This window comes from Lygodium microphyllum, chromosome 3 (genome assembly GCF_053477565.2).
Source record: "Lygodium microphyllum isolate KBCC chromosome 3, Lygodium_microphyllum_v1.1.10, whole genome shotgun sequence".
NCBI lineage: Eukaryota > Viridiplantae > Streptophyta > Polypodiopsida > Schizaeales > Lygodiaceae > Lygodium > Lygodium microphyllum.
This window is the reverse complement of record NC_141137.1, coordinates 93,291,052-93,363,140: the sequence shown is the minus strand read 5'-3', so window position 1 is coordinate 93,363,140 and position 72,089 is coordinate 93,291,052. Positions and strand designations below refer to the sequence as shown.

The 72,089-nt window shown below is 40.3% G+C and overlaps 1 long non-coding RNA gene across 1 annotated transcript; it reads right to left on the bottom strand.

Moving 5' to 3' along the window:
* Window positions 1–41,896: 41,896 nt before the first annotated feature.
* Window positions 41,897–42,419, bottom strand: LOC148038621 (uncharacterized). Its single transcript, XR_015690440.1, has 3 exons — window positions 42,230–42,419; window positions 42,032–42,133; window positions 41,897–41,939 (listed from the first exon to the last, which is right to left on the bottom strand). It is a non-coding gene; the product is annotated as an uncharacterized LOC148038621 (long non-coding RNA).
* Window positions 42,420–72,089: the final 29,670 nt, after the last annotated feature.

The window sequence follows — 72,089 nt, the reverse complement described above, 5'->3', positions numbered from 1 at the left end:
CGCCACTTTGTTAGTGTAGAAACTGCATCCATAGCATTCTGCCAATCCCTCTTCAATCCCATAGGTTGCCTATAATCCTCTAGTAGCTCTCCCAACTCATCCTAAAGTGCAGGATTAGCCACTTGTAAAAATAACTACAATTTTTTTGAGTTTAGAGCTCTTTGCTCTAGTGCATCCAACTGGTTATATTACTCTTTAAATTCCTGCAACAACTCAGAAGCAAGAAGTCCTTCGTTGGGCTGATAAACCCACTCTCTGAATGTCTTTCATGTAGCAATACCATAATCATCCAGGAAATATTCGTCTTTGAGCGCTTTCTTGAAAGAATCTCAATTACAGTCCTATACAAACAAATTTGTCACTCTAACCCACAAAGCAGATGTTACAAGCCGTCAAAACACCAAAGAAGTGCATCTAACTTTCAAAGGCTTTAATGTAGGCTGATACATTTTGATCATCAAATAATCTTCTGTCACACTAATCATAGCCTCGATTGCTTTGGTCGCACCATGTGTATGCTCTTGTTCTCGACGCAACAGTTGTTGTTGATCCAATTGCTGTTGATGTAACTACTATTGTTGCTATTGCATAGATAACTACATCTGTTGATTCTGCATCATAATGAATGAAGAAAGAGTTTGTAAGAAAGTCTTCATCTCATCAATTGAAAAGGAGGAAGCATTCGATAAAGTGGGTGGATTATTTGAAGAGTCTCCCATCTCAATGATCAGAAGCGATGCTTTCACATTGAGTTCAAAAGATGTTACACGAAAAATGCACGGGAGTCCATGCAAGTTGTGTTACAACTATATATATCATCTCTCACTTGACTTGGGTCTCACCTATATATACTAACTCTACATCAATATGAATCATTCTTTGGGAGTATGTCTTCTGTATCTCTCTCGTACTCTCTCTCTCTCTCAACATGGTATCAGAGCTATGGATGCGTAGCAACAACAAGAAAGATAAGTTGTTTCATTGTTTATACTTGATTGAATTCTTTGCACAAGTGATGATTTGATACATGAACTTGTTCAAATTAGAAGTATTAGTTAATTTTGTCTAGGTGCGTAGCTCTTGTCGTGCTCTCGAATCCTGTCAAAACCGCTTGTCAATCGGAGTTCTGGATCAAAAGTTATGACAGTTCAGGATTCAAGGCAACAATTCTGCTCAAATCTGCGATTCTTTATTAAAACTGTATTTCTAATTACAGTTTGTTAATCTCCAATTATAGTTTATTAATCGCTCGTCTTCGTTAATGATGTTGATTACGACAAGCAAACATCTTGCTATTTTTAGCGATGTTTTATTATCGTTCACGTTCTTTGCTCGACCAAAATAGCACTTTTCTTATATGCGTCATCTCGTTTTGCACGTTAGGCCTCTCTATTTCGGGCTTTCTTTTTAGTCACTCAATACTTTTCGTCGTTCTTACGTGCATATCCCTATTTTGATTGTCATGCGTCTCAACTACGCTCGTCTTGATCATGGTTTGCAGATTCTGCGATCTCATCTTATTTGTTTTCTCTCGACATACAGGCATGGCCAATTGCGTAATTGTTAACGGATATCCGTCTGGCCAACGTTCGGTTCCCTTCTTCCAAGGACAAGGCTTTCCTGGGTGGAAAGCAAAGATGATGCTAATTCTTGAAGGTGACGAATTATTTGATATTGTTTTGGGCGACCTGTCTTGCCCAGTTCAACCTATTGATGTGATGAATAACAATTCTGTGATTACTGATGGTCCATTATTTGAACAATGGAAAATTGATCATACTGATTGGATTCGTCGTGACAAAGCGGCTCGTCGTTATTATATCCTCCCTTAAGAGATGCACTACAAGATATAGGCCTCATACTTACATTCAAAGCAACAAAAATGTTCACAAAGATAATTTTTGCTCATCATCGCTAAAAACGTCAGTATTAGCGTCTGCATAGAATCATTGCTATTGGCATCTCTATTTGCGTCGTAGCAATGCCAATAGTGATGGTTTGTGATGCCTATAACAACGTGTGCACTAAAATTGAGACGCTAATAGTGACGGTTATAGAGGAAAAAAAATTGTGGCAGCACTATTTACACTATTTACGTTCTACAAATGGATTACATGTAAAGTGTACAATGGTTGCCAAAATGAAGGCAAAATGTACTTGGACCCACAAGACTCATATAAAGAATAAATACAAGATCGCTTAATGAAAACGCTCATGGAATCATGGCAAGATACAAAGGGTGATAATAGCATGGTGCATAGAAAATGTCTACATGAATCACATGACCGAAAAAAAAGAGGATGTGTACTCCATGAATCCAAGCGTGAGCTATAGATCCTCATCATCTGGAAGCTCATCTCGACGCAAAAGAGCATCAAATGGACTTCACAAGAAAAAAAACAACTACACATCAGTCCACCATACAATAATGCATTCTAATTAAAAATAGTAACTACGGATAAGAAAGATGAGTGACTTATTAGGCTGCCATGTGTATATAGTCTGTCGATCAATGCATTGAGACTGTGTCTCTTTGCATATCGAGTCTCTAGGCTAGTGGGATTGTGATTTGTAATAGAGTGCTGCAAAAAAATCAAAATACAACAATTAGAAACACGATTATCATCACAAATAATATTGCAAAAAAATAAGTGAGAAGAATAGAAGAAAAACATACAAAGTCCTCCAGATAAGTCCTGTCACCACCTCTCCCAAGATGATGGACCACTCCTACTACCTCCTGTCATGCCCTCCATGCCTTGCATTGTTGTCTCCAATGTCTTAGAGAGTCTGTAGCCTCCTCCCTACGTCGATGCGAGTCATCTGCGCCTAGTCACTCTTAAGTGCCTTGCATGCATCTAATTGTCAGTGTGACATGTATGCATGCATGCACTCCATCATCCGGCCTATGGAAAACCTATCTGCAGTGGTGGGTACTAGAAAATCCTCATGCAAGGATGCTATTATATAGTCCTTGTTCCCCTCAAGTATATTCTTCCAATGATTCAAGATGTTGTGCCGAAAAACTTGTTGGCACAACTCTCTCATATGAGCCAACACCCTCCTCCCCTCATCATTTATGATGACGGCGCATGTTCTATCATCTGCAAGGTATCCATACCCCTCTACAATATGTCTAAGATGTGTCATCTCCCACCTATGATGGCACTCCTGGGCATATCCAAGAGACCCATGTATATCTAGTGTACCTTAGAATTGAGTAGGTGGATGCTACAAGCATGACGTAGCCTATGGTCCCATATCAATCTCTTGACACAACTCTGCATACAGTGGAAGGTCGATAGAAAGATCACTAAAAAAGGATGAGTCCACCTCGGTCTCAAATAATTCTTGGCCTCTTGTCTTTCCATCATCGTTACCCAATTTTGTCTCCTCTACATGTTGCAATCTTTGGGTGACCTCCACCCCTTGCATCTGGGAACATTGCTTTCATCAAATACTCTCACACTTCGGGGAGCTGAAGGCACAACATACCACTATCAAGGTTCTCGGGGGTTTGGATAGAAAATTACATGTTCAAAATCACATACAATAGAGATTTAACATTTGTGACATATACCATGTGGTAATATAATATTGAAAAATAATTCGTGCATTTATTCACAATGGGTTGATAAGAGAAACGTGTTGCACAAATCCATCCATCTTTTTTCTGAATCTATTTCAAGAAATCCAAATAAACCTAGTCGAACCGTTGCTCCAGCTCCTTCCAGTACCACTTTGAACCACTGCATATAGAATATGATCATGGAGAAGCTACATTAATCCATCGTGATAATACTTTGCAAGCACCCAAAATACTCCATCCCATCTATAATGGTATTTGGATCCCTGCCTCGCCGTCGGCTCTCTTGCTCAAACTTTTCCATGACACCACAATCTGTTGTGGAGTGCATTTTGTCGATATGCTCCACGCGAAAATGTCGTCCCCGTGACCATGCCACATTGTATATTTTTTACTATGCATTGAAATGGTTAATTAGTTGTCACATATAAAATCTAGATACAACTTATAAAACATGTGGTCACCTTTGGACTACATCCCTATGAGAATTCCCAGTCCTCTCTATAGAGACCTTTCCTTCGCGAGAGGCTGTGATCAAAGCCTCTTCCTGATCTTTCCTGGCTTGCTCGTACCTAAGGAGCCACATCTCCATGGAGGCATGGTGCAACATACAAAAACAACTCACTTTCTCCTCCATTGTAGTATCCATCCTTTTTTAAACCCCATTTCGAACCACCACATCTCCAGCCAGTCTATCATCATGCTTCAACGACCATAGCGTACTATTGTCTGAATCCAAGGGTGTTGGTAGCCACTGTGAGATATGCACTAATGCCACAGACACCGACCAACCTTTAGCCATGCTACCTGTTGGCCAAGATTGTTATCGAACAAAGCCTTTCAGGATTTTTATGAAGCACTCCAAGAAGAACATCCATTGCATATGGACACGTTTACCAATCTCCACTTCATACAAGATGCACCAGGAGGTGGGTTTGTATCGTGAGCATGCTGGTGGTTAGGTATTTCTCAAAGAGGCAGACCGTCTCCACTGCTCCTTGCCTTGCGGATTGAATAGAGAATATCTTAATCTACTTCTGTGAGATCCATAGCACTAAATTTAAAAACCTCTAAATCACCCCGTGTATTTCTAGAGCAAGGCATCCTACAATCGTGATCCATAGTACAAACTACCACAAATGAAGAAGCATTACAAATGACGACTACACTCTGAATAGAAAAATACGTAGGTCACTTACAATCCATTCGTAGTACAAACTTGACATATCTTATGCCAATCATTGGATCTTAGCCTTGATAGTTTGTCATCTTTAGAAAATCCGTATCTGAGAGGACGCATTGATCCAAGAAAATCACAAAAAAATATTTTTCTAACACTTTGTTGATTTTTTGTACATTTTGAGGTTTGAAATAAACAAGAGGGTGGAAACAACCTCTTTGGAAATTCATGGATGGAAATATTTCATGGACCGGTTTACCAAGGGAGGGTGAAGAGTAAAGATCAATGGAGGAAGGTGAAGGGAAAATATGTAATGTGAAAAGAAAAGACATGAAATGGATTTGGAGCCATCCAAAGGGCATGTGAGGCTCATAATGTCATGGCTTTGGAGCCTTATGATAATTAAAACAAATGGGACCCTTCTTAGAGACATTAGTGGAAGAAAAATCAGGCACATGATTTTGTAAAACTTTTTTAAAAATACTTTCACTCTGATCCAAAAAACTTTTCAACATAAAAGTTGTAGCACGTGAGCTGAAGTTTCAACTGGTATTTTTTTATAACTTTTCGGAGCTAGAGTTAGGAGATATGGCCAAAATGGCGGACACCAACTTTTTCCAACTGTGCTGGAGACCACCTCCCAATTTTATACACACCCACACTTAACACTTCCATAAAAAATCATTCATTAGACTCCCAACCCTTTCCCCTCTCTTCTTCTCTCTCTCAAGCTAATAAACCATTAGAATTCCCCTCCTAAATCACCCTCAAATCATCCTTAATTATAGTAGTAATGTATGAATTTTCACTACTCTCTCTCCATTATTACTAGATATGATCTTATTTTATGAAGATTGTCTATGTTTTTTATAGGAGAGCTCTTGGACTCAAGCTATGGGGGGGGATAATGGATTCCACATTGGTGGAACTGCCTTAATGCAGGTTTGGTGGTGTTAATTCCTATTCTATCTTAACCTCCTCTCTAAACACCCTCAAGGCCTATATAAAGAGGCCTTCTCCTTTGTAATTTTCAAGAGAGAGATCCAAGAGGCCTTCTTCAGCCCTATTGAGCCTTCCCCTTTCTCTCTCATGAGCTTATGCAGTTCATTCCCTTACTATAGCTTATGCATGCTCTACAATGTAATAAGCCCATGCTATTGGTATCCATATTGTGTATATTGGTTATGTCTTGAGGGTTCTCCATCTCTTGTGCCCTCTTAAGTTTTATTGATTCATATTTTTTTTATAGTTCTCTCTCTCTCTCTCTCTCTCTCTCTCTCTCTCTCTCTCTCTCTCTCTTAGTTCTCCTCTCTTCTCCCTTACAAGCTCCTCTCCCTCTTGCATAGCGTCCTAGTCCGCTCTTCCATGACTAGGTGGTGCCCTTACCTCATTCACTTTGTGGCAGAAGGGAGTTTGGCATAGTATAGAGGATGCCATACTTAATTTCCTTCGTCATAAATTGGTGCCCCCACTGAGGACAATTCTCTACCTCCTTATGCGGGACAATACAACACATAGTGGTGCATTCTCTACAACAAGTGCTCCAAGTGGCTCTTCTCCAACGCCTTCACCAACTCTTTTTGAAGCTTCCCACAATGGTCTCCCAAGGAAGTTCAAGAAAGGAAGTATGACTATCGGATGACGGCATGGATGCGGGTAAAAGGTGTTCACCTTAGAAATTTCATTCTCTCACAACAGAAAAAATCTTGTTGCCATCAATTGCTAGGTTCTCATAATTCTGGTGAGTGTTTTGCAAACAAAGTGAAAGCCTTCTGGGAGGTCTTCGTCACCAAATCATCAAATCCCTCTCTCTCTTTGGCCCAATTCACATCAAAGGAGGACAACTATGCATGAACGGTGTGGAGTTTTGTAGAGGTGCAAAGTATGGAGACTACCTTCAACTATTGCTAGCTTGAAGGTTGGGTGTGGTTGAAAAGGTGGCCATTACACCTTATGAAATATATGTCGCCGAGGATGGATACACTAGGCAAGAACAATCACTTGTGAGTAAATTCTCTATATAGCAAAGTTGGTGGTTTCCAAAAAGAAACACTCTCAAGAAAATCCTTTATAATTCAAGAAAGTCCATTCCCTCTACTCCCTTAAGTAGTCTCCACTTATGAATAATAATAATGGCCCAAATTTCTACACCTTCCACTCTGTACAAAACATCCGAGTTAATGTATGCATTAGTAGGAAGATTTTCTTCCAGCAGTGTCTTATCATGTACTTTGGGGCTGAAAGATTAAGGGAGATTCTTGTATCACTAGAACCTATAATCTCCCAATGGTAGACTACAATGCATCCTTCAATGTACATGTCTTTATTTTATTATAATAGTTTCTCATGAATCACCGTGAGTTGTATGGACCAATCCAACCTCTTGCTATGCAAACTGTGCATATTGTAGCCAGCACAAAGCTTAGATTCCAAGGCATTATTAGAAGGATACTGGGACCTAGACGTCTTGCTGAAATCAATGCATCTGTGAACCCATTCATCCTTCCCCTCATAAAATACAACTTAAGTCTCAACGTGTTAATCTTTGTACTCTACTAAGGAAACATGGCATTTCCAAGCTTCTTTGGGCGTAATGGAAAAAATACAGTGGATTTATTGGACAACCTTGAGATGGCCTTCCTTGTCTCTGGGAGGGATGATGAAGCATTAAAGTTTAGGGCTTTTCCTTTGGTGTTCAAGGAAGAAGCTAGAATGTGGTTCCAAACTCTAAATCCGGCCCAAAGAGTTGGATAGGAGGGATTGAAGGCAGCTTTCTTGCAGAGATTTCAACAAACTAACTCAATTGAAGAGGTATGGCAATGGCTTTTGGCCCTCCATCAAAGTGATCGTTATGGTTATGCAACTTATGAGGAAGTGTTTTTGAAGCTTTGGGGGCAGTGGTTAGACTCACTGAATCCTAGTGAGAGAGCTACAAACTGCCTTCAAAAGGATCGATTTATTTCAGGTTTGTACCCCTTGCTCAAGGAGAAGGTAAAGGTAAAATTTCCAAACACTTTTGAAGATGCTTTGAGAATCACTAGGGAAAATAATCCAAAGATTCTCTACCAAGCCCGAGCTAGCCAAGCAATTTTGGGAAAAAATATCACAACTATGGAGGCCTCTCAAGTTCCCCCAAATGTATCTAATGCACCAGGCCTTGTTAGAGGTGAAGAAGACATGATCCAATAAATAAATAATCTTACTAATCAACTAGAGGGTTTGAGAGTGAATCTTGTGCAAGGTGCAAAAAGACCTATTGAGGGGAATGGTGGGAATCGACCACAAATGCGGCAACAAGCAAGGGAGATGTTGTGTTACAAGTGGAGAAAATGGACATGGCATGTACAATTGTCCTCACCCTAGAAGATATGATCACCCTGCCAGAGGTCCTTGACAACAAGTAAGCCCTCCTCGTGCTAGGAATCAAGAACAAGAGCAGTCACAACCTGCAATTTTACAACCACCTTATGTTCAAGCTGAAACCTCTATTGTTCAACCAAATGTTAATGTCATAAAAATAGAGGAGGTGGTTAGGGATAAAAGGCTCCAAGAAGAAATAGTGAGAGGTAAGATGAAGGTAGATGTAGTAGAGACCATGTCTATCAAGCGGGTACGTGTCCAAACTGAGGCAAGCAAGGAAACAATCAATGAGGCAAGTACATCACACGCACCTAGAGATGAAGGGAAGAAGAGAAAGACTCGAACTAGGTCTAAAATTGATATCTCCGACTTCCCTTTGGGTTCTCGGACATAACCTTATAATCTGATAGCAGATGTGAGCTTTGAAGGGCCAAAATTTACTTGGCTACAACTACTTCATGCCTGTCCAAAGCTACAACGACAATGGTCAAAAATGGTAAGCACAAGGGCAAGACAAGGTAAAATGGTTAGTGCAATCAAGGCATATGGCCTCAAAGATATAGTGCCTTTAGTGGAGGCTCAAATCAAAGGTCAACGAATTTGAAAAACATACATCAATAGTGGAGTAGAGATTTTTTCCATGTGACAGAAAAGCTTATGCATCAATTAGGCTTAGAAGTAATCGAATCCTCAACCTTTAGGGCAAAGATGGCCAACAATGATGCGGTCACATGTGTGGGTGTAGTAAAAGCTTTGAGAGTTTCTGTTTTTGAAATCACTACAGTAGTGGATGTTTATGTGATGCCAGTAAAGGGAGAAGGATATTCCCTCATCCTAGGGAGACCTTGGCTTATGGGCATTGGAGCTAGGCACTAGGGGATCTGGAGTTGAGGGCACGTAAGGTGGGTGGCCACGACCAAAAGATGGTTTACAACTTGAAGAGTGGGCATCAAGAGAACCTTGAACTAGAAATGTCTGCCGATGAGTGGAGCTCAAGTGGATGTTCCTCATCAATAGAAGATAAAGAGAGTTCAAGTGAAGAGAGTGATAGCACTCTCAAAGTTATAGGAGTCACCTTAAAGGAACCTACCTCATCAGAAGGCAACCCAAGAATCCAAGGAGAAGATGTGTGGGATGCTAGCCTAGAAAAGATGATATCCAAGGATATAAAGGATGAATAAAGTGAGGGTTATGTGAATGTTCTCAAGGATAATGCATCATTGTTGATTTCTGATTATACTCACATTATAGGTGCCACTGCAGTGAAGCATCACATCCAACTCAAAGAAGGAAGAAAACCTGTAGTATAAAGATTGAGACGACTAGGAGTTGTGAAACAGGATGCACTATTGATGGAGGTGAAGAGACTCTTGAATGCAGGATTCATATACCCAGTGGAAGATTCAGAATGGTTCTCCCCAATAGTAGTGAGGCCAAAGAAAAATGGTAAGTGGCGAGTATGCATAGATTAGAAGCCACTAAATACTGCAACAAAGAGAGACCACTTCCCTCTCCCATTTCAGGATGAAATCTTGAATGAAGTAGCAGGACATGAGAGGTACAGTGTGTGATGGCTACTTTGGCTACTTCCAGATTCGCATTGCAGAGGAGGATCAAAAGAAGACTACTTTCATCACACCATGCGGTTGTTTTGCCTTTCAGGTCATGCCCTTTGGTCTCACAAATGCCCCAGCAACCTTTCAACGATTCATGAATATGGTCTTCCAACCTTACTTTGGTAAGTCCATAAGGGTTTTCATAGATGAATTTTGTATTTACAGCTGAAGGAACATACATCTACGCAAGGTTGATAAAGTATTTACTTGCTTAGCTAGGTTGGGTGGACAACTAAATAAGGATAAATGTCACATTGGGGAAAGCAAGGTTACACTACTAGGGCATGTAGTGTCAATTGAAGGAATTGAGGTAGATCTAAAAAAGGTAGAAACATTGCTAGGTCTACCTTCCCCAACCTCCATAAAAAAATTAGTCTCCTTCATACAAAAGATAAGATATTTGGGTAGATTTATACACTTACTCTCTTAGGCCATATATCCCCTGCAGCAATTGACACGCCAAGAAACACTTGTATGGAGTGAACAAAGTGAAGGACATTTTAAGGAGATTAAAAACATGTTGGGATTACTTCCTATAATCATCCATCCTTGTTGGGAATAAACATTCTTTGTAAACCCTAGCATGGGAGAAGAGGCCATTGGTGCTGCTCTCCTACAAAAATATCCAAAAACATCCTTCATGAGGCCTGTGTATTTTTCCAGCTGCCTCATGAAAGCCTTAGAGAAGGCTTACACCTCCATGGAACAACTAGTGTTGGCCCTCATGTTTGCAGTAACCAAATTTCGGTCATATTTGCTTCCAAAAAGGTTTGTGATCATCATTGTGGAGGATATTTTTCCTATGCACTAAAACATATGGAAATCTGTGAAAAAATAGCAAAGTGGGTGGTCCAACTTCAAGAGTTTGATTATACAGTGCAGGTTGAAAAAAAAACTCGAGCATGCCTGGCTGATATTTTGACAAACAGGTGCTATGAGAAAAATCTCAGGGTGAAAAGAAAGGACCTTCCACCACTCCCATCCATAAAGACTCTTGTAGATGCTTATAGCCTTTACTTTGATGGTGCATATAAGAGAACTAAGGATAAGGCAGCTATAGGCATTGTTTTTTTCTTTTCTTTAGGAGAGAAAATCTATGGTGAAGGAATCATCTTAGAAGGTGTCCACTCTAACAATGAGACAGAATATCAAGCTTCAATTCATAGTCTTTGTTGGTGTCTTAGTAATTCAATCGAGAGGTTGAATGCTTTTGGAGACTCCATGCTGTTGGTAAGGCAGATGCAAGGTACATGGGCATGCAAAAATACAAATCTCTCTAGTAAAATGAGAGAGGCCAAATCTCTTATGAGAAGATTTAGGGAGACACAAGTACATCATGTGCCAAGAGACCAGAACAAGGATGCCGACCATCTAGCATCATCAAAGCTGAATGAGTCAATGGTGGGAGCAGTGGCTATCAAACCCCCACTTCAGCAAGGCAAGGAAGACTTAGCATATATTCTACACCTCCTAGAGCAAGGAGAAGCTCCCAAACACCTAACTAAGGGAGAAAGACAATGGCTAGCTCGGAAGGTTACAAGATATCACATGGTAAATGATAGTTTGTATTGTCTTGGTAAGGATGGTGTGCTTAGGAAAGTGCCTTCAAAGTGGAAAATTGAAGAAATTTTAAAAGCTTGCCATGATGATATGTGTGGAGGCCACTTTAAACATGATATCACAATTAGAAAGGTTTTACAAGCCGGCTTTACTTGGCCCAGTCTACACCGAGATGTCAAATATTGGTGTCAAACATGTGAAGAATGTTAAAAATTAGGACCACAATGGCTCATAGCAGAACCCCAAACCCCAATCAAGGTCTATAGACCCTTTGAGAAGTGAAAAATTGATGCCCTAGGTCCTCTACCACGCACTCCATCACGAAAAGAGTATATTATCATGGGGGTAGATTACATGACTAGATGGGCCGAGGCTATGCCAACTAGAAGAATCACTACTAAGGAAGTGAGTAAATTCAACTTTGACCACATTTATTGTAGGTGTGATACCCCTCTTGAAATACTATCAGATAGAGGACCAGGGTTTAGAGCTAATGTGGTGGGTGAACTCATGCAAAGGCTAAATATTCAACGACGACACTCTACCCCTTACTACTCTCAATGCAATGGATTGGTGGATAAGGTAAATGGAATGACTTGTAAAATCATCATCAAACAGGTACATTCAAGGCCCCAGGATTGGGACAAGCACCTAGGGTTCGCATCTTTTCATCTAATTTATGGATAAGAGGCTCTTTTGCCTATTGAGGTGAATTCAGCTAGCCTTCGGGTATTAGGTGGCACAATAGGCTCTCAAAAGGAGAAGTTACATCAAAGATTACTAGACCTAGAGAGCCTATAATTGGATCGTGAAAAAGCCATCAACCACTACTCCCAAGAAGCTGAGAAGCGTAGAGAAAAGTTCAACAAGAAGCTAACAGATAAAAACATCAAGAAGGGATCTTTAGTGCTTTGATATGACAATCGCTTTGATAAAAGAAAGGATGGCAAGTCTCTCTACAGGTGGGAGGGACCGTTTTGGGTCACAAAAAAATTCAACAATGGCTCCTGCAAACTTCAAGACATTGAGGGAAAAATGCACAAGACCAAGGTAAATGGATGGCGCTTAAAACCCTATCACATCAGGCTGGGGTCAACTAAAGATACCAAAGAGTGTCTAGAGGCATAAATACCTCTAGCCAAGTTGGGGGGGAGGGCTATATGATCCGAGAAAATCACAAAAAAATATTTGTCTAACACTTTGTATTATTTTTTGTACATTTGGAAGTTTGAAATAAAGAAGAGGGTAGGAACAACCTCTTGGGAAGTCCAAGAAATCACTGGATGGAAATATTTCATGGACCGGTTTACCAAGGGGAGGTGAAGAGTAAAGATCAATCGAGGAAGGTGAATGGAAAATGTGTAATGTGAAAAGAAAAGACATGAAATGGATTTAGAGCCATCCAAAGGGCATGTGAGGCTCATAATGTCATGGCTTTGGAGCCTTATGATAATTCAAACAAATGGGACCCTTCTTGGAAGCATTAGTGAAAGAAAAATCAGGCACATGATTTTGTAAGATTTTTTAAAAAATACTTTCACTCTGATCCAAAAAACTTTTCAACATAAAAGTTGTAGCGTGTGAGCTGAAGTTTCAACTGGTATTTTTTTATAACTTTTTGGAGCTACGAGTTGGAAGATATGGCCAAAATGGTGGACACCAACTTTTTCCAACTACGGTGGAGACCACCTCCCAATTTTATACATACCAACACTTTCTTCCCCACACTTAACACTTCCATAAAACATCATTCATTAGACTCCCAACCCTTTCCCTTCTCTTCTCCTCTCTCTCAAGCTAATAAACCATTAGAATTCCCCTCCTAAATCACCCTCAAATCATCCTTAATTGTAGTAGTAATATATGAATTCTCACTATTCTCTCTCCATTATTACTAGATATGATCTTATTTTATGAAGATTCTCTATGTTTTTTTATAGGAGAGCTCTTGGATTCAAGCTTGTGGAAGAGAATGGAGACAACTCACCTATGATGGAACTTGATTAAGTACAAAATTGGTCAACAAAACATCTAGATGGAGCTTCCACATTGGTGGAACTGTATTAATGTAGCTTTGGTGGTGATAATTCCTATTCTATCTTAACCTCCTCCCTAAGCACCCTCAAGGCCTATATAAAGAGGCCTTCTCCTTTGTAATTTGCAAGAGAGAGAGACAAGAGGCTTTCTTCAGCCCTATTGAACCTTCCCTATTCTCTCTCATAAGCTTATGCACTTCATTCCCTTACTATAGCTTATGCATGCTCTACAATGTAATAAGCCCATGCTATTGGTGTCCATATTGTGTATATTGGTTATGTCTTGAGGGTTCTCCATCTCTTGTGCCCTCTTAAGTTTTATTGATTCATCTATTTTTTGTAGTTCTCTCTCTCTCTCTCTCTCTCTCTCTCTCTCTCTCTCTCTCTCTCTCTCTCTCTTAGTTTTCCTCTCTTCTCCCTCACAAGCTCCTCTCCTTCTTGCATAGCATCCTAGTACACTCTTCCATGACTAGGTGGTGCCCTTACCTCATTCACTTTGTGGTAGAAGGGAGTTTGGTATAGTATAGAGGCTTCCATACCGAATTTCCTTTATCAGCATCATACCCTTCGGAGTGCAGATAGACCTAATAATTTCCTTCACAATGCACTCTTCTTTAGTGGAAAAAAACCAAGGAGCCTGAGATAGTTGCAAGAGACCATCAACACTCGAGTATGGCCAAAGCGCCTCCATCTTGCCTACCTCCTTCCAATCCATTTTTGCCCCTGCAATGTGTCTCTTTCCTGTGATGTGGTCTCATAGTAAGATGCTCACCTTCTTGAAAATATGCATGGGATCCAACAAGTGGTTCATCTATAAGTGGGTCGTGTTAGCTATATATAGTCTGTCTATATATAGCACCCTAGGTCCCCTCTATATATTCCTATCATATGTGCTCAGTTGACACACTTCTGGGGTTCCACTTCCGGTGTCTCATATCTCTCTTCTCTCCTCTCTTCCTTTGTCTCTCGTCTTCCTCGTAGTTTCCAACATGCTATCAGAGCGAGGTTCTACAACATCACAAAGCTTTCCAGCATTGGTGTTTAGGTGGCCTCGAGTTGCATTGGAGAGGCCTGTGTCAATGATGATGCCTGTGTCGAGGTCGATGTTGACATTGGTGTTGCTGCTGATGCTGATATTGTAGCCGTCCAGCAGCACCGCCGTTGTTCCAGCCATGGCGTTGGGAAGGCCTGTGCAAAGTGTGGGCGGAGGCGAGGTGAGAGCAATGCTGTCGTGTGAGGGGGGCAGCGGAAAAATCAAGTCGAGGTTCTCATACAGAGGAACAAGGCAGCGGGGCCAAGAACTCTTCCTCCAACAGCAACGGTAGCAGGCCAGGGCTTCAGCTCAAGTGGAGCATGCTGCTCAGCATCGAAGCCCTAGAGGATGCGCAGATATCGTGAGCAAGCAGTGTCACAGATGCTCATGTCTTGCGACGCAAAGGCCACCTAAAAGAGCAAGTTGCTTCTTCCCTACGTTATTGCTACAAAAGCATGATAGATATAATTAACGCTCCATATAAAGCTAAGCTTTAGAAATAAAGCAACTAATAAAATCACTATCGTGCTCTGCAAGAAGCTTCCTCTCTCTCTCTCTCTCTCTCTCTCTCTCTCTCCATTTCAACATCAACATTACTTTTGGATGTTGATATTTCCATGCTTCATGATGATCATCCGCGTTCGTTATTCCATTGATGAGCGTCTATATTCTAGCTGATGATACATTGTTTCATTTATATTCTTTCGAGCTGATGAGGGTCTATATTCCAGCCGACGACACATTATTTTGTTTATATTCTTTTCAGCTGATGAGCATCTATATTCCAGCTGATGATTAAAAAAAAAATTATAATTCTATTCATGGGGCCCCACATGTGTTATGTTGTCTATAGAGCGGCGTCGGGAACCGTCTCTGTAGACCTTGTGTTGTTCTAATGTCACTGTAACGTTTTTCTTTAAGTTTTGATGTGATAGATATACTGCTTACATCCCAAGTTCAGTTGAAGGAATTTCTTGGAGATTTTATCTTTTGCAGTGATGTCGCTTATCCTTATTTTACATGTTGTATATTTAGGAGTGATAAAGCTATTTTGATGCCTCTGAATAGGCTATTGTAATTCAAGAGTGATGTAGCTCCTGAGTGCCTATGAATAGGCTCTTGTAAGTTCAACTTTGTAATTTTATATTTTAAATATTAATATAATGGTAGGCCTATATAGAGCTGTGGGTTTTTCCCTTGAGCCCCCAAGGGTTTTTTCATCCATAGTAAGGACCTTTATTTGAGTGGGGGTGTTAGCTATATATAGTATATCTATATATAGCGCCCCAGGTCCCCTCTATATATTCCTATCATATGTGCTCAGTTGACACACTTCTGGGATTCCACTTCTGGTGTCTCATATATCTCTTCTCTCCTCTCTTCCTTTTGTCTCTCGTCTTTCTCGCAGTTTCCAACAGGTCCAATATGGCAACTTGTAGAAAACTAAGAACTGTTGTATTCCATTTGGATGTGAATTCATGTGGACCATTTTCAACTCGTCTAGCTTTGGGCGTTCATTTGTGCTCGAGGTCCTCCAAGAAATCCTTCTCTCAGTTCATGAACCTTAGGCAAGAAAGCGGTGTGTCCTTGATATACCTTCTTTTTCATGGTTTGTGACCTTCGAGAGTCTAACTGTGGCCCACACAATGGATATGCATGATAACTTGAGGTAACCAGACATGTCCCAACACCTTCATCTTGTGAATACAAACTTAAACAAGCTATGATAGATATGACCAATAAGAACAGAAGCCTACTTACCTAAGCACTCCCTGAATCTCAAAAATTCATGCATGGTCCACATGAGAATGGCTCGTATATTGGCAGACCATCGACCATTGCACTTGCTCATATATTCCACAGCGACCCCCTCCTCCCACAAAATCTTTAGCTCATTAACTAATGGACAGAGATAGACATCCATATTCTTCACTTTGTAGCAGCTAGGAAAGACCAAGCTAAGGATGAGGTGTCCTTTCTTTGTAGAAATCCATGGTGGGATGTTGTAGTTAACAAGGACTACAAGTCACACATTGTAAGAAGTTGAGCAAAGACCAAATGAGTTTACGCCATCCATAGTGCAAAGCCTAGAAAGGTAGAGTCAATGTGGCTCCATGTGCGTGAATCTATTGATATTCATTGGACTCCATCTATGGATCTATTGTGCGCATGCCATGTTGTCAAGCTCTCCAAGCATGACATAGCAAACATGTAATATATATGGGGAATAAGTGGAAGGTGTCTAAGAACTTTTTGAGGGATGGTTTTTCCTTGCAAGTCCTATCGATACCTATGAGAAACAAACTTTAGACATGTCTTCATAGTCTCATACTCTCCTTGAAACAGCAAGCAATCGTTGGCACATGCATGGATGTTGTTGCAGTCCATGTCAAGCTTTCATCAAACATGTCATGCATTATCACGAGACTCAGGCATGGTATTTTCAAGTGGTAATATATAATACTTTAGCAACCTGAAAAGAAATCATAAAATGCCTTGAAAAAGCATGATTTTTTTAAATAATGATGCCAAAAAGAAATCAACAAAGCATATATAGAAGGTACCTCAACAACTCGACCACACTCACATTGCTCCACCCGTATTTTGCTTGCACACTTAGGAGTGCAAGTAGCGTCTTCAGGTGAGATACTCGACACCCATCATATAATGGTATGTATTCTTCCTTTCTAAGAGGATTATATGTCTTAGCATCCATGGGCATCAATGCATCAATCATTGCGTCCATCTCAGGCTCTAAGATTGTAGGAAAGTCTGAAATATTGCCTATCTTCTTTGGTATTGACAATATAAACTAGGTAGTGCCTTCTTCCAAGTGGTGGATTGGCTCATGCACTCCATCCATCACATCCCCATAAACTCTTCTAATTGGCCACAATAGGTGCACTCCTCCTTGGGATGAGACGTCACCTCCCTGTATAAATTTTACAGTCACATCCAATGTTTTTATATATGATATTCAATTAGTTTGCGAATATAATGCACGATTGATACACACTTTTCTTACCGTTTGCTCAAAGTCTAAGATCTTTTGGTCATGATCTCTGATTGAAGCACGCCAAAATATCGTACATGTCCTATAGAGAAGTAACGCTTTCTTCTGATTGCCAGCTTGCATTGAGAGCAAAGACATGGGACACACTAATTAAGATACATCTTGCGATCTTGAACATCACAACCTTTATCAAATTTCATTTTGTCTACGTTACGACAAAAATTTTGTATTAGTTCTCATTCTCTTTTTCTTTCTTAATTTGTGTGAGAAGAGATTTCTTCTCTTATAACTCAACAAAATTAACGTCAACTAAAGTCTTGGTTTTCTCCCCCTTTCTTTGCACCTTTCTTTGCACTCTTCATTTTATGTTCTCTCCCCTTTCTATTTCTTTCTCTCTCTCTCTTTCTTTGTTGCCCCTCTCTTTGTTTCTCTCCACCCCCTTATGTTTTCTCACTCATTCTCCTCTCTTATTCCCTCTCTCTCTCTCTCTCTTTTCCCATTTCTTTGTTATCTTCCATGTTCATTCTCTTTCTCTCTCTCTCATTCTCTCTTCCTTTTCCTTTCTTCTTCTCTCTCTCTCATTTCCTATCAATGTACCTCATTCTCAAGAAAAACTCTCTCTTTATTTCTCTCCACCCCCTCATGTTTCCTCACTCATTCTCCTCTCTCTGTTTCTCTCTTTCTTTGATATCTTTCATGGTTATTCTCTCTCTTTCATTCTCTCTTGCTAAGTATTATTTTTAAAAAACAAAAACAAGAACAAACCCTCTCTTTGCTTCTCTCTATCCCCTTGTGTTTTCCCATTCATTCTCCTCTTTCCCTCACTCTCACTCTCTCTTTCTCTCTTTCTTTATTATGTTTCATGTTCATTCCCCCTCTCTCTCGTTCTTTCTTCCTTTTCCTTTCTTCTTCACCCTCTCTCATTTCCTCTCTTTCTCCCTCAATGCACCTCATTCTCAACAAAAACAAACAAAAGAAAAAAAGAAAGAACAAGAACAAACCAAGAGGGAGAAATGTACTCACCGCAAAGGCCCAAGGATGGATTCTTTGTCTCCTCTTCGCAACAGTCCCTCTTCACTCTTCGTGCTCTTCCTTCTCTTGTTTATAAACATCAACAATGGTGGTGGTAGCGGTGAGAAGCTCTCCTTCTCTCTCTTTCTCTCCCTCTCCCTCTCAAGCACACAATCTCTTTCACTCTCTCTTTTGCTCTTCGCAGCAAAATGCCACAAATAGTAACGTCGCTAATATGCATCGCAACTACCCATCACTATTCCCCTATATCCTTGCATAAGATTTCATAGTCTCTTGTGCCTTTCTAATATTTCCTTTGCATTACTTTATTAAGGCTTCCATATTTTCTATCTATTCTTGAGCAAGAGCATTTACTTCATTGTCAAACAATGTTGAAGGTACTTGGAGCTTGTAAATATACAATGCCTAAAATGGTGATATCCCTATAATCATGTGATAAGTATTATTGTAACAAAACTTAGCAAGTTGAATCCAATGATCCCATATATTCTATGTATCATGGAAAAAGTGTCTCAAATAGACCTCTAGCTATTTATTTACCCTTTCAATTTGTCTATCTCTTGGTGTTGAAATACACCACTAGGCAATAAGTAGGAGTCTTTATTCTACTAGCATGGTAAGCATTGTATGACATAATGCTTGACATCTTTAGAAAGTCCTTTCTTATAAAAATATTTATGGATCTCATCAAAGATCTTAGGCAATTCAGTATGCCTTGCCAAAGGAGAAGAATGCATCTCTTGTAACATGTGTTGGTTAAATGATGTCTAATAGTCAAGTACACTCTTTCTCTGTACCAAAGAAGTCAAAATTTCCACTTGAAATTGATAATTTCAAACTCCTTACCTTGCTATAATTTCTTCATTATATTGGTAGTTTTCTCATCCAATAAATATTCTCCTTGAATATCCTAAATCCAATTTTTATATAGGATAGAAATAGTAGAAATGGAAGGTGTCCACATCCTAGATAATGTATCTCTCACTATATTATCTTTGCTTGTTGTATAGGAAATCCTAAAATCATAGCCCTATCGTATAGCTCACCGCATTCTTTATTTGGGAGAAAGAGAAAGTTGTGAAAGAAAAATACTTCAACACATGGTGGTCACACTTAACTTTGAAATGGTTGCCATAAATGTAGTGATACGGCATGAAGAATGGCTAACATTTCTTGTTGTAGATGTGGAGCTCCCTTTCTTTATCATCTAGCTTTCTACTTTCATAAGCAATAATACCATAATCATGGCATAAAAGAATCCCAGTACGACGAACACTAGCATAAGGGAATATGGTGAACTCCTTGGAAAAGTTTGGGAAAACTCAAATAGGTGCTAAAATAAGAAGGCTTTTTAGCTCTATAAATTCTCTGTTGTTGTAGCATCCCAAAAGAAAGCTTCTTTCTTTAATCTATCAGTGAAAGAAGCTACTACATGGGCATAATTCTTGATGAATCTTTGATAAAAAGAGGATAGTCCTAGAAATCCTCACAGTGAAGTAAACTTTTGTGGTATGGGCCAATCCTTGATACATTGTACCTTCTTTGGATCTACCATGATCCCTTTCTCACTAACTATGTGAATTGGATGTTCTACCTCAGTGGCCATAAAAGTGCACTTAATTTCCTTTGCATTTGCAAAAAGCTTATGTTTTCTCAATGTGAGGAAGACTTTTGTAAAATGCTATAAATGGTCATCTCTATTCTTGCTATATATGAGGATATCATCAAAGAATAATAGTTCTAATCTATACAACAATAGCTATAAGATCTTGTTGATGAGAGCCTACAAAGCTACAAGTGTATTGAAAAGACCAAATGGCATAACCAAGAAGTGATAGAAACTTCTATCCATCCTAAAAGCTATTTTGTACTCATTACCTTCCTTCATCCTTGTTTGATGATATCCAAATCTCAAATCAATATTGTGAAACACTTTTGCATACTTGAGTTCATCTAAAAAATCATCAATGTACGGGATTGGATACATTTTCTTTATGGTGCTCTTGTTAAGATCTCTATAATCAAGGCACATCCTAAAGGAGCTATATTTCTTCTTAAAAGTTATATGGGAAAAGAAAAAGGAGACTTACTAGGCTAAATAAGCCCCATTTTTAACAAGTCTTTAACTTGTTTCTCCACTTCTTCTCTCTCATACTTTGACAACCTGTAAGATGATTTGTTGATAGGTTTAGTGTCAGGTACTCATTCATTGGGATGGTCCACTTCTTGCTTAGGAGATAATGATGTAGGAGACTAAAATATATCCTTAAATTCTTCCAAAATTTTACATTTGCATAGATTATACTCCTTGGGTGAATAAGATTACTAATTTTTATCCACCTTTGAAAGGAAAAGTTTAAAATTGCAATACATAGTATTGATTTCCTTCTTCATCTTCTTTTTGCTGATAATTTACATTTGTTTCATCTCTATGCCATTGAGTGTTACTTGTTGCCTATTCCAAGTAAACTTCATAAACATACTATTGAGATCCAAATAAAAAATTTCAAGCTTTTTGAGTCAATCATAGCCCTAATAATGATGTCAATGGGACCTATATCTAGAACAATCAAGTCCTATCATAGTGGTATAAGAATGAGATAACTTAATGGGAGTCTATATTTATATCTTTTTAATTAACTCTTGATTTTCATTTGCAACTTGTATCTTCAATAGAGAGTCCATTTTTTTAGGTAATAACTTTAGCTCATGTAATGATTTGGCATTGACAAGGCTATGGGTGCTGCCCATATGATGAGAATATGAGCAACCTTAGAATTAATAGTGCCTTTCATTCGAAGTGTATTCTCTCCTTTTGCATCCCATCCATGCATCTTGTGATATGAAACATAACATGGGTGGTAATGCAATAGTCAAAGAATCATCCATCTTTAATCCATTAGGGTCAAGTGAACCACCTAAATTAAATAGAAACCTATTAACCTGCTCTAAATCCTCTTAAGTGTCTTGATCATCATGGCCATGTGTCTCATCACAAGTAGAAACTACCTCTACCAAAACAATAGACTTTTCTCTCATGTGTCTTATCTTCATCTCAGTCTTACATGATTACCATGTTAAACATGGCATTGTTGGTTTTGCATTTTTGTTTATGGTTAGGTGACCATTTTTCACCACACTTGAAACATAGTCCTTTCAACTTATCATTGGAAAAAACCTTGTTGTTGATATTATTAGGTAACTATTTAGTTCCTCCATCATCTCTCTTAAAATCCCCATTTGGTTTAGCATTGTACCTAAAGTTGTTTCCTTACTTACAGCTATATGTTTTAGGATAAGTGAGAATCTTGCTAAAAGTATTTGAAACATTGTTTTCTTATCTATAACCCTCTCTCTATTAGCTAAAGTGTTGTGCCATTCTCATTGGCTAATTTGAACGGTAAGTCACTCCTATTTTGGGCTAAAAAGAGTACAATTCTCTTCCATACTTTTGACTATAAGGTTCAATATATTGTATAGCTACATTGACATTTGTAGGCTTGCTACGCCAACCTCTATTAAAAGGTCTAGATCAAGACCAAAAATATGCTTGTTCAAAATTTTTGAGTCGGATATACCCTCAATATACATGGAAGATTGAATAATTAGCTAAACTATTCTCTAATTGTAGAATCTACTTTCCTAAGATCATACCATTTTCTTTCTAGTCTCTCTTTTTCCATTTGAGACAAAAGTTCTTGAGTCATGTGGCTAATTTAAAATCTTACCAAGTCTAAAAATGTTGCCCAATTTTTTTCATATATCTCCACCATGTGTGTACATAACCTTGTAGGTGCAAGGTTGCATAACATAGCTTTGCTTCATTATTATGTGGATAGAGAGTAAAGTATATTTCTAGCTTATTGATCCATGCTTCTAAGTTTATTGCTAAGGGGTTATCTCCTTTAAATTGATGTATGCTAATCTTCTCCTTGTATGCTTTGTCATAGTGATAATGATGTTCATTATTGTTGGGTAAGCCAAATGACTATTATCTATGAGAGTAATCGCCAAATGCTTGCTATCCATGATTTTTTTCAAAAGAATGTTGTCAATTTTTCTTGTTACAAATGAATAATGACCTAGTAAAAAATTCCCATGTGGCTGATGATTTTCATAATTTAGACTATCTATGTGAAATCATGTCATCAAGATCTTTATCATGATGAAATCTATCATCTCTCCTTGGCTCATCATCATGAATGTGTTGATCTTGATCATTTCTTGCATTAGGTACTTGAGTATTTTGGAAATGAAATTATTTGTAGAAGGAATCACATCCATGTCTCTCATCATCTCTATGAGCATGCTGAAATTTGTCTTCTTGTCCATTATTCTATGAGAAATTATAATTGGTTCTTCATGTATTCCATGATTTTGAAGATAGTTGACTGTTTCTTTGACTCTTAAGGGACCTCCATGCTTGTAAGTCGAATGTACAAATTGATTGGCTACTTTGAACATTGCATTATCATTTGGGAGTGGTATATCATTATCATTAAAAGGTTGATTACTTTAGGATTTGCTACCCAAGTTGCTGAGTAATGTAATCATTTGATCTAACTTTACATTCAACATATGATTGTGTTGTTCAAATTTTCAAAATAGATAATCATTTTTCTAAACTTGTAATCTATCATATGATTTAGGTAGATGATTCCTTCATTCATGATGTTAATCCTTTGTGAGAGTTGTTGATACTCATTTGAATCATGGGATACATTAGCTTGAGCCATATGTTCCAAAACTTGAGGGTCTCTTGCTAATGTGTCTCTTTAGTTATATTACTATTACCCATCATGTTTTCCCCTTGGTTTATTTCCCCCATGGTTGAATTAACCTATGTATGGTAGCCAACCAATTCCTCATTCATGTCCTCAAGCACTTGCCTCTTCTTCTTGTTTCTTGGTATGATTGGAATAGGTGTAATAGTAAATGACTACCTGAGTAAATCATTGATAACTTAAGTTGCACTTCTCAATTTTTTTGACTTTTTACTCCAAACAAATCTTATAATGTGGGGGTAAGGTACATTTTCTAAAATACCAAGTTAAAAAGAGGTCGGGGGTAGATCCAAATTAAAATGGTAAACCTTATCTTGCTATCTAGAAGTCGTCTACTGTGGCCACATGTTAGTAAAGAGACCATAAATTTTGACCCACGTCCATTTGCCAAACTTTTTATCTTGGATCAAAATTAACTTTTCCCCCTTCAAATGGAGGACAAGAAACCTCTATTAGAGTTAATACATCTATTTTTGCAATTACTTCTTTATCATTTTCCAAGAGGAAACAACAACATATATATACCTATAAAAGTACTATTTCAATCATGTTTTGCTAAAAATGACCATATATCATTATGACATATCTATGTTACTAAAAATTTAACCTCTATACCTTGCAAGTACAATCCAACCACCTATTTATGACTTGTAAACCTTATGTCCTTGTAATTCTTTATGCTCACTACCTTGTTTTGCCTTGTTTTAGTATTAATGCTCCTTAAATCTTTTCCACTCTTTCCCAAGTGGTATTTCACGGTACACCACCTATGGTGAGGAAAACCATGGTGGATGGGGTACCTAAATGGACTTTGAGACCTCTAAAAGGTGTACAAAGTTCCTTTCGAGACAAATTATGCATTTCTACAAAGTCCTAAATAGCGAGGATTATATCTCTTTTGTCTTACTATTTTGTTTGTCTTCAGTCTTTTTACTCAATCCATATGTATACATGGAAATGCTAGTGTTCTAAAATCGAGAATGATATGCATGGTTGAATCACAATATTTGGGTATTCAATGATATGTAAGAATTTGAAAGTTCAATGAAGATCAACAATGACCAAAATAAGATTTAATTTTAGTAATAAGTGATCAATGAATTATGAAACTCACCTTTTATTATTTCTTGGGTTTACCAATGGATGGGAGCAAACAAACAGATAGGCTAAAGCATCAATCTCATAATGATTGAAAATCAATCTTCAATGATCGGGAGTCAAAATTTAATTAATCAATATTGAAAACTATAATTACGGTATTATGGTATACTCAGCTTAACCTCTCCTTCAATAATTGGCTATGCTTTAGCAAATTGAAATTGCGATATTAGAAAAGAGTGGATGAAATTCCTTTTTCAATACTTAATGAAGAAGAGTGCTAAGCCATTCCATCATCAAAATTTGATAGAAAGTCCTCATAAAGACTCTAAATATTCAAGAGAAGAGAATACTCCAAAATTCCAACAATTTCCTCCAACATCGGCTAAATGATACTAGATTAACCTTGTCTTCACCTTCTATGAGTGGAATGTATAAGGATCCCCATGACTAGAAACATGATAATCCCAAAATATGATACCTTGCTATAGCAATAGTCAAGAGAGATGAGATCCCTTCAATTCTTGAATAAATTGAGAAATTCTTTGAGGTGTATTAAAGAGGTGAATCCTAGAATGAGTAGAAATCAAAAGCCCTTCTAATTTAAGCAAGAATGGATCAAAATCTTAGCAAAGATCCATGCTGCCCTATTTTTTCATCAAGAAAATGGAAGTAATCTTCGAATGATTGAATTATATTGCTTCAATCTTGCATCATTGATGCATGGTGAATGTTAAGAAGAGTATTTAGGAAGAGATTGAATAGAAATCCCTCGAAAATCTATAAGATTCAGGCAAGAGATTGCTTGTTGTCCAGTACATATTCTATATCTTGGGTTTGGAGCTTCAGGAATATCCAAGAAGAGGGTAAAATTATGTCCAATGCTTCAAGGGAGAGAGTTGAGAGATATAATAGAAGCTTATTCATGCTTAGTGCAAGATTTTATGGAAAAATGGCATGTTGTCCAACCATATTCACCTTGAATGATGAGAATCAAGCTTCCTTTGTTGAAGGTACTCACCCTTGCTTGCAATAGGAGTCAACCAAGCTTCATAATGGAGAGATTGAAGAGAGCATTACCCTTAACCATCATCCTTGAAAAACAATCATGATCCCTATAGCCCTAAAAATCAGGCACAAAATGCACTAAATGGTAGCCTGCCTGTGTGGCTTAAATTCCCACTAATATGGTGGTTGATCACTTTGTTAATGAGTCAAAGAATCTTGTCAGGTAAGCCTTTTTGGGAACATGATCCATGGAAGGAAGATATGAACATGAATCAACCATGAAAGCTTGAAACCAATCTTGGGAGAAGAAAGAGACACACTTTTTTAAGCCAAAATTAACCCTACTTAAGCTTTTCCTAATCCCTATTAACTCAAATAGTCCATGAACCTCCTAATGACCATGACCAGCTAAAATGTTTAAGAGATTTCCATTCTTCTTTAGATCTTCCTAAAGAACCTCAAAGTTAGTCATGACTTGCTACAAAGAACCTTGACTACTCACGGTTTGAATTGTAATAAGATTAATGATCAAGATTTAACTCTATGTAGCCTGTAATTGTGCTAATCACTAGATCAAAGCTTGAAAATGACCTTATCATTGGATTAAAGAAAGGCTATAATACCATTGAATGATATGATACCATTGAATTGAACAATGTCTAGCTTTAATTTAAATAACCTAGAAATTCAAAAAACCACATGTGAAACAACTAGTTGTACCCATGCCATAGCTAAGATGTGCATGAAACTATAGCACAAAGTAGCCATAGCTGAATTGACAATGGTGGGCATTGAGTATCCACCCTTTGTGTTGGTGGGGAGGTATGAAACCCTCAAGCTCCAAGAATAGAGAAGTTTACACATTATTGTGCAAATATGTATTACATTGGCACCCTCTTACCTTTTATACCCTACCCTAAAACAAGCCAATTAACCAAAGTAAAATGATATAAAATGTATTTTATTACACTTAGCAAGGCCACAAAGTTATCTACAATCATATATTATTCACATGGTTATGATTGAGCATCCAGCTCCCTACAAATCTCTTATTATTGGTAAATGTATCACATTGAATAAAATATTTGATCAATTTTAATAATTTATATGATTTGATTATCAAATAATGAAACTTAAATTTGAATCAAAATATCAAAGTGTCCCCTACTCTAAGGAAATGTGGCAAGACTTCATTGAGGAAGCATTTTAAATTTTATTACTTATCCATATCTCATATATTCTTCTTCATTAAAGGTGTCAAAGTGTACCCTATTCTAAATGATTTAGGTCAAAGTACACTAATTTCTAAGTGTGTAACTTGGTAGAAATCTAAATATGGTGTTAAAGTAATTTTCATGGTAATGTTGAAGTGGAAACATTGAGGTGCACCTTATAGCCATATTGAAGAAATATAATTAAGCTATAAACGACTTTGTATTGCCTCAAGTTTTTTATAATGTGAAAGTTGATATATACTAAATGTATCATATTGAAAAAACTATTTTATCAATTATAAATCATTATATGATTTGAATATCCATTATAAATCCTAAATTTGAGTCCATATGGCACTTAACAAGTTTTCATGTTGGAAAAGCATTATAAATGCTATTACTTATTCATATCATATTTTCATTTCAATTAAACATGTCAAAATTTACCTTTTCTAAGGGGATTGACATGAATTAGGTCAAAGTAAAATTATTTCTAAGTGTTTACTTCACAAACATCTAATTATGGTGCTAAGGTAATTACATGCCAATGTCAAAGTGAGAACATTGAGTGCACCTTCTAGCAATGTCAAGGAAAGATAGTTAAACTATAAGTGAATTTGTATTATCTCATTCTTTTTGTAACTTGAAAGTTGATATTTGTATTCTATATGAAAATGCTTACATTGTTGTACTGCTGCGCATTCAAGGTGTGGAATCCACCAAAAAATTGTGTGTGTGACATTTGTTACTTGGTACATACTTAGTCGTTGTGTTTGCATTTTGTTTTGCATGGGCTGGAGATCAAACCTTACTGTTTAGTAGATGATTTGATGTTCATCCAAAAGCACACCTACAGACCCATGGAGGTGGGCAGTATAATGATGAACAGGAGACCAGCAGAACCAGAGTATGGAAAGCTTATTAAAAGCTTCATGAAGAAAATGGAGAGCTTAGTCAAGGTAAGACACAGACTGCTGTTATGTGCCAGTCATTGGCACCTCCTCTCATAAGTTTGAAAGGTGAAGATGAACCTGTACACACAGCTGGAAAGGAGTCCCTTGCTGCTGCAGAAGATTCTGACATGGTAGCAGAGCTGGTAAGTGGTTCTGCTAAAAGGCCCAGTGAGCTGAGTACAGTACTGTGTTCTTTGAGCAAGGATGCTATGGACAGGCCTGCCAAGGCTGATGAGCCCCACACCTGCAACCGGGATGATCAATTGCATTGGGACTTAAATACAGATATGGAAGTATGGGATACACTTATAGAGCTACGTGCAGGTGTGGGACATGAGTGCACATTTGCGTTACCTATCAACTATAGATCCATCTGTGAGCACAGGAATCAACAATGTTAATAGGCAAGCTCCTATGTACATCTTCACAGGCCACAAGGATGAGGGTTTTGCTCTAGATTGGAGTTTAGTGACTTTGGGGAGACTTGTTACAGGTGACTGCAGAAGCGCTATCCATCTGTGACAGCCTAAAAGTGACGGTAAATGGATGGTTAATAAAGCTGCATATCAAGGGCACACAACGAGTATTGAAGACCTGCAAATGGAGCCCAACTGAAGCAGACGTTTTTGCTTCATGCTCTGTAGATGAGACCATCCGCATTTGGGATGCTCGATGCCGGGATAACGCAGTCATCTCAATCAATGCACATGATTCATAATCCAAGAAGCACAGGGCCAAAGCTAAAGGTTGGGATCAGGGGCCTGATGAACCTGAAGCTGAAGAGCATCTTGATTATGGTGATTTTGATTGCAGAGATGTGGATGACATAGGGTTGGATGTTGATGAGAGAACTTCAGCATTTTCCAGAAGGTCCAACTGTTGTCGGGGTTGTCCGCAGGGTTATTGAGGCAGGCCACATGGCACATACACCACTGCACGTATTGGGTCATTCAGGGCTAGTTTGCATTTATCTTATTTTTGGTAGAGCGTGCTTTTGTGTTACGGAATGCAGAGGGAAGGAGAAAATTAGCCGGCTATTTTTGAAAAAGCAGGAAAAACGGCACAGAAAGAAAAAGCTTCTGCAATTACAGGCGGTGGAGCTTTACCGTCAGGGGAGAACAGCTCTGACAGACATTAATGCTGGAGGGGAGAAGGGCATGGATACTAGTGTATTGCTTATCATACTGGACATAATCAAAGAATGGATAGAAAATGATTTTAGGACTCCTGGACCTGGGAATTCAACAGGGCAAGTAAGTCCCAAGGATGTGATTCCTTTCCTTCAGAAGCTTTTCCAAGTTGACAAGCATAACACAAGCGTTTCTGTCCTGGAAGAATGGGAAGGAAAATATTTGAAGCTACTGTATTGCTTATGTTCTGACACAACGACTTGTTTGAGAAATGTTTTATGCATCAACTGCATAAGAACGACATGAAAATAGATCGGATTCAGATGTAGCTGCAAATGCTGCATGGCTGATGACAAAGTTGGAAATCGTAACAACAAATTTGAAGGCTTTGCTTAAGCTTGTAAGTGGGCGAGTCCTACTTGTGCTTGATTGCAAACGATCCTTTTGGCAACCACTTCAGTCAATGCTGGAAAAGAGAACGGCGGAGCTCGACCTGGTATGAGGAGGAGCTACATTGGGAGGGAGGAGGAAGAGATTTTTGGTGTGGTATGAGAGGGCTGTGGCTGTGGACAGAGAGTCCAAGGTCCTAAATAATGAAAGTCATTTGTCGATTGGCTGCGGAGTGCTGAGGCTGAGTCTATCAAAGGGTCTAGCTAAAGAAGTTGCTACTAAGAAGGTGTACATTGCAAAAGCTGTTCAAGCTGAAAATTCCCAGAAGCTTTAACTTGGAGCTGTAGCAAAATTTTGTGCTTCTGGTACTCCGAATGTTTGCAAGGAAATTGCACTTGTTCTGAAAGTTCTGTATGATTGTGATTCCTGTGGAGAAAAAGAAATAGCATCTGGACCAACTAGGATCAGAATGGGCAGGTTGCATCACAAGGGAGAGTGCTGAAAGGAGGATTTTTGAAGCTGCATTGATCTCACTCATTGTTCTCTTAACGATCTCATCCGGAATAATGTCAACAATCAATGTCTGAACTATCTCAAAACCATAGTTGTACATTGCCTTCTCAAGCTCATCAACTACGGATTTTGCCACTTCATTCTTCTGCTCAAATACATCATCCAGATTCATCTTTGGCATAGTAGTCCTCACAACATCGAATACATAGACTTGAATCTGTTCGCGTGGATTAGTTAGCATGGATAAGGTTCCAACAACATAGCTCCTAAAACACGAGTCCACACAATGACACCTAGGTTCAAGAATTGATTCAAACTGTACCCATCGTTCCTTGACACCAAGAGTGGCCTAATCAACTTCCATACATCCACATATTTTACCCATATAAAGAATTCTTGGTGCTGTTTGTATTGGCAGCACAAATAGACAGAAACACACACACACACACAGAGAGAGAGAGAGAGAGAGAGAGAGAGAGAGTCTGATAGAGGATTTCAAACTAGCAGACTATTTTACACCCCGACTTATGCATTCAATTGCTTGAAAAGAGTTCTGCCATAGGAGACTGTAGAGAAGGTTAAGGGCATGTCTATTACATTTGAAGGACTGGATACAAGTGTTCTTCTAGACATGAAGATTGGGTTCAGAATTCTCAAAAACTACGTGAGGTTGTGGATTTGAACATAGACAATAATTACCTGTCTGAATCAAAAGATCATATTGTCACAACAGAGTTCAGCTCTTCTAATGTAAAAGAGGGAGTTGCTAAGCTAGAAAGTTGTTTGTCCCATTAGTCTTCTGAAGAATTTTTGGAATGTAAACATGAACTATGTGGAGGTTACCACTGTAAGCTAACTTGGCTTTCTATTCGTCTTCAGTTATTGGCAGAAATAAAAACAGAGACTTGACATCATTTTCTCATCTTGCTTATTCGTATGATTGATCTTCTATCCTGAAATTAGTCAAGGTCCGCTGTGGTCGCGACTTTGCTTTCGAAAACCCTTCTACATCTTTGGTGAACCCAATGTGAAAGAGTCGCATTAAAAAAATTTCAAGATGGGAGATACTTCAGCATCAATTTTAGCCTCTTCTACGATTCCTGCTTTGTCCTCTACTTCAGCTTCATCATCGACTTCTGCTTTAAGTACTTCTGCAGATGATTTAAAGCAGATTTTGCAGAATATGTCTATGTATATACATCTTCAAAATCAGCAGACACAATTGTATATGCAGCAACAACAGCAGTTACATCAACAATAGTTGTCTCAACAAAGGCAACTATATTCGGAGCAAGAGAACGCAATCAGCACAACTAAGGCGATTGAAGCAGTTGAGAATGAAAAGAAGCTATTTGATGGCCAAAATGTATCGGCTTATTTGAAGACATATGAGATCAAGATGGGATTTTTTGGAGTACCAACAGGACTTATGAGTAAATATTTTCTTCACCTTGTCACACCTGCCTTGAGGGTAAAAGTGACTGATCTTTTCCTTCAAAATTTCCATTGGCAAGATTTAAAGAAGGCCCTAAAAGAGAACTATTTTCTTGAGGACTTTGGGATGGCTACACGGCGATCATTTCGAGAGTGGGTCTACATGCCAAACAAAGGCCTAGCTGCTTCAAAATTGATACGAGAATTTGAAGAGAGGTATAGTCAGCTTGATGCTATTGAACAAAGAGCATTGGATGTTGAAAAATTTGAGCTTTTCTTGCAAGCTGCAGATCCTACTCTTCAGAAAGAATTAGGAGAGCTTCTTGAGGATCGCACGAAGCCTATGGGTCTTAAAACAGATTGGCAAGATGCCCAGGATGCAGTCTAGACTTTGACCAAGAGGCGGATATGGAAGACCCGCCTACAGAATGGATTCATGGCACCGACGCCGTCTTCTGATCCTATGTCTGCTTCTACCCCTGTTATTTCTTCTCTTCCTCAACTAGTTACTTGGCCTATGCCAATGCCTACTATTTCTAATCCTCCTGTTCCTCCTGTTCCAAGACCGATGCCAACTCCTTCTGCTCCAAAATCATCCGCTCCTTTGGTTCCTTCCTCTCTTAATGACATAATCAAAGGCATAATGGATTTGACATTGGAGTCAGTTAAAGCAAAATTGGTGGGAAAATTGAAAGAGCAGTTTGCTTTGACTGCGCCAACTATTTCTTCTAGTGCTCCTAGTGCACCTAGGAGTGCTCCTAGTGCACCTAGGAGAGATCGAATATGTATTTGGTGTGATAGTATGGATCATCAGCATTGCAGGGATTGTGAATCTTTTCAAGATGCAAGGAGGAAGAATTTGGTATTTTTGCGACAAGATGGCAAGATCTGGTTGACTGAAAAAGGAGCTCTGCTTGCTACCAATTTTGGGAAAGGTGGAATGAAGAAATTAGTAGATGACATGGCTGCGCGTACTTCCTATGTGGCAACTAGAGAAGATGCTTCTGCATATGGTGTCTAGATTGAGAAAGGTGCAGAGAGTCAGTCAGCATTATGGACCTATGCTATAGAGACTACAAACAAGGGGGGAATTCAGTAGACTGTTTTGACTAATGCAAGTTCTAGCATCAGATCTGAGACAGGTTGGGATTCGCCTGTTGACACGTACATTATTTATGCCTACTTGGCTAAGTCTCAGGGAGCAGATGTACTTGTTGAGGAGAAGCGTAAGAGAGATGAAGAGAATCCAAATGCAGCTAAAAAGATTAGAGGGGGTGAGTTTGTTACCCCACCTACTGCAGGGCCATCTTCGAGCCCAGGGCTAGAACAACAAATGGAAGATGCTCAAAAGAAAGAAAAGAGGCAGGAACCTAGACAAAGAAAGCAGCCAAGATTTAGATTAATGTCCGATACTGAGACATCTACGGACATGAAGAAAATCTTTAATGACAAGATACTTAGCAATGAGGTGACTTTTACTATTTCTGAGGTTTTGGGCATCTTGAAAAGAGAGTTTCAAGATCAATTCCAAGAAGTCCTAAAGAGAAAAAGACATACATTGCCTACTACTGATACACAGGGAGTTTTGATTGGGGAGTTAGATGAGGATGAGGATGAGGTTATGGTTGAGAATGCTTCTGTTTTTCCGCAGACAGAGAAGAGAGTTTAGCCTATGCATTATGCTGAAACTGATGAGCCTATCTTGGTACCGCGTAATCATTTTTCGCGGAGCCATTGGGCTAGGGCAACTACAAAAACAATGGTAAAAATTGGAGAGAAAAAAGTGCCTTATGTTGCTTTGGTGGATCATGGTTCAGAGATTAATCTCATAGTTCGTGGAGTTTATGAAAGTAATAGATGGCCTATGGATGCAGAGCATGGGTGGCGTATGAGAGCCGCCAACAACACTACAGGTGATTTGTATGCTGCATGTCCCAGTGTCAGGATTTCTATTGGAGATGTAGAGGAGAATTTCCATTTCTTTGTGTAGGATTCATGCTCTTACCCCATAATCCTAGGACAGCCATTCATCACAAAGATGCTCATGGAGAGGAAAGTGATGGATGATGGATCTTCTTATGCACGGATTCACAGTAAAGATGATATGAGAGCAGTCCAATTTATGATTGTGTGTGTAAACCATGCTAGAAACAGGGATACTCTTCAAGATGCACCTTTGCCCACCGTGAGGGATTCAGGTTTTCATTAGGTACTGCTGTCCCACGAGACGACGGTGGTATAGAGCAGAGGAGATTGGAGTTCTCGCCTCCTGGCAATAGTGTTTTCTCCTCCAATTTTGTTGGAATTTCAGCAAACAGTTCGATGAGTTATCAGAAGATTTCTAAGTTGCCTAGAGCTGCCAGGCAGTACATATGCAAGAAGGAGAAAGATTTGAAAAATGTAGGTATTTTAGAGGATGATGAGTATATAGATGGGATGTATGATAGTATGGTTTGTGCATATACAATGATAAAGATGGAAAATATGCTAAAAGCTGATATGCAGAGTTGTCACAGTAATGTATCAGTGCAGTCCCTAGACATGTTTCATGAAATTTCAGATTTTATGTCACAGATAGAGTCAGAGGCTGAGGTGACTCAGCAAAAAGTGTTGAGTGCTGAAGAAATTCAGCAAACAAAGTTTCCGACTGATTATGATCAGCCTACAGAGACACGGAGGGCTGAAAACTTTCAGAGCCAACAGAGTTTATTGTTGAAATATTTCAGCATCCAGAATTTAGGGTTGTTCCTATGCAGTCCATAGAGCAGAGGGCTAAGGATATTCAGCCAAACCAGAGGGCAGAATTGCTGATTTATAGCATGATTTGAGTAGTGCAGAGGATCATAATGGAGCTAGGGTTGACACGAAATACAAGACTGTAGATAAGAAGGTGAACACGGTAGCTGGACCGCTTCCACCTGATAGTGATCAGTAAATAGAGAGGGTTACCAAGCAGCAAATTTTGAGGAATCCAGAGCATATAGGCCATAAATTTTCAACAGAGACTCTTGCTGAATCAAAAATTGAAAATGGTGATTTCTTACTACCCTCAGAGAAGCAATGCTTTCAAGATATGCTTGAGTGACATGGAAGGAGGTTTGCTTTCTTCTCGCATGAGATTGGATGTGTGAATCCGGATATTGTTGCCCCTATGGTAATCTTTAATATTCTCCATATTCCATGGAACCTCCAACCTATTCCAGTGCCTAGGGCACACCTGCCAAAGCTAGTTGACTTGTTGAATGAGAAAATCAGGATGGGAATCCTAGAGCCGTCATCTACACCATACTCAAATAGGTGGTTTACGGTTCCAAAGAAAAATGGTACTCTCTTATGTATACAGGACATGTAGCCAGTAAATAGAGTTACTATCAGGAATGTTGGTATAGGTCCGAAGCATTTGCTGGACATGCCATCTATTCTTTAGGTGACTTGTATTCGGGATATGATCAGTTTCAGCTGGCCTTGGAAAGCAGGGACATAACCACAATGAGAACTCCTATTGGGCTTGTCAGGATGTGTATCTTGCCTCAAGGTGCCACTAATTTTGTTGTGCATATGATGAATGCCATGCATAAGGTCCTTTGTGAGTACATACCTCAGCTTACCATACCTTTCTTGGATGATGTGCCCATTAAGGGGTGTGCAGAAGAAGAGAAGAATGAGAGTCTAAATGAGCAGAGATGCAAATACTTTGTGGCTGATCATATTTCAACTTGTGAAAAGATTTTGGCCAGGTTAGAAGAAGTGAACTTAACACTATCAGGGCAGAAATCTGTTTTTGGAGTAAATGAGGTTGTCATTGTTGGACATATGTGTGGGTATTATGGCAGGAAACCTTCACCTGAAAAGGTGGATGCTATAGGAAAGATTATGGAGTATTTTTCTACCACTTCAGAGGTGCGGAGATTTATTGGAGCCTGTGTGTTTTACATGATTTGGATACCCCATTTTGCACACATAGCAGATTGTTTATATTAGCTTCTTCGAAAGGGGCAGAAATTTTATTGGGATGAGAGCCACACTAGAGCCATGCAAAAATTGAAGAAGTTATTGCAAATTTCTCCTACTTTTAGGAAAACGGATTATAATTGCGGAAGGCCTATTGTATTGACAGTTGATACTAGTCCAATTGGCATAGGTTGGGCTGTGGGTCAAGATGATGCAGATGGAAACAATTACGCTATTCGGTTTGGGGAAAAAGTCCTAAATGAGAGATAGAGGAGGTATCCGCAAATCAAGAGGGAATTACCGAGAAATGTTATGGCTCTCAAATGTGACAAAGAGTACTTTATTGGAGCCCCAGTTGTGGTAGAGACAGATTGCTTGCCATTGATAGGTATGATTATGAGTTGCTCTACTATGAATATAGCTATGCTGAGATGGATTGCATACATCAAATCATTAAATCTAGAATTTAAACATATAGCAGGGAAGGATAATCCAGTGGCGGATATGCTGTCTAGAGCCAGATATGATGATGAGGAGACACTACTTGCAAAAGAGGATGATACAAAAATTTCAGCCACTATGGTTAATCATGTTTGTTATGTCTATGATATTGTGGCTTTCATAGAAGAACTTTATGTTGGAGATTGGTTGTAGATTGGCAAGTACCTTAGTACACTAAGAAAATGAGATGAATGGATAGATGAAGAGTTCAAGAAGATCTGAAGAAAATCCTATGGTTATTTTCTCAAGGACGGATTTATTTGGAAGCACCCGAAGAAAAGAAATGGATTACCCTTGCGGGTTGTCTGCAATAAAGAGACCCAGTTACAGGTGATGAGAGAGTTTCATGAGAGTACTTGGGCTGGTCATAGAGGAGTGTGGGCTACTTATGAGAAAATCAAGGAAAAATATTTGTGGAAAGGCATGTACAAAGATGTTTCTTGCTTTGTAGAGACTTGCAGAGACTGTCAAATGTATTCTGTAGTGGGTCATCGAGATGAGCTTCATCTGACCTATCCGCTATGCATTCATTATAAGTAGGTAGTTGACTTGCTTACTATGCCTATGGGTCTATGGCAGATGAGGTATTTTTTTTTTCTAGAGAGGATCTTACCAATCATGTTGAGGGCAGACCTTTGAGACCTGTCTGAATCAAAAGATCATATTGTCACAACAGAGTTCAGCTCTTCTGATGTAAAAGAGGGAGTTGTTAAGCTAGAAAGTTGTTTGTCTCATCAGTCTTCTGAAGAATTGTTGGAATGTAAACATGAACGTTGTGGAGGTTGCCACTGTAAGCTAATTTGGCTTTCTATTCGTCTTCAGTTATTGGCAAAAATAAAAACAGAGACTTGATATCATTTTCTCATCTTGCTTATTCGTATGATTGATCTTCTATCCTGAAATTAGTCAAGGTCCTCTGTGGTCACGACTTTGCTTTCGAAAACCCTTCTATAAGGCGAAGATGTTCAATTTTTTTGTCTCATGTTTTTGGGAAAGGAGAAAGGATTTGGGTCTAGGTAAGGTCAATCCTTTAGAATGAAGGTTGGAAGGAAGAATTTGACCTATATCTTATAAAAGTACAATGCATGATATTATGAATGTCAAAGATTCTCAAACATGAATACACATTGTCAAGGTGCTTGAGTGAGTGATGGCCAACATTGAGATGACACAACATTGTGTATCTTATAGCAAACTTGAGGAAAGATAGTTAAGCTATAAATGGCTTTGTATTGCCATATGTTTTCAAATGTGGAAGTTAGTATGTGCATGTTATGTATGCATGCTTACATGAAGACATTCAAATATTTTAATTTTTGGAAAAACAAGAACTTTTGGGTCTACTAGTCTCATTATTTAACTATAAAAATCTCAAATCTTTAGCTTGACAAGTTTGGAAGAATAGAATTTATACTATATTTTACCAAAATTAAATGTATGATCTTAAAATTCTCCAAGTTTCTTAAACCTAAATACTCAAAGTGATGTATTTACTCTCATGGCCAAAGCTAACGTCAAAAAGTTTAGCTCAATACATGATCTTAAAAGCACATGGTCAAGCTAAGGCCACAAAGTCTTATAAGTTATTGAAAATCCCAAATGTATAAAGGAAGGTCTCGCTAAGTCTAAGTCTAGTAATTGACCTGACCAAGTGACAAAAAAGGCTTACAAAAGCTCAATAATAGAGAAACAATTAGAGTATTCTTGCAAGAAATATTATAAGTATAGAAAAAATAATCATTCTAGGAATCATAATTTCCCCACTTTATCTAAAACACTCTTATTTTTAAACCACGACTATCCAAGGGTGGTAGTAGTGATAGAATATGGAGATCATTTGGTGGCAAATTATTCATAAGTCAAAACTAGGCACATAAGAAGATGTCCAACTGAAGTAGATCCCAACATTAAAAACCTACCTAATTTTGAATATAAACTAATATCAAAGCACAAGTACAAGTAAAAGAAAAAGTACCATAATGACTACAAGGTATGGTTGCATTTCACACCGTACCCATGGGTATGTGTTAAAATGAAGCAAAAGATAACAAAGGGAATGATATTCAACAAAAAAAATTAATGAATTACGAATACAAGAAACACATTATATGCATTATTATTTCAACTCAATAATTTGCAGATTTACTATGGTCCACTAGAAGGGTCAAGAATTAGACCAAAACAAGTGCATAAATGTAGAATGAACACGATACATGAAAATATATGAAAGGATTGTGCTTGATATTTACAGACCAACCATAAAGAGTATTAATAAGAACCAATGTAAACATTGCTATGCTACAAGTGTCAAAGGCACAACCCGCTGTCGTGATATTATGAGGACACAGTGTGAAAAATTATGGAATGTGTCATCATCCAACTTCTTTATTGATCTAGAGAGTCAATGTGATCTAAGCCATTAGTACTAGTGTGAGTTGCATGGATTATCCAAAAATATTAGACTTTTGGATAATTTTAGCCTATTTCTTATATTATTCATTGTAAAAAGCCAAAAAAGTTAGAAAAATGCTTTAGATTAGGATGGCATGCAAAAAGCTAGTTGCTTTTTTAGCAAATTATGGGATTTTCATAAGAGGGACAGATTGACGAAATTGTGTGCGTCGCTATCACTGTAAACAGGCTAAGAACTATAGATTGAGCTGAAAGAAGAAGAAAGAGTGATCAGTGAGATCCGTGAACAAGTGTCCTAACATTTTACCCCCCTTTCGAAGCCATCAGAGCCATCAGATTTGGGTTTCAAGTAGCAGAGAATGAGCTATAATTTTGATTCACATTTTGTTCTACGAAGAAGCTCCAGGAGATCTAATGCCTGGAGATAACTTCTGAGTAGTGCAAAGATTCTATGTTCTTTCAATAAATATTGATTCAATTCATTGTGCTTTGTTTTTGTAGTGTTTACCTTGTGTATTATCTATCTTCTCTTCCATCTCCTATCTCTACTTCCTTCTACTTCTGATAATCCCTGATGGATTCGACCTTTTGACAAAAACCCCTCCGGCATTGGTGAACCCGACGTGAAAGGTCATCAGAAGAAGGAAAGACAAGATGGGAGAATCTTCGAATACATGCTCCAGTGATGTTTTGCAACAGTTGGTGCAAAATATGAATATGCTTATGCAGGTACAACAACAACAACAGGTGATGCAAGCTTCAGCTCAAACAGCAAGTGTTGTGATGAATGATTTGCAAGCAGTTGAGCGTGAGGTGAAGTTATTCAATGGCAGGAATGTATCTGCATATGTACATACCTATGCTCAAAAGATAGAATTCTTTGGGGTGGCTCAATCTGCATGGAGCCGGTATTTTATATGTGTTACTGTTCATGAACTAAAGCACCAATTACTAAATTATACTTGCAGGATGCTGACTAGGTAGCCTTCAAGAAGACACTCACATTGAGGACACTAGTTTGATTATGCGCAAGACTTTTCAAGAGTGGGTTTTACAACCCAATAAGGGTCTTGTGGCTACAGAATTGTTAAGAGAATTTGGAAGTAAATTTGAGCAGTTGGATCTTGCAGAACAACAAGCTCTTGCAAGTCAAAAATTTGAATTGTTTCTACAAGCAACTGATCCTGAGCTTCAAGAGAAGCTTGATGATTTGATGGAGGATTAGACTATAGAGATAGGTTTGAGAATAGAGTGGAGACATGTCAAGGAAGCTAAAACTGCACTTGTGCGGAAGCATAGAAGAAGAGAAAAATTGCATGTCTCTAGCTTGCCCATTGTTACGGGCAAGACACTTGAAGTATCCAATAAGCCACCTACTTCTGTGGCTAACCCTATGGCTGTACCTGCTATTGATCCCTGTGTTAGGAAAGATGTCTTAGATGAGTTGGTCAAAGACATGCGGGATCTTCAATTGAAGGTTGCAAAATTGGATGAAAAAGGACAAGAGAAAAGGGGATAGGCAACAGCCCCTAAGTCTGGAAAAAGATGTATGTGGTGTGAGAGTTTGGAGCACGAGAGAAAGGATTGTGCTACCTATCAGGAGGCCTTGGCACGACAACTCATCTTCTGGAAAGATGGCAAGATCCATCCACAAGAAACGGGATTGCCTCTTGCTTTGAATTTTGAAAAGGGAGGTATGCAAAAGTTGTTGGAAGACTTGGCTGTCTGAAATGCTTATGCGGCAGTACATGCTTCTACTTTTGGTCTACAGTTAGATAGAATGCATGGCCAAGTGATGGTTGGGGTCCAAAGGCTAAAATATGGACACATGCTTTACATGCAGCTGAAAAGAGAAAGGACACCGATAGTGAAATGTCTCATGCAAGGCAAGACATTCATGGCATAATTGGTTAGGAATCACCAACAGATGCATATTCAGTGTATGCATATTTAGTAAAGGTACAAAACACAGATGTACTTGTGGAAGAAAAATGAAAAAGATATGAAGATATTGTAGGGACATCTAAAAGAATGACAAAAAGAAGTGTGGATCAGCCTAAAGCTACAAATCAGCCACCTCTTGAGCATGTTATGAAAGAGGTTAGTCAGGAGAAAAAATAGGATAACAAACAAGAGGGCAAAAAGAAGGGCAAGCAACCAGGATATAAGTTGCAATCTGACATTGAGACACCCAAAGATCTTAAGAAGGTTCTTAAAGAACGGATCTTAAACAGTGGGTGGAATTTACCTTGGGAGAGGTGCTTGGCATTGCCAAGTGAGAATTTCATGATGAAATCATTGACATAACTAAAAGGAAGCATCAGTTTCTTAGTGATACCACTAGTCCATTGCTGCAATTTGAAGAGAAATTTGGTTTGTTGGGTATTCGAGCTGAATATGAGCATGAAGTAAGTACAGGATTGTCTATGCAAGATGCTACTAATCAGTGGACAGCATGTGGAAAAGAGAAGAAAGTGGCTGAAAATGCATTGTCTTGTAGCAATATGCATGGTGGAGTAAGGCAAGTGCAACAATATGGAGAAGAGACTCTAGGATTTATTCCTCGAAGTCACTACACAAGAAATCATTGGGCTAGAGCTACCACTGAAACGGTAGTGAAAATAGGGGAGCGTGAAACTCCTTGTGTTGCTTTACTTGACCACGGGTCTAAGATAAATGTCTTTGAGCGTGGATTGCATGAAAATGGTGCATGGCCTTTAGACACTGATCATGGTTGGCAAATGAGGGCTGCAAGATAATTCCTCATATGCAGTGATTTTGGGACAGCCCTATATTACAAATGTGCATATGGAAACAAAGGTGCTTGATAATGGTTCTTCTTATGCAAGAGTAAGAAGCAAGGATGGGAGAAAAGCAGTCCAATTTCTTACTGTTTGTATTAATCATCCTAGAAATCGGGATACGCTTCAAAGACCTAGATTTTCATTAAGCATTGCTGTAATGTGGGGCTACAATAGTGCTATTCAGAGGGTGTACTCGTCTCTTGATGAAATGAAGCATGTATTTACTATTAGTAACTCTCAGTTTATAGCAAATAGTTCATGTTGTCTTAAGCCTATGGAAGTTATGTGCAGGGCTGAATGCATATCTATGAAACAGGCGACTAAGGAATTGAGAATATTGTAACTGTTAGCTGAAAATGAAGGCATTTCAAGCATGTTTTATGGGCTGAATATTAATGATACTATGGCTGAAATTTTGGCAACTATACATGCAAAAAATGAGGCTAAAAACAGAGTTTTGTAAATATGTTCTTTGGACATGTATGATGTTATAGCATTGTTTGCTCAACACGAAGGATTACAATGGGTTGAAGCACTTGTGGAAACAAAATATAAGAGAGTTAACAAAAAGGTGAAACCAATTGCTTTGCCACTTCCACAAAAGAGTGAGGGTATGTATGAAAAAGTGTCAAGGTAGCCAAGCTTACGGGATCCTAATGATATAGGTCATCAATTTACATTTGAAACATTACAGGAATTGAAAGTTGGTGCAGAAGGGTTTCTTTTGCTTGCTCACTACAAGATATAGACCTTATAGCGACGTTTAAAGCGACGAAAATACAAACAACAAAATTTGCCCCCGTCGTCGCAAAAAGCGTCGTTATTGACGACGCCATGGAATCGTCGCTATTAGCGTCGCTATATGCGTCGCAAATGCGACGCAAATAGCGACGCATATAGCGACGGTTATGTAGAATTTGCGACGCTGATAGCGACGACAATAGCGACGCCTGCAGTAAATTTGCGACGCAAATAGCGACGGTAACAGAGGAAAAAAAATTTTTGTGCCCCTGCAAGCTGCCCTGCCACATATAGCACTGTGTGCTGTATGAGAGCCATACAAAATAGTTTCTGCACTGCTGCATACAAAGCGTTTGCAAACAAAAAGAATCTATACTGAAATCATAAAACTGATAGATGAAATAAATACATGATATCGCATAAAATGCGATTGGTACAATCATAAAACAATATCACTAATACATAGAAAATGTCTACATAGATCGGGCGACTAAAAACTAAAGGTATGTGAGCGCTAAGGATCCGAGGGCGAGCTACAAATCGTCGTCCCCTGAAAGCTCGTCCCTCTGCAAAGGAGCATCAAACGGATTCTGCAGAAAAAGAAACAACATATCAATCCACCATACAATAATGCATTCAAATATCTCATGGTAACTACGGACATGAAAGATGAGAGACTTACTGCGCCGCCGCGTCTGTACAATCGGTCGATCAATGATCTGAGACCGTGCCTCTCTGCATATTGAGTCTCAAGGCCTTGCGGATCGCGATTTGTAATGGAGTGCTGCAAAGAAAACAAAATGCTAACTGTTAGAAATATGATTGTCAGTACAAATAATATCTCAAAAAAACAAATAAGCAAAACAAAAGAGAAACTTACAAAGTCCTCCAAATATGTCCTGTGGCCGCCACTCCCAAGATGATGTACCGATCCGGCCTCGATTCGTGCCCTCGCCGCCTCCCGCTGCTGACTCCAACGTCCTGGCGAATTTGTAGCCTCCTCCCTCAGTCGGCGCCAGTCCTCTGCATCTAACCACTCGGGCTTTGGAGCCCCACTCTTGATTGCCTTGCGTGCGTCGGATCGTCTATGTGACATGTATGCACACATGCAATCCATCATCTAGCCCATAGAGAATCTATCCACTGCGGCTGGCACCGGGAACTCCTCATGCAAGGATGCTACTATGTACTCCTTGCTCCCCTCCGGTATATTCCTCCAATGATCCAGGACGTTGTGCCGAAAAACTTGTTGGCACAACTCCCTCATGCGAGCTATCACCCTCCTCCCCTCATCATTCATGATGATAGCTCCTGACCTGCCATCCACTAGGTATCCATAATCCCTAGGAGTGTGCCTCGTATGGGCCCTCTCCCATCTCCGTCCACGCTCCTGGGCATATCCAGGAGACCCCTGAACATCCGGTGTACCGACGGGGGTACCCTCTCCCGGAGTGCCACTGAAAGGGGTGCCACCAGAGGGGGTGCCACCAAAAGGAGTGCCACCAGAGGGGGTGCCACCAAAAGGAGTGCCACCAGAGGGGGTGCCACCAAAAGGAGTGCCACCAAAAGGCGTGACATCTGCCGACGGCTGCGCAAAAGCCGGAGTAACTGGAGTGGACGTCCCCACAGGTGTGACAAATCCTGGAGGTGACCGAGCTCTAGCTGAACGACGAGACGGAGACACCGCGTCCGTGTCTCCACAGCAGCACCCCCCTGATCCTCCTGCAGTCGCAGTCCCTCCCTCTGGCCCAAGTCGCGAGCGTCGAGATCGTCTGCTCGAAGCTGAAGCATCTGATCGCACTGAAGCTGATCTAGCAGAGCGCCCTGACGAAGAACGAGACAGCTCCTGATCTGCTATCTCTCTGAATCTCGCGAGCTGATCTGGAGACATACGTGCCATCATCTCCTGAAACTCCTCATCGCTCATCCCTCGACTCATCCTGAAAATAAAGATACCTGCAGAGATAAAAAATAATGTTAGAATAATCAATTGAAACTATACAAAGCGCATTAATATAAATCATTTTTGAAAAATCCATCTTAAAATGCATATCTTATCTACCTTTATGGAAGATCTAAACAACGAATTGAGTAATACAATTCTCCAAGAATGAAGTATTCTATGGTCCCATGTTAATCTCCTGACATAACTCTGCATACACTGGAAGGTCGATAGACATGTCACCACAAAAGAACGAGTCTGCCTCATTCTCAAAAAATTCTACGACTTCTGTATTTCCATCATTGTTAGCCGATGCGGTCTCCAAGCTTGCGGTGGCCTCCACCCCTTGTAATTTCGATCCCTCTATTTGCATATATTCTTCATCTATGCCTGGAACATCGCTTTGATCGTATACTCTCGCACCTCTAGGAGTTGAAGGTATAACATACCACTATCGAGGTTGTCGGGGATTTGGATAGAAGATTACATGTTCACAAACACTTACAAACCGTCTTCAAACCATTGTGACATAAAGCATGTCGTATTACAATTAGCAAGCAAATGACTAGAAGATTACCTGTTCACAATGTGCCGGCAACACAAAGGTGTCGCGCAAATCCGTCCATTTTTTTTCGGAATCTATTTCGAGAAATCCAGATGGACCTCGTCGAACCGTTGCGCCAGCTCCTCCAAGTACCACTTTGAACCACTGCACATCGAATATTATCATGGAGAAGCTACGGTAATCCACCGTAATAATACTTTGCAAATTCCCAAAATACTCCATCTCATCCACAACCGTGTTCGGATCCGTTGCTCGTCGCCGGCTCTCTTGCTCAAACCTTGCCATGACACCACAGTCCATTGTGGAGCGCATTTTGTCAATACGCTCCACCCGAAAATGCCGTCCGCGCGACCACGCTGCACTATATATTTTGTACTGCACATTGAAACACTCAAATTAGATGTAGCAAACAAATTCAGATACGACACATTCTAAACCCCTCATTACCTTTGGACTACATCCCCTCGAGAACTCCCACTCCTCCATTGAGACCTCTGCCCCTTCGCTGGATGCTGCGATCAAGGCTCCATGCAACCATCGTGTTGACATAAACCGCGCCATCTCCTCCATGCCTTCGGGATATCGAATCGGTCGGTGACGCGTACTGCGTCGGAATTCAGCTCGCGCTTCCTCTCGATCTTGCCTTGCAATCTGGTACTTGGCGAGCCACGTCTCCATGGAGGCATGGTGCAACATACAAAAGCGATTCACTTTCTCTTCCATTGAGGCATCCATTCTTTTTTCTACCCCATTTCCAACCACCACATCTCCAGTCAGCCTGTCATCGTCCTTGAGCGTCCATAGCATTTCATTGTCTGGTTCCACCGTTGGTAGCCATTGTGAGATATGCACTAATGCCTCTGACACCAACCAACCCTCCGCCATGCTACCTTCCGGACGAGCTGGTTGTCGCACAAAGCCTTTCAGGGTTTTCATGAAGCGCTCCAGGAAGAACATCCATCGCGTATGGACAGGTCCGGCAATCTCCACTTCGTCCACAAGATGCACAAGAAGGTGAACTTGTATCGTGAGCATGCTAGTGGGCAGGTATTTCTCAAAGAGACAGACCATCTCAACTGCTCCCCGCCTTGCGGATTCAATAGAGGACGTCTTAATCTCTTTCTGTGAGATCCATTGCACCAAAGTTGACAGCTTGTAAATGGCCCCGCGAATTTCTGGAGTTAGGCATCCCGCGATCGCGATCGGTAGGACAAACTGCCACAAATGAGAAAGCATTAAGAATAATGGTCACTTTTCAAATTTCAAAATGTCCACGCTAATTAAAATCCATTCTGTTCACAAACCTGATATATCTTATGCCAATCATGGGATTTTAGCCCAGACATTTGGTCATCTTTAGAAAATGCGGACCTGAGAGAACGCATCATACCCGTCGGAGTGCGGATAGACTTGATTACTTGCTTCACAATGCGCTCTTCTTTGGTAGACAAAACCCAGGGAGCGCGAGGAAGCTGCACTCCCCCTTCAGCACTCGACTGCGGCCAAAGCTCCTCCATCTTACCTACCTCCTTTAAATCCATTCGTGACCCTATAGTGTCTCTCTTTCCTGTGATGTGGTCCCATAGCAAGCTGCCAACATTTTTGAAAATATGCATGGGATCCAACAAGTGGTTGACCTGTAAGTGGGTCCAATATGGCAACTCGTAGAAAACTGAGAACCGTCGCATTCCATTTGGATGTGATTCCGGGTTTACCATTTTCAGCTCGTACCAGCTTGCAGCGTTCATACGTGCTGGAGGTCGTCCAAGAAAACCTTCCCTGAGTTCATGATCCTCCGGCAAGAAAGTGGCGTGTCCTTGATATACCATCTTCTTCATGGTTCGTGACCTTCGGGAGTCTAACTGTGGCCCACACAATGGACATGCATGATAACCTGAGGTAACGAGACCTGCAAGGCGATCCACGACCTAGTGAATACTTGATTGAATGAAATAAAATATAGATATTACCGGCGTGCACAAAGGTCTGCTCACCTGAGCACTCTCCCAATCCTGGAAAGTCATGCATCGTCCACATGAGAATGGCTCGAATGTTGGCTGACCGCCGACCATCGCGCCTGCTCATATCTTGCACCGTGACCCCCTCCTCCCACAAAATCTTAAGCTCATCGACTAATGGACGAAGATACACGTCCATATTTTTTACTTTGTAGCGGCCCGGGACGAGCAAGCTAAGGATGAGATGTCCTTTCTTCGTAGAAAGCCATGGAGGAATGTTGTAGTTGACAAGCACTATATGCCACACACTGTAAGAAGTCGAGCGCAGACCGAATGGGTTCACACCATCCATGGCGAGACCGAGCCGAAGATTCCTTGGCTCTCGCGCAAAGCCTGGGAAGGTAGAGTCAATGTGGCTCCATGCGCGCGAATCTGCTGATATTCGTTGCACTCCATCCGTAGACCTATTCTGCACATGCCACGTTGTCAAGCTTGCCATGGCAGACGTGCGAAACATGTGGTTTATGCGGGGGATGAGCGGAAAGTGTCTGAGGACTTTTTGAGGGATGGTCTGCCCTTGCAAGTCCTGTCGATACCTGTGAGCACCACACTTTGGACATGTCTCCATAGTCTCGTATTCATCTCGAAACAATATGCAGTCGTTGATACATGCATGGATGTTATTGTAGTCCATGCCAAGCTTCCGTAAAACATGTCGTGCATCATCACGAGACTCAGGCATGGTGTTTGCAGGTGGCAATATATGATATTTCAATAACCTGAAAACATCATAAAACACCTTGAAAAATCCATCCATATTTACAATAATACTGTTTAAAAAAAAAACAATGAAGTCTATATGCAAGGTACCTGAATAACTCAGTCACACTCGTATCGCTCCAACCGTATTTCGCTTGCACACTTAAGAGTGCAAGCAATGTCTTCAACCGAGATACTCGGCACCCATCATATAATGGTATGGATGCTTCCTCTCTAAGCGGGTCAGATGTCTCAACATCCATGGGAATCAATGCATCGATCATTGCCTCCATCTCAGGCTCCAAGATTGTAGGCAAGTCGGGAAGGTTGTCTGTCTCCTCTGGCATTGACGATATAGATGGGCCTTGCGAGTGGTCTATTGGCTCCTGCCATCCATCCATCTCACGTCCACGAACTCTTCTAATTGGCCGCAAAGGGTGCACTCCCCCTTGGGTCGAGACATCACCCCCCTGGACACAAAATTTTCCAACAAGACCCAATCTTATTGTGTATGGTTTTCAATTAGCTTGAGAGTACAATGCATGAAAAATGCTAACTTGAAAATACCGTTTGCTGAAAATCTGCAATCGCCTGATCAATAATCTCAGGTTGAAACTCGCCAAATCGTCGTACGTGTTCTATAGACAATCGGTGTTTTCGTCTAATTGCCAACTTGCATTGAGAGCAAGGACATGGGACACGCTGATTAAGATACGACTCGCGGTCTTGAACAATAGGACCTTCTTCGTTTGCCATCTTATCTACATTACAGCAAACGAGGCTTAAATGGATAGCTTTTTGGAGATGTACGTCAACTTGCAAGTTGACCATAAACCTTGCATTGTATATAGTAGTCGAGAGATTTTCCGATGTTATATCTCGGCCTTGTATCATGCTCAACGATTTGTTTGTCCCGGTAGATAATTTTTTGTTATATCTCGGCTTTGAGTATAAGTAATCCATTTTAAAATTAATGCGCGCGATCTATGAAATTTTACAACTATAGAAATAAAATTTATTTCAATCAATTCTACTCATAGTCATAAGACCTGAGAGAAATTATCCTATACTCAATTTAAGGGATCTCCACTTCTATAACAATAATTTTGGGTTAATTTTGATGAAGTACGTGGCCGTATGCAAAGCACATTGCATACCATTATCGATACGTATATTATCTTAAATTTCATTCCCTTCCCTCTCCCTCTCCCTCTCCCTCTCTTTCTCTCACCCTCTCCCTCTCCCTCACCCTCTCGTTCTCTTTCTCTCCCTCCCTCATTTCCTTCCTCCTCCTCCCTCTCCCTCTCCCTCCCTCTTTCTCCCTCTTTCTCCCTCTCCCTCTCCCTCGCTCCCTCGCTCCCTCTCCCTCCCCCTCCCTCTTTCTCTCCCTCTCTCATTTCCTTCCCCTCCCCCTCCCTCTCCCTCTCCCTCTCCCTCTCTTTTTCTCCCTCTCCCTCTCTATCTCTCTTTCTCTCTCATTTCCTAAACAAGCAAAAAATAAAGTGATTTAAACATCCTCCAAGCAAAAGGGAGAGGGAGAGATACAATGCACTCTCCCTCTCTTTCTCTTTATATCCCTCTCTCATTTCCTTCCCCTTCCTATCCCTCTCACTCTCTTTCTCTCTCATTTCCTCTCCTAAACAAGCAAAAAATAAAGTGATTCAAACATTAAACAAGCAAAAGGGAGAGGGAGGGAGAGAGAGAATGCACTCTCCCTCCTTCTCCCTCTCTTTTTCTTTCTCTCCCTCTCCTATTTCCTCCCCCTCCCTCTCCCTCTCCCTCTATTTCTCTTTCTCTTTCTTTCCCTTTCCCTCTCCCTCTCCCTCTCTTTCTCTCTTACTCTCTCGTTTCCTCTCCTAAACAAGCAAAGAAGAAAGTAATTTAAACATTAAACAAGCAAAAGGGAGAGAGAGAGAGAGAGAATTCACTCTCCCTCTCCCTCTCTTTCTCTCCCTCTCTCTCCCTCTCCCTCTCCTTCTCTTTCTTTTCCTCTCCTAAATAAACAAAAGAGAACGATTTAAACCTTCAACAAGTAAAAGAAAGAGAGAGGGAGACTCACCAATGAGATATGGCGAGCGTGGGCGGCTTCTCTTTGCAACGAGGGCTCCTCCTCTCCTTCGCGAACAACGACGGTGGCGGTGGCGGTGGCGGCGGCGGCGGCAACAAGTCTCTTCCTCCTCTTCTTTCACAAAGCCTTGGCTCTCTCCCTCGCTCTCGCTCTCAAAAGGCGAAGAAAACAAAATGAAAACGGCGCTCTGGTTTCGGCCGCGCTTTTTTTCCCTGCGGCGTCGCTATTTGCGTCGCTATTTGCGTCGCAAATGCGACGCAAATAGCGACGCATATAGCGACGCAAATAGCGACGCCAATAGCGACGCCGATAAACGCCGTCGCTAATCGGCGTCGCTATTGCCCCAGTCCCTTGTAGTGGCTGAGAGAGACGGTGTATGCGGATGTTGGCTAGACATGGAAAGGCATTTGCATTTCAACCAAGTGAAATAGGTTGTGTGGATCCAAATGTTGTCTCTCCTATGGTCATATTTACGATGCCACATGTACCATGGAACTTGAGGCCTATTTCAGTGCCTAAACTTGCCAAAGCTAATGGATTTGCTAAATGAAAAGATTCGTATGAAGATCTTGGAGCCTTCTTCAGCCCCATACTCAAATCATTGGTTTACAATGCCCAAAAATAATGGCGCTTTGATATTTATTCAAGACATGCAACCGATCAATAAAGTAACCATAAGAAATGTGGGTGCAGGTCCTGTAGTTGATGAATTTGTAGAGGCTTTTGCAAGCAGAGCGATCTATTCTTTGGGTCATCTTTACTCGAGTTATGATCAGTTTCAACTTGCAATTGAAAACAGGGATATCACAACCATGAAGACTCCCTTGGGGTTAGTACGAATGTGTACTCTCCCACAGGGAGCAACAAAATCAGTGGCACACATGACAAATGTTATGAATAGGGTACTCAGGGATTTTATACCACAATTGACTATGCCCTTCTTGGATGATTTCCCAATCAAAGGGTGTACAGTGGATGAAAAGAATGAAGAGATGGACGCACATGGATGCCGACAGTTTGTTGCAAACCATATTGTGGATTGTGAGAGGATTTCGACACATCTAGAAGAGGTGCATTTAACTCTTTCTAAACAAAAGTCTGTCTTTGGAGTTGAAGAGGTTTTGATTGTTGGGCATATGCGTGGGCCTTATGGGCAAAGGCCATCACCAACAAAAATAGATGGAATTCATAGAATGCATGATGTGTGCACGAATGTATCAGAGGTGCCTAGATTCTTGGGTGCATGTGTATTCTATTTGATATGGATTCCTCACTTTGCACACGTAGCCGATGCTCTTTATCAGCTTCTAAGGAAAGGTCAGAAGTTTCATTGGGAAAGAAAGCATCACAAAGCAATGAAGAAATTGAAGCAACTCTTAAAATCTGATCCTACATTGAGAAAGGTTGACTATTCACATGGAAAGCCTATCATTGTTACTGTTGATACAAGCCCAATCGGGATTGGATGGTAAATTGGGCAAGATGATGAGGAAGGGCAAAGATATCCAATTCACTTTGGTGCTAAAGTATTGATTGAACGACATATAAGATATCCACAGGTTAAAAGAGAATTATGGGGAATTGTGACAGCCCTTAAATGTGATAAGAAGTATTTTATGGGTGCTCATGTAGTCATTGAGACCAATTGTTTGCCGGTATTGGGTATGATTACTAATTGTGCTACTCCAGACATTGCTATGCTTCGATGGATTGCATACATCAAATCTTTGAACCCTGAATTTCAGCATATTGCAGGAAGAAATAACCGAGTGGCAGACATGTTATCTCGAGCACATTATGAGAATGAAGATGGGATGATGGATGAGGAGGAAGAAGATGACTTTCTTATGGCTGAAAATGATTTTGCAAGAGTGAATTTAGCAATGCAAGGTATTACTACAGCATTAACAGAAGCTTGGACAACAAAGAGGAGACACTTTAGATGTTTTATATCTTGTGTAGAAGTATTTTTGAAAGACAAATATGCAGGAGAGTGGCTGAGAGTTGGTCAATACCTCAGTACATTAACAAAGAGAGATGAATGGTCAAATGAGGAGTTTAAGAAAATCAAGAGGAAAGAGTATGGGTTTTTCTTAAAAGATGGATATTTATGGAAAACATGCTAAAAAGAAACATGGTATACCATTGTGAGTTTTGGGTGACAGAGCTTCACAAGTAAAAGTAATGCAAGAATCTCATGAAAGCTTATGGGCAGGTCATAGAGGTGTTTGGGGTACTTTTACAAAGATAGATATTGGTGGTAGGGTATGTATAAGGATGTTGCTCACTTTGTGGAAACATGTACGACATGTCAAATGTATTCATTTGTGAGACATTGGGATGGATTGCAACCCGCATATCCATTGTCTCTTCATTTTAAGTGGGTGGTGGAATTGGTCACAATGCCTACAGGAATTTGGAAAATGAGGTATCTTGTGCTTGATCGTGAAGACTTGACTAATCAAGTGGAAGGGAAAGATTTATGTACTAAGACAACAAATGTTGTGTATACTTTTCTCTTAGAAGAGATCTTTTGTCAGTATGGCTGTGTGGAAAATTTTATAGCAGATAGGGGTGAGTTGGATGCGGATGAAGCTCATGATTTCTTTGCACAATTGGGGATAAATCTTGCTCTAAATTTGGCCTATAACCCTGAAGGAAATGGAAAAAGTGAAAGAGGTCATCTACCTATTGTGAAGGCATTCGCAAAAGCATGTGGAGAGAATGTAAAAGAGTGGCCATGATTGCTCCCTTATGCTTTGGGGGCCGACAGAACAACTCATAGTGCTGTTATAGGATATATTCTTGCAGAATTGATGTATGGTCAAAAACCTATCATGCTGATAGAAGAGATGACAGTCACATGGAGTGTGTTACCTTGGGAGGAGGAGTTGAATTGAGAGGAGTTATTGGCCTTATGCATTAGACAGTTCGAAAGAAAGTCAAAAGACATAGAGGCAACAATCGCAAAGATAAGGGCAGCAAGGATACAGAACAAGAAACGATTTCACAAAAGACATAGATTGAGACCAAGAACCGTACAAGATGGGGATTGGGTATTGGTTTATGATAGCAGTTTAGACAACTAGCATAGTGCCATGCGTAAATTTTCCAAAAGATGGTTTTGACCCTATGTGGTAAGACATGTGTTTGATAATGCTACTTATGCATTAAATGAGCTATATGGGATAGCCATCAAACTTCCGGTAGCAGGAAAAAGAATCAAATTATTGAAAAGGCAAGAATCTACTACCTATGAGTTGCGAGAATTGGAAGAAAATAGTGGTCATGATACAAGGGCTAGCTAGGAAGACATGGAAGATGAAGAAGCAAATGATATGGTTGCAGAGGATGAGGAGGACTCAGAATCAGGTGACAACTAGGATTTTGGCACATACTGGAGGATGTGCAGGTTCAGAGGGGGTGGATGTCGTAATGTTATGAGGACACAGTGTGAAAAAGTATGGAATACATCATCATCCGACTTCTTTATTGATCTAGAGAGTCAATGTGATCTGAGCCATTAGTACTAGTGTGAGTTGCATGGATTATCCAAAAATACTAGATTTTTGGATAATGTTATCTTATTTCTTATACTATTTATTGTAAAAAATTGAAAAAGTTAGAAAAATCTTATAGATTAGGATGGCATGCAAAAAGCTAGTTTCTTTTTTAGCCAATTATGGGATTTTCATAAGAGGGATAGATTGACAAAATCACGCGCGTCGCAATCACTGTAAACAAGCTGAAAACTGCATATTAAACTGAAAGAAGAAGGAGTGATCTGGGAGATTCGTGAACAGGTGTCCTGCGGTTTTACTCCCCTTTCGGAGCCAACGGAGCCATCAGATTTGGGTTTCGAGCAGCAGAGAAGGAGCTGTAATTTAGAAGCACATTTTGTTCTACGAAGAAGCTCTTTGAGATCTAATGCCTGGAGTTTGCTTCTGAGCAATGCAAAGATTCTAGGTTCTTTCAATACATATTGATTCAATTCATTGTTCTTTATCTTTGTAGTGTTTACCACTTGTGTATTCTCTATCTTCTCTTACATCTCCTATCTCTACTTCCTTCTACTTCTGATCCCGGTGGATTTGACCTTTCGACAAAAACCCCTCCGACACCACTTGCCATCCGCTTCATCATATCTCACCATACACCTTGTTCATGACAAAGGGACTATACTACTCGTTGTAGCAGCCATTGATCCTTGTTTTTAGTATGAAGTGGAGTGCCTACTACCAATCATAGCACATAGAAGTAGGAGAACAAAAGTATTGGTCATAGCACATGGAGAGTATGCATCGCGTGCCATAACTAGGTGAGAGTTTTCTACAAGGTGTTGTAAAAAAAAGTAGAGTGGCATAAAAGATATTGCTATGAGGAAAAAAATAATTTCACAATAGAAGAAGGGTATGATAGGTGGCAGTACTCATAACCCATGGAGAATAGACATGACGTGACATAATATAGGTTCTAAGAAGTTTCAAAGCTGCGAGGGTTGCTTTTTATTTTTAACTAGCAACACACCATGTTCACCTACTTAGTTTAGTTTCTAAGAAGCTTCAATTGACAATGGGGTGAATCACATTGATCTGCAACACCACATACAATCTCCACTTTCACTCATCATCCTACCATGCTGTCTAATATAAGGTAGATTTCATGGGTGTAACAACCAACAACAAACACTCTGTTACACAAGATGAAGATGTAAAGCATTTACTTGTGAATCACAACACATACATCACTTTGTTGGAAAATGTCACTTGCTACTAAATAATTCAAGAATAATTCAAGGATACAACAATTAGCAAAAGTGGCTTGGACTTGACGAGTAAGGTGGAGGGTAAAGTAATAGCACCATATACAGGGTCAATCTTAGATAGGTAGTATGAGGGGGATATGTAGCAAAATGATGAGTAGAGGAAGATGATCTATATGGTGGGATTAATCCAAAGTTCTTAGAGAACCTAGCTAGAGACTCAAGGGGATGAGAACCAACATTGACAATGCCTTTAATGTAGTAGGTGGAAGCCTATACCTATTGTGAATAAGAGTGGGGCATGCCTCATTCAAAATACGACAAGGCATAGAGACTATTGAATTGGTTGTCTTTAGTAGAGTGGATATCATAGTATGGAAATGCATACATTGTATAAGGGATGGTGGTGTATTGAAGTGATATAGGTCATATGTTGAGAACGTGAATATGTAGGCTACTACTAGAAGTGATATGAGACAAGGCACTTGCTCTCAAAGGTGATTGAATAGCCAACTCACCTTGGTCAATTTTATGGTCATCATAATTCAATAATCACAATAGACTGATCCAAAGTACACTCATTCATTATGTTAGTTTGATAGGAATTTACCTTTACCATATGTTTTTCCAATGTAAGAGTATGTATAAGATAATATCAAGCCATGTAGATGGGCTCATTAAATAGTTATCTTAGTTTTTGTGAGCATCATTATTGATACAAATCAAAGATAATGAAGAAAAACTATTGATAAAAATGTACAAGTAAACAAATGTAGGGGCTTTAAAATTTTAATGATATAGGTTTCCATTCTTCTTCTTTTAAATTGGAGTCACATACTCAAAGAATCCAAGTGAAGCTGACTAGCTTGTGAGGCATAAAGAAGGTGGGCGGTCTATTAGCTTTACAACTACTAGTGTGAATCCTTGAATAGTTGGCAAGTAAAAGGAGGGGATACACACAAACTAGTGTATAACGTATTGCTTTCGTTGTTTTGTTAAAACATGCAAGATGGACTCCATTTGCAAGAAGATAATGCATGTCATCTAGTTAAAGATGTAAACATGATTTAAAATTATAGTATGGTATAAAGAGTAGGGTTGATTGCTTTGGTTGTTTTGTTAAAACATGCAAGATGGACTCCATTTGCAAGAAGATAATGCATGTCATCTAGTCAAAGATGTAAGCATGATTTAAAATTATAGTATGGTATAAAGAGTAGGGTTGATTAGGTAGACATCAAAATTTCAACATGGTTTTGTTAACTATAAGAATTAAGAAGCATGAAATGTGCAAGCAAGAAGCCTAGATTTTTGGAATTAGTCCTCGAATTATTATCAAGAACTTAATGTGCATGAAGCACTTGCATCCTTGATTTGGCAAAATGTTGCAGTAATTCTATTGATTTATCATGTAAATCCACAAGTTGGGCATAATCCTATGTAACTTGTGATGATAGCATAGGCTCCTTTGGGAAAACCATAAAGCTTTATGTTCATTCTCACCATAGGAAAAGCATGCAATAAGTGTTGTGTGGATTGTATGAGAGGTTGTACATAACAAACAGATGAAGCTCTCTCTCACTCTCTTTTACTCATAAAAATGAAAGCACAACTCATAAAACTCAAAATAGACTTAAAGAAGAGTAAAGAAAAACTGAGGGACACACTGGGGTGTGGAAAGTTGGTCTAGTAATATTTTTCAACGGAAATATTATACTAAATGTGACCCACATAATGGATATGCATGATAATCTTAGGTAACCAAACTTGTCCCAACACCTCTATCGAATGAATAAAAACTTGAATGAGCTATGCTAGATATTACCAACGAGAACGTAAGCCTACTTACCTAAGCACTTCCCAAATCCTGGAAATTCATGCATGGTCCACATGAGAATGGCTCAAATATTGGCGGACCATCTACCATCGTGCTTGCTCATATCTTCCACGCGACCCCCTCTTCCCACAAAATCTTAATCTCATTGACTAATGGATGAAGATACACGTCCATATTCTTGACTTTGGAGCAGCTGAATGACCAAGCTAAGGATGAGGTGTCCTTTCTTCGTAGAAAGCCATGGAGGGATGTTGTAGTTCACAAGGACTATAGACCACACCCTGTAAGGAGTTGAGCATAGGCTGAATGGATTCATGCCATCCATAGCAAGACTAAGCCAAAGATTTCTTGGATCTCGGGAAAAGCCTAGAAAGGTAGAGTCAATGTGGCTCCATACGCGTGAATTCGCTGATATTATTTGAACTCCATCTGTGTGGATCTATTCTGTGCATGCCATGTTGTCAAGTTTGCCATGCCAGACGTATGAAACATGTGATGTATACAGGGGATAAGCAGAAAGTGTCTAAGAACTTTTTGAGGGATGGTTTGCCCTTGCAAGTCCTGTCGATACCTGTGAACACCACACTTTGGAGAAGTCTCCATAGTCTCATAGTCTCCTCGAAACACTACACAATCATTGATACATGCATGGATGCTATTGTAGTCTATGCCAAGCTTTCATAAAACATGTCGCACATCATCACGAGACTCATGCATGGTATTCAAAAGTGGTAATATATGATACTTTAGTAACTTGAAAAAAATCATAAAACATCTTGAAAAAGCACAATTGTTTTTTATGATGGTGCCAAAAAGAAATCAACAAAGCATACGTAGAAGATACCTAAATAACTCGGTCACACTCACATCGCTCCACTTGTATTTTGCTTGCACACTTAGGAGTGCAAGCAATGTCTTTAGGTGAGATACTCGGCACCCATCATATAATGGTATGAATGCTTCCTCTATAAGTGGATCAGATATCTCGACAACCATGGGTATCAATGTATCGATCATTGCCTCCATCTCAAGCTCCAAGCTTTTAGAAAAGTTTGGAAGGTTGTCTGTCTCCTTTGGTATTGATGGTATAGATTGGGTAGTACCTTCCAAGTGGTGGATTGGTGTAATGTGTCCATTTGTATCTTCAGGACACGTCTTAGTAGTCCATCGGAAAGGATGTCTAGAAAGCTCCGCCCGACACTCCCATGGAATGTTACGGGGTTTGCGATCTAGGGCTTTTCGTGTCTGCCACATAGCGAAAGTATTCCGACCGTTCCCACTTAGGATCAACCTGAATTAGGGTTTTCCTTATTGGTCATTTCCTAACGGCAACTAGCGTTGGACCCAAGCGAACTACTTTACGCAGAAACGCCAGGTCCAAAGCGGGTTCACGCTGCACTTAGTTCAAGGAGAATAGAACATGAGAGGGATGCAAAGCTCAACCTCTCTGCCATAAGGCAGAGTCACATTTCCTTCCCCTAAAACAGCGTAAATCGGGATCAATCATAACTCTAGGTCAACGCTTTTGTTGTTCGTGTTCTTTGACGATCTTCCTGCTATCCATCGTGATTTGAGGAAAAATCCCGGCCAATCGAGACCACCCATCCATAGGACGGACCTATGGCCCATCCTCCGCACTTTCCTCGGGTTGTTTTAGTTATTTAATTACCTAACACATTAGTTGGGCATGTATCAATGAGCTTCTTAAATTAGCCCATTAGGCACTGGTTCTTTCACGTAATCATATCACTTGACATAGAAATATAATATCAGACAAGTTCCTTATTAACAGGTTATCATGTTTATCTTTGAAATACAAAAAGTCCAGCATGTAGGCTTATCCACAATCTGCCCGAAGGCTATCCAGCAATCCATAGGGATCACTAATCCAAGTTTTTGCCCGTAGACTTATATGTGGGCCTCGAGATCCAATCGCGAGTCACTTTAGGCTCTTGTGCAGGGCTCGAAAGATGAGGGATTTACGGCTAGAGCCCCCCTGGCACCCAAGCATCCTCCTACTCCAAGTAGCGCTCAACGGAGAGGCCTCTCACGATGGGTTCGGTCCACTTTCTCGGCGTGGTTAACAACCCCCTTGGTTAGGGATAGGCAGGCAATCGAGGTAACTAAAGTTGCCTCTCCCTTCAGGCCTTCAACCTGAAGTATTAGATATCCATTTATCTTTTAATTCATTGATCAAATAAAGCCAAACAGTGCTCTTAAATTTGTAACAAGCACAAACATTTTCATTGGTTGTTTTTGTTGGAAAACTGCTAAGGAATGAATCCTTCCTTTCGAATGCGTCCAGCACTCAATCCGGGATGACTTGTGACTTGGCAAGATCCCCTATATCCTGGGTTAGGGCGTACCCTATTAACCCAACTTGGTCAATACCTTAAGTTTATATGTTATACCAATTTATTAGTTTGTCCTTTTGCTCCAAGCAATTATCTTTACTCAAGAAAGATACTAAATTAGGAGGATTATTCATCCTCTTGCAAGATAACTTGCGTAAGGACTTGGTAACCTCATTAGAGAATTGGCCATTCCCTTATGATCCAATCACAAGCTCATACGACTCCGCACTTGTTGCACAAGTGTCGCATCGAACTATGAGACGATTATACTCATCAAATGGAGTCACGAAACAATCTGTTCCTAATTACATTAGATTGACGTCGTCAGTCCTAGGGTTCCACGTTCCATCTCGTAAGATTCTTAGGGACAAACCCTAGATCACTTCCCAATTATGTTCATTGCCCCTACATTCGATGAATGCAGGCAAGTATTTAGGGTATGGGAGTTTCAATTTTAGCAATACGTACGATTAGGTCATATATTAATTCCTAGTGAATTTCTTGGAATTTAACTCATTCTAAATGAGTACTCAGTGGTTTAGATGTTTAGGTTTATGCCAATTTGTTTAACTCTTGAAGATAGTTACGTTATCATTTCATAACACATGACTTGTTGTCTATGTATAAATTGACTTTTTCAACCCTAACTTATCGATTTAAGGTCAAGCATAGGTTAGGTTGATTCCCTAATCTTCCTGTAACTTTAAAAAAAAATTCATGCTAAACAAGCAACCTTTTACTTGATAATTTATGCAGTTGACAAATGATATTTGCCTAGAGTTATGCGTTGTAAGAATCATTTCATGTTGTGCACTTTCCTAAGGATTCCTAGCACTTTCCATGATGATTCATTGCGAAGAGGATATGGGTTAATAATGCGATAGACAGTTTATACTTTCATGTTTAAACGAGGTATACTATCTTAATTATGTTCTATAACAATGGACATTAATCTAATTTTTAATTCATTGCACTACATAAAGTTATTTACTAGAAATGCATTTATGCTCCCTTTATTTTGCTTGGTTTTTTGAAAATATTAATGACTAAATTCCTCCGTCGTGAACTAATTTTTGTAAAGCATTTAAGACAAAAAAATGAATCCTATTTCCAACAATTATCATTTGTACGATTGAATTATAACAATACCAAATAAAAATGAGAAAGGAAAACCTAGACTTGGGGTGAGATGTCCACGTGGATGCTAGGAGACGACCCTCCTGTGGCTGCGCCTTGGGCTTTCTTAGGAGGCATCGCAAATGTAGTCTTTCCATCCTGGATGCAGCTTTACAACTCCTTTTCTGAAATTCCACCATGGCTCCCTTTTGCAATAACTTGCACCGTTCGTTGAAATCAGCTTTAGAAGGCTTCCTCCTTGAAGTAGGGATTTCGAAAGGGGCTGTTTCAAAATCTTTCGCGAATAAGACCACTAAAGCTATGGGAAAGGCTTAATGGCCTTATAAAGACTTGCACGAACGAGAAATAAAAGGTGTAGAATCCCTTACAAGGGCTTTTGAGTGGGAAAGGAAGGTGTCAAAAGATCCTCAACATTCTCTTTCTTTTTTACGTGGGGAAAAAAACAAGGTATGGGAGAGCTAGATGGGTTATTTTTGCATGGCCTAAGGGGGCCCTTAAAGGGATTTAAGATTCGGGAAGGAAGAGATTTTAAGGTAACATCTTTTGATGGAAAAAGGGCTTATAGAGCTTCAAGGGAAAATTTGAGGGGGTCGAAAAAAGAGCCCTAAAGACCACTTAAGGCCTCTTACGGGATTTTTGGGAAAAAACCTTTCTTGAGGGGAAAAAGGGGGCTTTCTAAAGTCCTAAGGGAGAAACTCCAAGGGGGGGAAAAGAGACCCTAAGGGAGCCTTGGAGAGGAATTTTAAGGGGGGGGTTTCAAGAGGCCACACGCAGGGCGCCTAAGGACCCTTAGGGGAAAATTGGAGGGGGGGGGGGGGGAGTAACCCCAAATCCCACAGAAAGGGGCCCTAAGGGAGCCCAACCTTGGAAGTTCCAACGCTACCTCGAAAGGCACGCGGGGGGAAAGGAAATGATTCCCCAGCCGTTTACGATGGCCAGGAGGTGGCCGCGTGGACTGGTGTGATAGTCCTGAGCGACGCCTTAACTTCCAGCCTAGCTCCTTGATGGCACAGAATGGCGGTGGAAGCCTATGCTCTAGGTAATTTGTAATGGCGCGGCAGCTCATGGCGATTTCAACCTCTCTCCTCACAGCAACAGTAGGCGGCATCACTCCCCTTATGCATTAAGGGTAGCGCCTCCCTCTCTGTCCTTCTGCTTGCACCCCTCCCTACCCCATTTATATAGGTAAGGGGAGGGGGATACTCCCTCCTTGTGTGTCAGCGGTCATGGGCATAAGCTTTGGCAAGCTCCAGTAAGGAGCTTGCCCACCATGCTGATCCCCTCTTCCTCCAACTCGACAGTCGGCTGGAGGAGAGGAAAAATTAAAGAAATTTTTCTTTTATCTAAAGGATAATTCCATTATCTTCTATTGGGCAGTTCACGCGAGCCTATGCCTTCGAGATATTACATTCTCTCCCCCTTGGAGGAATCGAGATGCCCTCATCTTGAGATAAACTAGGAATATTGATGGTTGAGAGTGCCTTCATCTATTCAAGTGGCATCCTCTTTGGGATAATCTTTCCACTAGACGAGGAAATCCCTCAAGGTTCTGGATCTCAATTGTCTCTCCCTAACATCTAAGATCTTGTCAGGCCTTAGTTCAAGGACTCCTTAACTAGGCATTACAACTTGTTGGTCATCAAGTACATGGTTAGGATTAGGTACATACTTTTTTAATAGGCTAATATGGAATACATTATGAACCTCTAGGTTCTAAGGGAGTTGCAGTTTATATGCATTAGGTCCTAGGCATTTGAGGATCTTGTACGGTCCACAATACCTTGGACTTAGCTTCTTGCAATCTCCTAAGGATAGGGAACTCTTCTTAGGGCATATGCGAATGAAGACCATGTCTCCTTCTTCGAAGACTCTATCTTGATGTTTTAAATCCGTGTATGCCTTCTATCTATCCTTGGAAGCTTGGATGTCCTATCTTATTGACTTTATTTGGTCATCCATCTCTTCCAACATCTGCCTTGAAGCTTCAACCCTTAAGGTTGGATCCGAGAAGTTTAGGGGACTTCAACAGTCATGACCATACAATGCTTGGAAAGGGGTCATATGAATGCTTTGTTGGTAAGAAGCATTGTAGGCAAATTCAACCAAAGGCAAGTATTGAATCCACCTCTTCGGCTCACAACAGTAGTATGCCCTAAGCATATCCTCGATGACTTGATTTACCCGCTCTGTTTGGCCATTTGTTTGGGGATGGTAAGTTGTGCTAAAACAGAGTTGAGTTCCAATGGCTTCAAAGATAGCTCTCCAGAAGTGTGATGTGAAGAGAGAATCACGATCACTAATGATTCTTTTGGGTAACCCATGTATCTTGAATATCTCCTTGATAAACAATCGTGCAATGTCTGAGGCCTTATAGTTTGTTTTTACTGGAATAAGGTGTACAACCTTAGTTAGCATGTCAACCACAACCATGATGGAGTTGTATCCTCCCTGAACTTGGGGTAGGCCAACAACAAAGTCCATACTGATGAATTCCCATTTCATTTAGGGTATGTCAAGTGGTTGCAGCTTCCCTGGCATCTTGACATGTTCGACTTTGATATGTTGACAAGACAAATACTCGGTGACATACTTGAGAATGTCACCTTTGAGCCTCTCCCAATGGTAGCTTTTCCTAACTGTATTGAGAGTCTTGGCATAGCCAGGATGTCCTGAGAAAGGGGAATCATGAGATCCCCACAATATCTTCTGCTTAAGTGACTGGCTTGCCAGTATACACAGCCTCGTTCTATAGTAGACAAGTCCACTATTGATAGAAAATTCATAATACTTAGCTTGCAGTTTTTGATTCTGATCCTTGATAGAGATCTCCCTTAGCATTGTTTGGTAGGCCAGATCATTGCATGCATCCTCTCTAGCTAACTCAAGTATTGGATTGTTTGGCATAGATACTTTTGTAGCTAGAGATCTAACTATTGATGGATTCTATAAGATTAGGGAATTAAGGAATGCCTTGTGACTAAGTGCATCGGCAACTACATTTTCTTTTCCTGGTCGGTACTTGATTTCAAAGTCATACTCCTCCAGTACTTCAATCCACCGACGTTGCCTCATGTTGATCTTATTCTGGGTAAAGATCCACTTGAGACTCTTATGATTAGTTACTAGTGTAAACTTGTTACCCAATAGGTAGTGTCTCCAAAGCTTTAGAGCATGGATGACAACTAGCAATTCCAGATCATGCATAGCATAATTCTTCTCATGACTCTTCAATTTCCTTGAAGAGTATGCTATAGGATGACCTTCCTGCATGAGCACACATCCCAATGCAAGTGTGCTAGCATCAGTTTACTACTTCGAACTCCTTATTGAGGTCTCGAAGTTTTAAGATAGGTGTTGATACCAAACTTTGCTTCAATCTCTCAAAGCTATTTTGTTCAGGAGTTGACCATGCAATGGAAGTTTGCTTCTTCAGTAAGTCCATCAGAGGTACTGCAATCAAAGCATAGTTTTTTATGAAGACCCTATACCATCCTGTCAATCCAAGAAAGCTGCGTATTTCTTTGACAGATGTTGGTATTGGCCAGATATTCAATTTGACGTTTGAAGAATGTGCACTTCTTCATCTTAGCATACAGCTTATGTGCCCTCATTGTCTCAAGGACAATCCGAAGTTGGGGCTCATGATCTTCTTCCTGTTTAGAATAAATTAAAGTGTCGTCGAAGAAGATGAGCACGAAATCATCAAGATATGGCCTAAAGATATCCTGCATTAGCCTGTTGAAAGTGGCAGGTTCATTCGTAAGCTCAAATGACATAACTAGGAACTCAAAGTGTCCATATCTGGTGTTGAAGGCTGTCTTTGGGATATCTTCTTCCTTGATCCTTATTTGATAGTAACCCGACCTGAGATCAATCTTGAAGAAGATCTTTGTACCCTGAAGACGATCAAGGAGCTCATCTATTCTGGGAATAGGATACTTGTTCTTGACCGTTGATTGATTCAATCCTTGGTAATCAATACATAGTCGAAGTGTTCCATCTTTCTTTTTCTGGAATAGTACTAGAGCTCCCCATGGTGAACTGCTAGGCCAGATGTAGCCTTGATCTAGCAGTTGCTTGAGTTGTTCCTTCAGCTCAATTACTTCTGGTATGGATATTCTATAAGGTGCTTGGCGATGCTCTCCTCCAAGTTTGGGACATTGCCTTTTGAAGTGACTGGCTCATTGCAGTGGAAACAACAGAGGCTTCAGCCATTGCTTTGAGTAGGAATAAAGTTGTTGATGTTATTAGTTCTTCCTTTCTTTCTTTGTCCCTAATTCTGACCTTGAACTCTCTTCATCTGAGGTCTGAATGCTCCTCTATTCGGGTCATTATAAGACCAAGTTTTGTTACCCCTTGGTCTAGACTGCACCTCTTGAATTATAGGCGCAGCTTGAATGAGTGCATCTTGAAGATCTGATGGACGCATAGATTCAAGATGGGTATTTATTAGGGGATTTAAACCAGCACAAAATTTGGACACCTGCTATGTCATGTCCATCTTCAGTGCATACTTTAAACGTGAGAGGAATTTAGAGTAGTATGCATCAAGAGTGACCCCCAGCTGTTTTAGCTCGTACAACTCATTCATTTTCTGTGTGCGATATGCAGGTGGTAAGCATCTTCCCTGCACGGCTTTCTTCAGCTTCTCCCAGGTAATGGATCCTTCCGCGATCCCTTAATCCCTGCACCATTGCTTCCACCAAAGCCTCGCTTCGCCGATGAGCTTTAGCTTGGCGAGCATAGCCTGACTGGCGGGTGCAGTACCGGCTGCTTCGATGATAGCCCCTCCCACAAGCACCAAGAACAGCAAGAAAACCAGAGAACACTCCCACAAAGTCTATGTGGAAAGCTTGGCTTACAATCTCAAGCCTCTCTTCCTTCCACAAACATGGCACACAAAAGATCAGCACTCTCCTCATCCTCACTCTCTCCCTCCTCCATAGATTCAGCAAGAAACACACAGAGAGAAAGAAGTAAGAGTTGTGTCCCAAAAAGAGAGAGAGAAAGATACGTGAGAATGGGATGATAAAGAGAGAGCAAGTGGTTGCAACTCCCCTAACCAACCATCACACGACTCTTCCATATTCATATTTATTTATAAAAGACATTTGAGTACATGAAAAATTAGGACTTTAGAACCTTAGCATTTTTTTCCTCCTTGTCCACATATTAGACCATACAACATGGTACATTTTGTATTTGGGAATACATAAAAGGATGGCTCTCATGACACTTCGATATAAAAATTTCACTTTGCATGACATACATTTTCTGCATATTTGAGCTCCATCATTCGAAGTAATCCTCCATGGATTCAATCCAAATTTCAACATCTGCTTGGACGGACCTGCCTCTCCTGTCAAATTTGGGCGGCTTAATCTGCTTGAGAATAAACTTCTTCTCCTGGATTACGGCAGTACTTGATGTAGGAGGCGAACTAGGAACTTGTACCTGGGGTTGTGCCTAGATAAAGGTTTCTTTATTATACGATAAACGTTATTGATTTATATTACATCTTCAATTCCGCTATCACCCAAGCAATTTAACTACTTAAGTTTTTATCAATTCTCATGCACAATCACACATTGATAAAAAGAAGTCTTATTTGTATTTATATGGGCATAGCCCTTTTGGAATACAACATTTCTTGCGATGATAAGCCAATTGTTACATTTAGTTTGGGGAGAACAACATTGTATTACATTTATCTACAGGAATTGTATGATAGTATGGTTTTGAGTCATGGATCTTCAGGAATCGGTAAGTCATTGGAAGTTTGGGGTATCCTTTCCTTTGGAACCCATTCTTCTCATGGCTCCCCAACACTTTAATCCTATCAGCAGGGATCACACGAGTTTCTTCCTCATATACATATGAGTTCATCTCAACCCTTCGACCTTGAATATGTAGAGTTGAGTTTATGTGAGCTTCCACAAAAATGAACAGCTTCACGACTTTCAGGTCTTCCTACCACTTGATCCTCTTTAGGTTGGTTTGTAGGTAAGCAAACCGGTGGGTAGCTATATAGTAGATTCCTGATGCATCTATCCATCTTCGTTCCATGTACAAAGGCAATGGATTGTAGATTCTCTCTAGGATGTTCATCATCTCAACCCTTTGTCGGTAATGCAGAGAATGCATCGCGGTCATAAACATGACTCGAAACACTAAGAACTTGTTCCATGCTTCGTAATTCTACAAGACAGCATTGGAAGTAAGGAAATGTTTAGACAACAACATTTGCTTTACTTTATCTTATTAAGATTTCATAAAAACAATTCCATTGTGGGTTGGCTCTGATACCAACTGTAATGTGTTCATTTGTATCTTCACGACACGTCTTAGCACTCCATCGGAAAGGATGTCTAGAAAGCTTTGCCCGGCACTCCCATGGAATGTTACGGGGTTTACAATCTAGGGCTTTTCACATCTGCCACGTAGCAGAAGTATTTCAGCTGTTCCCACTTAGGATCGACCTAAATTAGGGTTTTCCTTATTGGTCATTTCCTAACGGCAACTAGTGTCGGACCCAAGCGAACTACTTTACGCAGAAACGCCAGGTCCAAAGCGGGTTCAGATTGCACTTGGTTCAAGGAGAATGGGAAACGAGAGGGTTGCAAAGCTCAACCTCTCTGCCATAAGGCATAGTCCCATTCCGTTCCCCTAAAAAAACATAAATCAAGATCAATCATAACTCTAGGTCAACACTTTTTTTGTTTGTGTTCTTTGACGATCTTCTTGCTGTCCATCGTGATTTGAGGAAACTTCCTGGCCAACCGGGACCACCCATCTGTAGGATGGACCTATGGCCCGTCCTCCGTACTTTCCTCGGGTTATTTTAATTATTTAATTACCTAACACATTAGTTGGACATGTATCAATTGGCTTCTTTAATTAGCCCGTTAGGCACAGGTCCTTTCATGTAATCATATCACTTGACATAGAAAAACAATATCAGACATATTCCTTATTAATAGGTTATTATGTTTATCTTTGAAATACAAAAAATCCATCTCGTAGGCTTATCCACAATCCACCCGAAGGCTATCCAGCAATCCAGAGGGATCACTAATCCAAGTTTCCACCCGTAGACTAGTATGCGGGCCTCGAGATCCAATCCCGAGTCACGTTAGCCTCTTGTGTAGGGCCCGGAAGGCGAGGGATTTACGGCCAGATCCCCCCTGACACCCAAGCATCCTCCTGCTCCAAGTAGCGCTCAACAGAGAGGCCTCTCGCGGGGGGTCGGTCACTTTCGCAATGCGGTTAACAACCCCCTCACTCGGGGGTAACTGAAGCTGCCTCCCCTTCAGGACTTCAACCTGAAGTATTAGATATCCATTTATCTTTTAATTCATTGATCAAATAAAGCCAAATAGTGTTCTTAAATCTATAACAAGCACAAAAATTTCCATTGGTCATTTTTGTTGGCAAAATGCTAAGGAATGAATCCTTCCTTTCGAATGCGTCCAACATTCGATCCGGGATGACTTGCGACTTGGCAAGATCCCCTATATCATGGGTTAGGGCATACCCTATTAACCCAACTTGGTCAATACCTTAAGTTCATATGTTATACCAAATTATTGGTTTGTCCTTTGCTCCAAGCAATTATCTTTGCTCAAGAAAGATACTAAATTAGGATGATTATTCATCCTCTTGCAAGATAACTTGCGTAAGGACCTGCCAACCGCATTGCGAGAATTGGTCATTCCCTTGTGATCCAATCACAAGCTCATACGACTCCGCACTTGTTGCACAAGTGTCGCATCGAACTATGAGACTATTCTACTCATCGAACGGAGTCACGAAACAATCTGTTCCTGATTACATTAGACTGATATCATCAGTCTTAGGGTTCCAAGTTCCATCTCGTAAGATTCTTAGGGACAAACCCTAGATCACTTCCCAATTATGTTTCACTGTCCCTACATTCGGTGAATGCGGGCAAGTATTTAGGGTATAGGAGTTTCAATTTTAGCAATATTTATAATTAGGTCACGTATTAATTCCTAGTGAATTTCTTGGAATTTAACTCATTCTAAATGAGTACTCCGCGGTTTAGGTGTTTAGGTTTATGCCAAATGTTACGTTATCGTTTCATAACACATGAGTCATTGTCTACATGTAAATTGATTTTTTCAACCCTAACTTATCGATTTAAGGTCATGCATAGGTTAGGTTGATTCCCTAATCTTCTTGTAACTTGCGAACAAAATTCATGCTAAACAAGCAACCTTTTACTTGATAATTTATGCAGTTGACAAACGATATTTGCCTAGAGTTATGGATTGTAAGAATTATTTCATGCCTTGCACTTTCCTAAGGATTCCTAGCACTTTCCATGATGATTCATTGCGAAGAGGATATGGGTTAATAATGCGATAGGCAGTTTATACTTTCACGTTTAAACGAGGTATACTATCTTAATTCCATTCTGTAAAAATGGACATTAATCTAATTTTTAATTCATTGCACTGCATAAAGCTATTTACTAGAAATGCATTTATGCTCCCTTTATTTTGCTTGGTTTTTAAAAAATATTAATGACTAAATTCCTCGTCGTGAACTAATTTTTCTAAAGCATTTAAGACAAAAAAATGAATCCTATGTCCAACAATTATCCTTTGTACGATTGAGTTATAACAATACCAAATAAAAATGAGGAAGGAAAACCTAGACTTGGGGTGAGATGTCCATGTGGATGCTAGGAGACGACCCTCCTGCGGGGCTGCACCTTGGGCTTTCTTAGGGGGCATCACGAATGTAGTCTTTCCATCATGGATGCAACTTTACAACTCCTTTTTTGAAATTCCACCAAGGATCCCTTTTGCAATAACTTGCACCATCCATCAAAAGCAGCTTTAGAAGGCTTCCTCCTTGAAGTAGGGATTTTGAAAAGGGTTGTTTCAAAATCTTTCGCGAATAAGACCCATTAAAGCCATGGGAAAGGCTTAATGGCCTTATAAAGACTCGCACGAACGGGGAATAAAAGGTGTAGAATCCCTTATGAGGGCTTTTGAGTGGGAAAGGAAGGTGTCAAAAGATTCTCAACATTCTCTTTCTTTTTTACATGTGGGGGAAAAAACAAGGTATGGGAGAGCTAGATGGGTTATTTTTGCATGGCCTAAGGGGGCCCTTAAAGGGATTTAAGATCCGAGAAGGAACAGACTTTAAGGTAACATCTTTTGGTGGACAAAGGGCTTATAGAGCTTAAAGGGGAAATTTGAGGGGGTTGGAAAAAGAGCCTTAAAGACCACTTAAGGCCTCTCACGGAATTTTTGGGAAAAAACCTTTCTTGGGGGGAAAAAAGGGGCTTTATAAAGTCCTAAGGGAGAAACTCCAAGGGGGCGAAAAGAGACCCTAAGGGAGCCTTGGAGAGGAATTTTAAGGGGGTGTTTCAAGAGGCCGCATGAAGGGGGCCTAAGGACCCTTAGGAGAAAATTGGAGGGGGGGGGGGGGGGGGGGGGAGTAACCCCAAAGCCCACATAAAGGGGCCCTAAGGGAGCCCAACCTTGGAAGTTCCAATGCTACCTGGAAAGGCACATGGGGGGAAAGGAAATGACTCCCCTGCCGTTTACGATGGCCAGGAGGTGGCCGCGTGGACTGGTGTGATAGTCTTGAGCGGCGCCTTATCTTCCAGCCCAGCTCCTCGATGGCGCAGAACGGCAGCGGTAGCCTATGCTCCAAGCAATTTGTAATGGCACGGCAGCTTCCTAAGAAAACAGAGGCACAGTCCCTAACAGTGGGCACTATAAGCCAACTGCCACAGGATGTAAAATCCTTGTCCATGGGAGAATATCTCCTTCCTCAACTAGAATTAACTCCAGAAATCACCTCTAACAGTGAAATAGAAGCATGGATGTACTGCTCTCCTTGTTACATGACAGTCGCAGTTACAAAGCAGAGACAGTACAGAGACAATACAGTTACAGAGCAGAGATAGTATAGATGTAAAGTAGATACAAAGTGGCTACAGAACAGAGACAGAGCGGATACAGAGACAGTTATAGAGATAGTAACAGATACAAAGCTAGAGCCAGAGCTAGAGGCAGAGTCTGAAGCTCTGACAAGAGCAGAAGCAGATGCAGAGGCAGAAGATCTATTCTTCTCCTTACAGAGCCTCTACAGAAGCAGGGACAGAGCCTTCAGAGGAAGAGGATGAAAATGATGAGGAAGAAAATGATGCAGGTTATGCAAGTGCAAATGAAGCATTCCCTTTTATAGAGGATGATCTGGTTGACATCCTTACAAAGACCTCGGAGACCAAATATCTCAGGGTACTGGATGGAATGACTATGGTTCCATTTGGGTTGATCAATGGACCACAAAGTATGCAGAATCTGTATAAGCAATGGATTAAAAGCATAAAAATTAAGTTCACCAATGGCTCCTGTCGCCCTGACTATTCAGTCCAAAGAAAAGATGATGATGATACCCCCTACCAAAACAGAAGCCAAAGCCCTCAGAACCCCAGTCTCTAGAAGGTCCGTGCTATGTGACATTCCTGGACGCATCCTCTAAATATGAATCCCTAATTCCAAAAGAAATCACCACTCACACTGAAGCAAACAAAGCTTTGATACCCTTCCAGCAACCTAAACAGACAAAGGAGTCATCTATTCAGAAGGAGGACACTAGTTCTAGTGGGACATCAAACGAGGATACTACTCTCTTGAAAGAGTCAGACCTCTATCCAGAAGCAATCCGTGAAACGTTTATCCGCGAAGTGGAAGATGAAAGACAAGTAAAGTACCTAGATGCTGAGGATATTGAATGTCACCTGAAAGTGGGTCTCAATCTTCTAGAAGAAGAACTAGTGGTCATGCAAGACCTACTAAAGGAGAACTTAGACGTGTTTGCTTGGTCGTACAAAGACCTAAAGGGGATTGATCCCACAGTATGCCAACATCACATTGACCTAGAGCCCGATGCCAAACCTATAAGGCAAAGAAAAAGGCATATGAATCCTAATTACTCTACTCTGGTGAAGGCTGAATTATTGAAACTCCTTGAAGTCAAGTTCATTTATCCTGTGGCTAACAGTGAATGGGTTTTGCCTATTGTGGTAGTACCCAAGAAGAACGAGAAATTTCGAATATGTGTCGACTTCTGAAAGCTCAATTCGAAGATGAAGAAGGATCATTTCCCTATCCCTTTTACAAACCAACTGTTAGACACAGTGGCAGGCCATGAGCTTTATTCCCTCTTAGATGGATTCAGTGGATATAACCAAGTCCAAATTGCAGAAGAGGACCAATCCAAAACAACCTTCACCACAGAATGGGGGACCTATGCCTACAAAGTGATGCCATTTGGGCTTTGTAATGCTCCTGCCACCTTCCAACGAGTAATGATGGCTGCCTTCCAGAATCATCTGCATGATTTCATTGAGGTGTATCTTGATGACTTTTGTGTCTATAGCTTGATCCGTGAGCATTGGGGACACCTAGAGCAATGTTTTGATAGATGCCAAGAGTATGGGATCTCTCTCAACCCCAAAAAATGTGTCTTTGGCGTCTCCATAGGAGTTCTGTTGGGCCATATTGTCTCTGCACAAGGGATTTCAATAGACCCGGCGAAGATTGAGAAGATTGCTGCCTTAACATCACCAAAAAACCTCAAGCAATTAAGGGGATTTCTTGGCCATGTGGGCTACTACAGAAGATTTATTGCATATTTTGCAACTAAGGCAGCCCCTGTACACAAGCTCCTAAGGAAAGAAGTTGATTTCCTTTGGACGGATGACTGTGAAGAAGCCTTTAATACCCTAAAATAGTGCATGATCCAAGCACCTATTTTGCAGCGTCCTGATTGGACAAAGGAGTTCCATGTGCACACAGATGCATTAATTGAAGGGCTAGGTGTTGTCCTATGTCAAAAGGGCCCCTCTAAATTAGATCAACCGATATATTATGCAAGCCGAAAGGTCATTGATAGGGAACGGAACTATACATGACAGAGCTTGAGTGCTTGGCAATGGTGTTTGCACTTGAGAGTTTTCGACACTATCTATTGTCAACGCATTTCAAGCTCTACGAGGATCAAAAGGACGACTGATGAGATGGTTGCTCCTATTCCAAGAGTTTGATTTTGAAGTAGTCACTAATCCTGGGCGTTCCCATGTCCTAGCTGATCATTTATCACGGATCCCTCAACCAAAAGAAGAGGAACAGGATGATCCAGACCTTCCTCATGCTTCTTTGTTTCTAGTTGAAATAGTTACTCCCTGGTATGCAAACATAGCCAACCTCTTGGCAACTCAACAGTATCCTCCTGGCATCTCAAGCCGTGAGAAGAAGAAGCTTCTATTGGAATCATCCCCCTACACTTTGCTAGGCGGTGCCCTGCACAAGAAAGGCAAAGATGAAGTGTTGCGAAGATGTGTTGCAGGGAATGAAATCGGCATAGTATTGAAAGCATGCCATGACGAACCATGTGGTGGACACTTCACAGGAGAAGCGACAGCCAGGAAGGCTCTATTAGCAGGATACTGGTGGCCGACCCTCCATAAGGATGCATATGATTACTGTAAGAGATGTGATGCCTGTTAGCGAATGGGAAAAGCCACCAAAACAAGTGCCATGCCACTTCAACCCATTCTTTCCCTAAAGCGGTTTCAGAAGTGGGGGATTGATTTTGTGGGTCCCATTGATCCACCCACCAGACAAAAGTAGAACAGATAAATCCTAGTATGTATGGATTATGTTACAAAGTGATGTGAAGCTAAGGCCTTGAAGCGGGACGATGGTAACACTGTAGCCTTGTTCATGTATGAGAATATTATCACCCATTTTGGCAATCCCCTTGAGCTGGTAAGTGACAGAGGTACTCATTTCCTTAACAAAATTATGGAGGAACTGACTGAACTGTATTAGATCCGCCATCGTAAGTCCACTCCCTATTACCCCAGAGCCAATGGCCAAGTTGAAGTCACCAATTGCATCCTCTACTCAATTCTGATAAGAACGACTGCAGCACATCGTCGCGACTGGGACGATCGACTTACAGAGGCTCTCTGGGCATATAGAACCTCTCATAAGGTAGCAACAGGACAAACCCCTTTCTAGCTAGTGTATGGTACAGAAGCTATCTTCCCTATTGAGCTAGAATTGCCCTCTTTGCAAGTGCCAGTTAAAGAACTCTTAGGAGATAGTTAGTCACTGCAACGACGTCTCCTACATTTGGAATGCTTGGATGAGATATGATGGATGGCCCTACAGTGCATGGAAACCACTCAAGCACGACACAAGGCCTATCATGACAGTTTCATCAAGCACAAGGAGTTCAAAGAAGGTGATCTTGTTCTAGCCTATGATTCAAGATTTGGTAAGTTTCTTGGCAAGCTCCAAGAACGG